The 72,089-nt window shown below is 33.8% G+C and overlaps 3 protein-coding genes and 1 non-coding gene across 4 annotated transcripts in view; 1 reads left to right on the top strand and 3 right to left on the bottom strand.

Moving 5' to 3' along the window:
• Window positions 1-35,131: 35,131 nt before the first annotated feature.
• LOC118761923 lies at window positions 35,132-41,756 on the bottom strand. Its single transcript, XM_036500124.1, has 2 exons — window positions 41,356-41,756; window positions 35,132-36,341 (listed from the first exon to the last, which is right to left on the bottom strand). The coding sequence occupies exons 1-2, from the start codon at window positions 41,754-41,756 to the stop codon at window positions 35,132-35,134; spliced, it is 1,611 nt and encodes a 536-aa protein (XP_036356017.1).
• A 3,387-nt stretch (window positions 41,757-45,143) lies between these two features.
• Trnag-gcc lies at window positions 45,144-45,214 on the top strand. The gene has a single exon. It is a non-coding gene; the product is annotated as a tRNA-Gly (tRNA).
• Window positions 45,215-60,661: 15,447 nt separating this feature from the next.
• Window positions 60,662-61,114, bottom strand: LOC115231551. The gene has a single exon (XM_029801553.1). It carries the CDS (start codon window positions 61,112-61,114, stop codon window positions 60,662-60,664), a length of 453 nt encoding a protein of 150 aa, XP_029657413.1.
• A 10,846-nt stretch (window positions 61,115-71,960) lies between these two features.
• The window catches only part of LOC115231550, a 921-nt gene continuing 792 nt past the window's right edge, over window positions 71,961-72,089 (bottom strand). The window contains exon 1 of the mRNA XM_029801552.1: window positions 71,961-72,089. This exon is cut by the window's right edge and continues 792 nt beyond it. Within this exon, the coding sequence (XP_029657412.1) occupies window positions 71,961-72,089 (129 nt within the window).

The following is a 72,089-nucleotide window of genomic DNA, read 5'->3' as shown; positions in this document are numbered from 1 at the left end:
GAACAGTAGAAGGAACACTTAGGCCATCTCCACTCAAACTCAGCAAAGTATGAAGTGAAAAGTTCGCGGGATGTCCCATTCATTCTCTAACTTTTTTTGGCGTATGACAACAAAGACTCAATTCTTTGAGTATGTGAAAAACGATTGTTTGGATCCACGAAATTCCGGCTGTGATTAACTCGTAAGGGCTCAGAGTAACCAGACGATTCAAGTCCATTGTACGCAGACAATTTGTCGGTGCATACAATTGATCCTGGACGAACATAACTCTGAATATAATTAGAGTTTATTGAGTTCGGTTGGGTACTTTGCACAAAATAATGTTTATTGGATTTCCCGTTTCTTTTCCCCGACCACCAAATGACCCTCGTGCCACGTTCGCCGTGCATATTTTCGATGATACTTTGTTTTATCTACTTTAACATAGATTGGCAACAAAGTATCAGGGTCAATTTCTCCAAGAGAAGCAGGATGGTCATACACTCATTTATAACATTCATGCTCCAATCCAAGGAGATGAAAAATGACTAAAATAGAACAATGTTCATTAAACACTTTTTAATAAAATACACTAATAATGGAGTGACCATCCACTGTGGGATCCGATTGTTGGAAAAGGATCCACACACAACAAAAAAGAAAAAACTAGTAAAGATATTCTGGTCCTATCTACGATTAGTTAAAAAATCATTCTTTTGTAAGTTACGTTCTAATTAACAAGGATATATTTAATTAGACGTGTAATTACTGATAAGAATAATCAAGAAAGAAAAAACGTAAAAAAATCCCGTACAAAAGTGAAGCTTAAATCATCTTAATCCGAACTTTGCATCCCCCAGCGTATTCGCATTTAATATTCCTTTTTCCTGACAATATTTTTTCAAGAATTGGAATAGCTCCGTTACTCTATTTATATATTAATTGAAATAATTGGATCTATTTTCGTACGAAAACCTAAATATTTTAAAAGTAGTCTTTATTTACCTCTTGATTTGAAAAGTCAAAATTTTCGGAAGCTTATTAATACTTAAAAGCTTTGTACCCTCCACATAATTATTACAGCTATTGAATAAAGTTATCTAAATATAAAAACCTATCACAGAAGTATTTATTACTTCCATTAAGATGTTCAGCTTCAAAATATGCAGACATTGACTTTATGAGCGACGAAGCATACTATAAAAAAACTTAAATTCTTATGATACTTTTATTGAAACAGAAAGATCCAAAAAACGGCCAAATTTTTTGGAAGAATGTCCACAACTTGCACAAAAAACTAAGAAATAATATAAAAATAGCAACTTTGACTTTGAAGAATACCTTCAAATATTTTGGAAATGGTATTTGTCTCCGAGAATTAGAACTATAATAATTATTATTAACATACATATTATTATATTCAAAATTAATATTGTTATTCAGTTTTTCCAGAATGAATATTAAACATTCATGCGCGTCTTGTTGTTCATCGTCTTTCATCGTGTTGGAGAGATCTGTAATTAATTAAAACAAATAAGTTACTTAATAAACATTACAGAATCATATCTGGGTAAAAGGAGCAATTTAACTTTGTTTTGTCGATTGTAATTTCATCGAGCATTCCAGACACGATCATTTTTTAATTTTTTTTGACCTGCAAAATTTAAATGCAAAATATAAACATAGATTAATGTGTGGACTCGAATCATAATATTGATAAAATGGCGGAGTGAAAATTAAAGTCTATACAGTATTCAAATAGCAGTTTTTCTTTCTATTTATTAAGCCGGCTCCATATTGTCTGTTTTCTAGATATTTATCTTTTTTGCGTTTTTTTTCTTATTGAATTTTTCATTGAGTTACTACAATATTTTTAAATCAAAGAGTATGCTTATTTTTTTAAAATGAAAAAGGAACATTATAGTATTCAAATATAAAGTGTTTTTTTTATATTTATCTAATCTTTAGAGTTCAAGTAAAGATTACTAAATGCCAGCTACTTACTTGGATTTGTGTATTTTTTGTAGACTCGTTTATATACTCAGAAAAGATCGTATAATTACTCCTTAATTTAGTTCCTATTTTTACTTTTGTATGTATTTATTACATTAAAACAATTTTGATTTATGTAATCAGATAAATTAAATCAATTATTTGTATGAATGATATAGTAAAGGAACCATTAAAATAAATTCATACTGTTAGTATCAATAAACTAATTAAATTACATAATTCCAAAGTACGTGATTTCAAATTTTTTGCAAAGTACTTTTTTATTTAGGAAAATATGATATTCCAATATAAAGCTTTTTAAGAAAAGTTTTAGTAAAATGATAAAACTTCGTCAACTATGCCACAAGGAAATTTGTTAAAAAAATCTAGCTATTAAGTACTGGGCTCGCAGGATTGAAAGACAATTCCCGCGTAAAACAGCCAGCGAGATCCTCTGAATAAGGAATATAAATTCCCTGAGATCTCTGGAGCGATAGGTATACAGACGGCCAAGTTCTTAAGATGAGTAAGCGTCTTGGCCCCAAAAAACACAGGAAGAATTGTATTCTGAGTTAATCTACAATATATATTTGTTAAATTTTATCATTTTGATTATTATTCCTTTTTATCTAATTATTCATACAAAAATTATAGTATGTTTATTATAAAATCACGTAATGATAAAAATTCGTCAATTAATTAAAATCGCTGATTTACATGATGATATTTAGACACTCTGTTGCATAAAAATCACTTTTCTGTCGTTACTTTTCCAACAATTAACAATACATCCCACATCTATTTTCTCTCAGCCCTTTGAAATTAGCACCATGACACGACGAAAGTTTGATTTTAAATAGAATGTATAAAATCGTTTTCCAAAATCTCGAAAACCAAAAATTCTATCAAAAGACTTGAATAATAATCTTACAAAGCCTTGATTATTCTCATATCTAAAGGTTGTAAATAAAGCGTATATTTTTTGCTAAAAATAAAAATTCAATATTTAAACATTCAACAGTTTTATGGGATTCCACATTGTCAAGTAACAATAAATTATTGTACGACGCCCCAAAATGTTCATAATTTTGTTTTAATTTTTCATTTTATTTTGCTAAAATGTTAATTTTAAAAAGTGCCCCACCCCTGAAGCTTTCCTATGTTGCGTCAGACAGTAGCTCAATAACTAAGTTGAAGAGATGTATATTTTGTGTTTTGAAATCGGTGTACATATTTTTAATAATATGCGGCATGAGCACCAGGTCACAATGGAAAATTTATACGCACATTGTTCTGATGTTTTAAAGAACGAAGAGAATTGACTGAATATTTTTTTAAACAGCTGCCTTTGCAAAACAAAGAAAACAAAATAAAAGGCCATCGTCAGCAATCCAGAACTCGATTTTCTTAAGCAACGAACATTTGGGTTTTTGCATCATTTAAATACTATATTATTAATACCACTTTTGTATAGATTTTTGTTATATTCTTTAGCCATTTGATGCCAGGCAACAGTCGGAGTTGTTGACGATGAAAGAAATCTAGTTCGTCTTCTAAGTCTTACACGTAATTTTTTTAAATAATAATCAGTATTTTTCTAATAAACAGTCGTTAATTCTTTGATTGAGAGAACGAGCAAATAGACAGGCAGTTTCCGCGCAATATCGCAAGGGAAATGTGCTGAAAAAGCCAGATAGACTCACGTCTCTCGTGACTCTTCCTCGAGATCATGAAACCAATCTCCGAAAGGGACTCCAGGGCTTTTGGGCCGATTATCTTACTCTTCCCGAAAGCTAGGGGGACGAAAAGGCAGGTGTTCTCCAATGAGGCGTACTTTGCGATTTTTTTCGTTTCGGCATGTGCTGAGGCTGAGCTAGGGCGGGAGGCAGAGTCGACATGTAATTATGTGTTGATTTGTTTACGCAAAAAGACTGACAATATTAAATGTTATTGATTTAATTTTTTTAATGTTCTAAATTTATCTAATTAATTACAATAAATTCTCATGTCCTAAATACGTTATTTTTTTCTTGTGGTGTGATTCTGGTTGTTAATTCTTATTTTTTTCTTTTGCTTTCATATTTTATTTTTATAATATTTTGTTTTTTCATTTGTTTGAAGATTAATTCAATTGACTACTGGTAAAATATCATTGATAAATTTTATTTTGCAAGTCTATTCATTTTATTGATTAATTAATCTTCATTCATATGGATTTTTCCAATTATATTTATTTCTTTTTAGTATTTTTTGTTTATCTCGATCTTTTTACTATTTTATTGTTTATTTTTTTATAGTTTATTCTAGTAAAATATGGATTTTACTTTTAAGAATTTAAATAAATAAAATGTCCCATATTCCTTGTATCTTGATTTCAACTGTGGACATTTTTACTATGAATGGATTAATAATTTATAGCGGGATAACTAAGCTGAAGAGATCTATACTTCGTGTTTTAAAATTGGTGTATTCGTCAAAATGGATGTTCAAGAGCGATTTGGCTGAATTTTTCAGTCATATCCAGTGACTGTAAAATGTCCTGATATTTAAAGCAGGGTGAACATTGCCTTTCTCCGACTCTCTTCGTGTGGTGAATATTTTTTGTTAATGAAAGTTAGTTTAATGAACAATTAAATGTTTTAAGATATTCAATCCATTTCTGATTAAACTGATGGTCGTGAGAGATATTAGAATGAAAAAATTTCAATAAAAGTTATTCTAAGTTTCGTTGGAAAATGTGTTCATAATCACGTTAGCTCAATAATCCTCGTCTCCTGGAATTTTTCTCCTCTTGGGAGAGCTTTCCACCAACGCACTATCAGCACTTTCATTGAGGGACTCATAAATGATCATAATACCAGATACAGATGTAGAACATAAGAGAATATGTTTGGTATCATAGCATCAGAACACTGACAAAGTGTCAATGACCTGGTGCCTACAGATGATAACGCATTCCTAATTGATGGCAACAAGGAATTATCGATCGAAGTCTCTCTACTTTTCTTTTTTATGTCACTGGAATCTTTTTTGTGCAGAAGGAATATTTTTTTCAACTGTTGCACGAACGTTAGCCTGCAGCAAGCGAACAGCCTTTTGAGGGAATATTCAAGCTTTCTATATTCGGACTGGGAGATTTTACCTCCAAATTTAGAATCAAAATTCTCTAGTATGACATTCCAACAACACCTGGGGACACGTTCTAACCTCGAATGGATAGCTTCAAGGACTGATACAGCACAGCTTCTTCTATCTTTAACATCAATAGAGGAAATAATTGCTTTTAACGCATTCAATTTTGAGTTCGTTCCCAGAGGCTTGAACTTTCATCAACAGAACGAGGCTGGACATTCTCCACGGTCGTTCTTTTTACAGGTTCCGTGCTAGTTTCGGCACTGGAGTCCAGGTGTTCAGTTATAGAAGAGCCAAGCATACCAACCCTATTTATTTACCCACGGCCCCTTCAATTGAAGGAAACCGGTGGCTAACAAGAACGAAATTGTCAATGTCGGACGCTCCCAAATATCCCCGATCGCGATCCGGTGTTTTGAGGAAGCAGAAAATGGGCCTGGACACGAGAAAGGTCACTGAGAGAGTGAGAATGCGTGGATTCGGCAAGACTTATTCTTCAACGATAATACTCGGGTTTTTCTCGAGAGGGAGGATTCGTTGTTGTTTATTAGTGGCGGAATGCGTCCCAGAAGCTTGTTTATTCCAAGACATCTGATTGTCTTCGTAGCTACCAAGTTGTGAATTTTCTTCTGGTTATTGTCGGAGGAAATGGTTTAAGCATGCAGATTTTGTCCGCGAGGGTCGGAATTATTTTCCTGTTATTAGAGGAGTGCCAAAGAAAGTAGGCGGAGTGATTTGGCGTTCGGCATTTGACAAGAAATTGTAGCACGAGCATTTCAAAATGGTCTCGTCATGTGGTTCACCTCCTCGTGGAGATGATTAGATGCTGATTCTCCTTCAGTAACAAACAGAACCAACCTTTTCCCCTTGCCAACCAACCTGTCAACGGTTTGGTTGGTAGTTGCTACGGGACGAGCGTCAAGCTTATGTTCCCTGACTCTGTTGTTGATCTTTTTTTTAAAAAATTTGATATAATAAAATCTAAGTTGTAAAAAATAAAAGAATACAAAATTTGACACACAAATTTCGGACAAGGTTAACAAAAATTAAAATGTATCGGTTTATGTCTAGAAAGTTTAAACATTAATCTTATTTTACTTATACCTTCAATAAAAAAACCTAATTTGTCATAAAAATTTCCAAATTTCTAAAAAAGTATTTCAGATATAAAACAGTAAATGTCCTAGTGCGGATTCAAATGTCTTGACTATCCACATTAACCTAGTCGGATGTATATACTAGATCAAATCCACTTTCTCCAACAAATTCATTTTCCTCAGTCCTTTCTATTTCCCTTTAAATGGAGTTCAATAATTACACTTTTGTAAATGATAAAATTTTTAATAATCAATTAAGATAGTTGTCAATCTACTGAATTTACAAGAGTTAGAAATTCCTTTATTGCTTAATTCTTGTAACTTCAAGAAATTTGATGTAAAGAATTAGTAGATGCACATTCCATCTGTCCATCATAGTTGCAACAAATTTTATAAACCACAAAGGAGTCTTCGCAGGCACTCAACGGAGTAGGCATGGTCAACATTTCCCTTTTTTATATCCACTTACATCGACTAGATCAAACTAGTAAGTTGGTAAAAATTTACAATCCCTAGAAAATACTGTGTTAATGTGTTTAAAACAGCTGGAGAGATTTTGGTGTATACGAAAACAAACTCAATACCACTGAGAGCAGGTGTAAATTCATTTATATTTAATAATTACGAGTTAACACTTAAAACAAACCGGACGTGACGCCGTTTTAATAAAAAAAGACGTAAATTGTTATTCCGAAGTGTGAAACTCCATTTTTAATAAAAAAGACATAGATTTCTACGCGAGAATGTGTTTGAGCAGTAGCATCCTAAATAATGGATTTCCTTCAATTTTATTTTTCCTGCTTAATTTAATATTTTTTAATTTTTACTTTAAAATAAACACTAATCAACTTCTTGTTCATTACTGCTAGATCCTCAAATTTCGATCGAGTAGATCCTCATTTTTGCACACACAGTCTGCAATACTTTAACATCACTTAATTTGATTTTTCAAATTGCGATTTGAAGTTCGTAATTGCCAAATTGACTTGAAAATGGTATAGTTTTCATATGCCAACTGCAAGCGCAATGAAACCGAAGAATTTGAGCCGGGCCTTTTGACCATTGGACGTTCTTTATCATAAATAGGGCGAACTAAGTTAAAAAAGTTAAAATTTAATAATAGTAAATAAATAATAATTTAAATGATTTTTTAACTATATTTTATTATAAATAAATGCATATTAAACAATATTATTAGGTTAAAAAGTTAAAATTTAAAATTATAAGGTTAAAATTATTTTAACCTTCGCGAGGAATGAGTGATTGCATTTTTTCCTTATAAGGCAGTCCATTCCCCTTAATATAGTCATTTTACTGTCGACTGCATTTAAATGATACAATTAAAGGACAGTTGGGTGACATTTCCGTCTTCCGAAGTGTTCATATTTCGGAAAATGCTAATCAGATGCGTCTGTCGAATCCAGACAATGTAAGAAGGAGGATTAAGTCGTTGGTCGTTATTAGTTTTGGGAAACTGTCTCCGCCACTTATTTATATCGGGAATTTCCACACGAATGATTTTATTTACGCGTTAAATTAGCATGCTACTAGAACATGAAGTATCCACTGGATCAGACTAGTAGGGGTCTTTTACACTTTCGTATAACCGAAATGAATCAAAGACCACATTTCACTGTGTTGGTCGAATGGATCCAGAGAGTGTAAGGACTCTGAGAGTGAGAATACTGGTGATATTGTAAGATGAATTTACGGGAAAATGTACCACAAGCCCCGTTAAATAATTATAATTTGGTTCTAAACATTGAAGGGTTGTTTGAGTTAACTAGTGAATACGTTCGACGGATAATTGAATCAGTAAATTAAAATAGATATACGAATTACAAAAAATAACAAATTTGTGTAGTTATAAATTCCACAAAGAAAAGAGTCATTTAATATTTGAGATAATTTTCAAAAAATTTCATATATCAAAAATTAGATAAGATAACCAAAAAATTTTTTAAAACGATAAGATTAGATGAATTGTCAGAAAATAGTTAATTAATCAGTAAATTAGTATTGAACTATGTTAATGTAAACTAAAAACCAGAAAAAGATAATTGATCAGAACCCATAGATGAAAAGCTTAAGCATTTCAAATCCTGCTTCTGGCTGATCCGTTGGAACCATGTGTCCAGAATCTCTCACGATTAACTGCATTAAATTCCCGGCAGTTTTATAATATCCATTCACTCTTGAACCGTTTGCCGAGTACCAAATTTGTTGAGGAGCATTTGAAAATTCTTCTTTTCTAGTCCAATTAAGTTCTCTTAAAAATGCACTGGTCGCAATATAAGGTACGATTACGTCAACTTGTCCGGAATAAAAGAGAGTCTGATAATAATAATTTAAATTACTTTATAGCCTGCATCGAGGATATTTTGTATTGTGGGGGCCATTGATTTGGAGATATCTTCATATAGCTTCCGATAGGGAAGATCGCAAATGTCACAATAAGTTAAATTTCCTGCGTTTAATCGACGAGAGTTTTTGTTCACGAAATCAACATAATTTTGATGAGGAACTTCCTAAACTTATAAATTATTTAAATAAAACCTCGTCGAGTATATAATTATAATAGTCAGTAAGACCAGTTAGTTCATAGAATAGGTCAAATATTTTATCAAAATACTACTTTTATTCAATAAAAGGAACCTCACTGCTGCGATAAAAATTTTTAGCTTCAATGTTCTGACGTGCTAAAAAATTCAAATCATCAAATTTGCCAATTTGATTATCGAAAATAAGTCCAATATTATACAGATATGTTCCGAAGTCAAACATCTTTTTTATAACTAAAAAATACTTACATTATAAGGATCACAAAGACCGTCTCCAATTGCCATTCCAACTAAATTAATTGGCGTTGGATTGTTCCAGTTATATTGATCAATTGCAGAAACCATCGCGGGAATATATTTCCCGGCATAAGATTCTCCAGTAATGTAAAGGGGGTTAATCCTCAATTCTGGGAAAAGCAGATAAAATTGTTGCATGAAACTAACTCGTGTCAATTTGATAAGATTACATTGTTAAATAATAACCGACTTGTTCTTCGTTTGTCAGATAACATTCTTCTTGATTTGTAAAACTAAACCCAGCTCCGACCTGAAATTAATTATTTAAAATATACAGGATTATCAATGTAAAGAACGTTAAATTCTTTTGTCCACGAGATTTCCCTTAATTTTACTGTAAAGCTAATCAAAATTAAATTACATTCGTTGTTTGAATTGATAAAGTAGGGACCATTTTCTACAAAGGCGCCGTATATCGAAGAGGCTCCGGGTCCACCTTGCAACCAAACTAGAATGGGTGCTGATGTGTTTCCGTTCTTTTGTGATCAAAAAAATAATTAAACCTCTGCTGGAAAATACCAGAAATATGTATTTCTTTCACATTCAGTGCTTACTCTGAAAAAACCTGCGTAGAGTTCAACATTTCCTATAAAAGGTTCAACTCTGCTCAATTCCCTAGCCAATTCTTTCTGTCCTTTATTTAAGTAGTCAGTGAGAATTAAAGGTTCGTCGCTTGAAATTCGAGGAAAATTTATATAGTTGCATCCGATGTAAAATACAATTAAAATGATAACGAAAATTTTCATTCTCTAATCTTTAAAAATATTTGAAAGTGTATTAATTCTTTATACTGTTGGTTTGACGTTTAAATATATTTTCTTTAATAATTATAGTCAATACAATAAAATAAGAAAATGTATTAATCTTAGAAAAAATTTATTAACATGTCTCCAATAAAAAGTTTCAACAAATAAATACTATACTTTTTTATTAGTGAAGTTATATCATCGATTTTTCTACTTGCATTTTTACGCGTATCTCACAAATGGTTTCGCTTAAACCCTGCATTTCGGCCACCCTCCATGCCATCTTCGCTTACGGACAACAAGTTGAAATGAGGTTTTGGGTCTTGCTCTGAATTCATTATTTTCAGTGCGAAAATAATTTTCCATTATTCGGTTGCACGGTGTATTTGACATAGTCTAATAAATATAGCTCCGAGTTTGTTAAAAGATTTTTTATTGCTTCAGACAAAACCATTTATCGAAATTAAAAATTTTTTTATATTAATACATCACAATGATAATTTTGAGGCGATGAAATATTTGGTTGGGGAATGAAAGTTCAAAAGGGGCGACGAGTAAAAAAGATTGAAAATCTCTGCTCTTGACGACTAAAAAACGTAAACTTAGTTATGAACCCTAACTCTTTTATTTGAAAATTAGCCACAACAAAAAACCCCAAAATTTTGGGTATCACTTATGATTAATTTCTGTGTTTTTCTACCAACGTGAATACAATATGTATCAAAGCCAGGCACAACCTGGACGCACCACATACAGTTTCTGGTTATTCTTTTGAAAAAGCCATGGAAAGTTTAAAACTGATATAAAAACAATTTATTCAAATAACAATGAACTATGCCTTCTCTTGCTAATCTCCGTAGGTCTCTTTCACATCATTTGAGAACTTACAACAAGTACAGAATTCTGGGCTCAGAACGATGATCGGATGTTTAAAATCTTCCCCTATTAGTCACCTCTTGAAATGCATGGGTTCCAATTTTTGGATGACTCCTCGGCTGCTTACCACCCGCCTCACAATCTTCCCAAATCCACCAAAAAAAAGAAAATACGTGCTACTTGTGCTGATCTGGAAAGAATTCTGTTGAAAATCCTTTTAGGAAACAGATAAAAAAAGATCGGCATTAATATACGACTTTATTTCCATGAGAGCCATTCCGAGACTATCACTAAACAAAATACTCTAAGAACCTCCCCAGGAAATTGATAAGTCAGAATTACCATTGCTAAGAAAAAAACGTGTGTTCCTCGTAAGACATCGCAGCGGGCATCACCCCTGCCTTGGAAGTGATTACATAGGAAAAAAACAGAAAGAAGACTTTGCCACGTGTGTAAGTCCAATCCGATTTCCGTCCACCATTTGTTGTTCTGTTTTAGACCACTCGGAAAGTCGTTACTACACGTATCGTTTTAGGATTTCTGGGAGCGACCGTCCCACGTCGTGCCCCGTTTAATAACCGCTGGTTTTCTGCATGTCAGAGTTTGAGACTACTAACAAACTAAACTTATTGTATTTTCTCATTCTAAGTTTCAGTGATATATGTTTTTTTCTGAGTCAGATGTTGTACATTTTGTAAAGTATATGAAAGACAGCATTTTTTTGATAAATATTATCAGCATCATTTAGTAGTGATTTGGGTTTTTTGTGTACTTCAGCATTTATCATTTCTTGACTTAGTCCGTTCGATTCGTATATAGTCAGTTGTTAAAATATTATTTGCAGATTCCATTTATTCAAAATAGTTTGTACTTTAAGTAGAATTTGGTATTTTCTTGTCTGTAAATATAAAGTCTACATCATTTTCATAAAATAGTTTAATTTTATCTTTGTATTTAGGGCTCATATCGTCTCTCTGAGAGCTGCTTCAGATACATGATGCAGTAAGGAAGGCGAATTCTGTGGTGAAGTCAACTAATACCAGCAGTTTTTTTCCTCTATAGAGAACACTATTATACCCTAAGAATACAGTTGTCGATCTCCTTTTAATGTCTGTGTACAACAAACCTGATTTTAAAAGTTCTGACGCACAGACATTGCATTCTAGATCGCAACTGATTATCCTAAATAATATTGAAAGCTTCAATTATTTTAACATTAATTCATTTTTATATAAATATTTAAATAATAAATTTTATTTGTGTCACACGTGTTGACATGGTGGGTTATAACTTCCGAGGCATAACAGTAGTTCCATCAGCAAAAGTATAAAGCAGAATAAATAAAACAGAATTTTATCGACTTTACCCTTTCCAAAACACAGAGAAAAACACCAACAGTAGTCCATAAACGAGAAAAACTAACAAAAATCCGTCAATTTTATCTCCGTAAAATCAAATTCACCCAACAAAACTTCCACGACCGCCTAACAGCAATAATCTCCCAATTCCCCAAACTCGATGTACCCATTTTATAACACACAAAGGAAGTACATCCATTCTATACAGACCTAATGAACATTCTATACGACCGAGATCACTATAAACTAGCACTCGGACAGATCAACACTGCAAAGAATCTAATCGACAAGTTTATTTACTTTATCACCACCTCAGTGTTGCACGTGACTACACCAGACTTGTCAAACTCGCAGATTCTCTTTTCCGATGTAAGCAACTCAAAAGAGCGGGACTTGGGAGGTTGTGGTGTCTGGAATATCAATGTAGAATGGTGACTATTATAAGAAGACAGTCCTCCTCTCTGGAATACCTCGAGCAGGTTAGACAACATCTCAGTAGACTTCCCACAATTGACCCCAGTACTCGGACTTTGATCATATGTGGGTACCCCAATGTGGGCAAATCCAGTTTTCTTAACACTGTGAGTAATGTCTATTTATTCCTAGATAACCAGAGCTGATGTAGAAGTACAGAGTTATGCCTTTACCACCAAGTCCCTTTACGTAGGCCACACAGACTATAACTATCTTAGATGGCAGGTTCGCCATACTATAATTATTTTATTACTATAAAATTAGTTTATAAATTAATAATTAATTAAATAATATGTGATAATTAATTAAGGTGATTGATACTCCGGGAATACTGGACCATGCATTGGAGGAAAGGAACACAATCGAAATGCAGGCAGTGACTGCTTTGGCTCACCTGAAGGCATCAGTAATATACATGATCGACCCATCCGAGTCCTGTGGATATTCCCTCTCTCAGCAAGTAAAACATCTAAATAACTGTAGTTTGAACTGTACGAGAATATAAAACCACTTTTCCAAGGCAAGCCGGTCTTAGTCTGTGCAAATAAGACTGATTTGTGTCCATTGGAACAACTAGATGAGGAAAGAAGAGTACTGTCCTTATAGTAAATATATATCAGAGTGTGATCTCCAAGTTTGAGGGAACTGTCCTTCAAATGAGCACGATTAGTGGAGAGGGGATAGAACAAGTAAAGGGAGAGGCGTGTGACCGATTATTGGAGATGAGAGTTGAAGCCAAAATCAACTCAAAAGGGGCTGATTTGGTCAGCCGAGTCCACGTGGCAGAGCCTATTCCGCGTGATGACAAGGTTAATGCCACAAATGGATTGTAGTTGAGACTCCCTTACATCCCTGAGGTCATAAAACCGGAAGCTTCTAAGCGATTAGAAAAGGACATTGAACGGGAAATGGGAGATGATTATTTTATTGATTTTAAAAGTAGTTTTGTGGTTATTGTTTGTAGAGAATTATGATTTGCCAGAGGAGTACAAGTATGATGTAATTCCGGAGTTTTATAATGGTCATAATGTGGCTGATTTTGTGGATCCCTTTATATTTAAGGTAGTTACTGATGGGAATGAGTGGTAGAGATTGGAACAACTCAACACAGAGGAGGAGTTGAGGGAAAAAGCGGGGTTTTATGATAGTTCAGAAAGTGAGGACGAAGACACAAAGAAGATTCGTGCCACAGCAAAACAGTTTGATTTTGGCATATTAGTAATTAGGATCAAAATACAAAAGAATTTGTTAATCCAGAAAGGACGAGTGAAGAGGACCATCAAACGAAAGACTCCACGAGCACTCCACAGACTCGAATTGAGGAGTCTCGAAAAGAGAATGAGAAGAGGAAGCGAGGCCTATGACCCCACAATAGTGAGCGTATTTATATTTATTATAGTTCAAAAACTGAGGAATTCGTCAAATGTGAATCGAAGGGCTGTGACCTTGAGTGCTGGTGAGAAGGCTGAGGGGGGTCGGGCATTAGTCAAGAGACCTGGTCGAGATATGAGTGGACTTAAGGATGAGGCGGCCTATCGCGTGGTCACTAAAATGCAGAGATGTGCACAAAGGAAAATGGCTTTGGAGTCTAGGAAGGGAGAGGGAGATAGACATGTCCCTAATCTGAGACCAAAGCACTTGTTAAGTGGAAAGAGAAGATTTAAGGCTAATCATCGATAATTTACTATTAATTCAATTTTGTTTATACTTTTAATCTACGATTCTTTTGGGTCTAAACATTATTTAAAAGTAAAGGAATTTATGAAATTTAGTTTTATAGATGCTATTGTTTTGATCTGTATGTTTTAATTGCAACAATTCTAATTTTGATTACGACAAATCCGAAATAGATCTATAATAATACGCGTTAAATAATTACGTTAGCCTAATCATTGCTAAAGAATTCAACAAAACAAACCATTGTGAAGATAGTGCTCTGGATGTCCTGAATTATATTAAAAAAAATTTAAAAAAACCAAAGCAAAATCACATTCAAAATGTCTCATTCGGTCAAGGACGCATTGAAGACGCCCTAAAAAGTTCAAAAGCTGTCGACTTGGTCGTCGTTAACCCACCTCTAATAGGACTTTTTCAACACGTTTAATACGTTAAAGATTTTGCTCGCAAATATTTATTAAGTCTGTATTTTTCTAGATCATCTAATTTAATTGTCCAACAATTCGGGTCTTTTTGTGGTCTCAGCTTCTTTTGCTTAATCGCAACATAAATCGCTACCGTTTATAAGAGCTGCTTTAGTGAACGAAACAATTTTCTTTGAACCCAAAGCATAAATACAGAAGTATACTGTGTATTGCCAATATCTATCAGATTATATCATCCTCAATTCAAAAATCCCTAAACAAAAACGGAACCGCAACTAATTTTGATTATTACATTTCCACTTTATATATTTTTGTTTATATTTTAAGCCTTATAAACATCTAATAATTACAAAAAAATTGAATTGAAATAAATCTATTTTTTTACTTTTCTTAAAATTTTTGATTTACATAGAGTTAGAAATTAATAACAGTAACAGTTACTGTTAGAAATTAATAAGTTTACATTATGGTGAGCTTAAACCCTTGATATGCGATAAGATTGATATGATCGGACGAGGCATTCCCGCATGAAATTTATTTTATCAGAAGATGTATTTTTTCTATCAGAAAATGTTTTAAATCAAGTAGTTAGAGATTATAAAAAAGAAGACTGCTCTTTTCGAAGAAATCTACAGCACTATGATAAAGGAGATTGAAAGACGTAATCGATTAGAAGCAGAGATTGCTGATATCAACCTTTCTGATGCAAATGCAGCCGAGTTCAAAGGCCTCAAATGGGGAAAAACGAAGAACTCAAAGAGCGCCTACTTCAATTAATAGCTCTCCAGCTCGAAGTGCAGAAAAGCTAGACTTTGAAACTAAAAAATAGTTTATCAAAAGATTCAGCAAGTGCCACACGTCTTGTTTAAGCCATTGAACTGATTCGCGGACCACAGGAACATCTGTTCTTTAAAAGTTCTAAGAGAGCACGGAAAAGAATACCAGAATAAATCAGAAAAACTTGATATCGAAATCATTCGTGACCAAATTTGTTTAAAAGAACAAGATAGAAACCGTTATTGTAATGGCTTGATTGATCACATTCGTCTCGTCTCTTTTCATTCAATAAAGACCCCACTTACTCTTCTGAAGTGGACTTTAAGCAAGCTATTGAAAAGATGAAATAAAAACACCTGGTTAAAAGGTCTCATTTTCGACCTTAGATGCAATGATTTTTCCCTGCAAAAAAATTCGAAAAAAGCCTATGCACTGATATTTTTCCAATGTGTAATGAATACTGAAGTTGATGTTAATGAATTTTCTTTGAAGTTAATCAATGATTAAAAAATAAGATTTGTTTAAAGTATTTAAATCAAATGATTTTAATATAACAAATGACAAATTACGTATTTACATGAATATCCTTGACTTTTTAAAATTACCACGACTATTCATGAGTGAAATTTAGATATATTTTAATGTTTTTATTTAAGATTTGTTTTTTCCATAAAACCTGTCAAAAACTTTAAACGTGAGTTGAATAAAAAGAAAATTTAAAAATTCCCGTCCTTTTCAAAAAATCAATACGAATGGAATATTAATTTAAATAAAAATGACAACAAATTGGTTTCTATTTTTATTGACTAGAGATCAGCATTATATCCTGATTATTTTAAGTCTGACAAAAATTTATTTCCATTTTATGTTCGAAATGATAATATTTTAATCTTTGTTAATTATTGATTGTGTCTCCTAGACTTACATAACCAGATTAATATAAAGGATTTGCTGTTCGTTAAAATGCTTGGTTATCTAACGATTTTAAGCTCCCTGGTTTTTCTCGTGACTTCACAAGGTGGAACTTGGCTCACTATTCATCTATAGAATGCAACAAAACCAAAAGAATCGCGTTGGATTCCGGCAAAGTGCGAATTTTGTTCATAAAATATCCGTGTGGCACTAAACTCGTTAAAAATTTTTTGATCACAAAAAATTTCACGGCACAAATAATTAATGATTGCGAAAATAAGTTGGAATGTGGAGAAAGGAAAGTATTAATTGATGGACTCGCAATAAAAATGAACTCTTTGAGCAACTCTTGTTTTAGAAATGTTTTTCTTTACAAAAAATAGTTTGTGAAATCGTGGGAGAAGTCATTTCGATCACCAATTTGAACATCAACCAATTTAAACATTGTTCTGTCGTTACCGGAAGCATTTTCATAATGCCACGCGAATCTTTAATTGAAAGTCCTACAATTAGAGATATTCAAATTAAAAACTTGAAATATCTAAGTTCTGTCCAGGCATGATGAATCAAAAAATCTTAATTTTCTTAAAAATTTGGAGTATACTGGGATTTGGCGACAGTCTACTGCGATCAATTCAATTACTTGAAGAAAGAATTTGGACTTAATAACAATGATTTGAAATTAAAATGAAGCCTCATTTAATGGCGATTACATTGGGTTACTTTTCTCATTTAACTGATTAAATAATCTCTTTTGTTCTCGTTAATTTTGTTTTATTTCATTTAGAAAAGTTTTATGTTTTATTTTAAAATTAGTTTAAAAAGACCATTGAAAGGACCTCCATACTTCAGAAAATAAGAGTTGATGACCGTAGTCGAGTTAAAAATTCCTCTGCATACAAAGTCAATCAATTAACTTTGCCGTTTAGATAGAAGGCTAATAAAAAATGGAATTCTACAATAAATACATTTTTATGCAAACTTTCACTTATGTTATGCTTCCCATAAAGCTATAGAATGGCTATTTTTTAGGTTTATAAATCGTTAGTTATTTTAACTAAAAAATCCATGTTAAAGTAATTAATTAATTAGCTTAATCTTCTCTTTTTGGGCCCATAATCCAGTGACCGTATGGGTGTGTTCTCGTCGAAGCACACTCCACATTCTGAGGCTGCCCTTGGTTGACATTCCGTTTCAGCTTTCTCCTCACTAGGTATCGATATACCATGCCTCTCTTCAGCCTGCATGCTCTCCAATGTCTTCCTCAAAACCACTGTCTGAATATATGTTCTCACTCTTTCTTCCAGCTTGAGGACATCAAGATGACCCTTGAAAAATCTTGAGACAATTCCATCCCAGGTCATTACAACAGGGATTACTTTCACTTTTGCGTGATGAATTGCTTCAAGTTCATTTGCCAATAAGTCATATTTGTGGAACTTCTCAACTTCGACCTGCTTTAGGCAATTTTGCGAAGTAACCCCAACTTCGATAAGGGTGATTGTATTCCTTACTTTGTCATGGACAAATATATCAGGTTTGTTATTCGCCACAGCTGTATCCGTACTAATCGTAGTATCCACACGAATCTCCACAAATTCATTGCTAACAACAGATTGAACTGACGACAGATTGTTACACGGTCCAAAAAATGACCGCGGTACTAAAGATTGCTCCGAAGTTTAAAAAAACCGCGGACCCTAGTTTAAAAAACACTGCTTTAGACGGAAATTTAGTCATTTTACTCCGAAAAGCAGTTTAAATAGCAAGAATTAATTTTATATGATCTAATCCAGGGGTCGGCAAAAGCAGGCTCGCGAGCCTTTGAAGGCTCTTTAAATCTTACGGTAGGCTCTTTCAATTTTTAACTATTTTTTTAATAAATGATTTTAATTTTTAACTATTTTTTTTGTTTTGTTAATAACAAAAAATCTTTGCACGTTTAACATTAATTTTTTGTGGTACATCGATATATGACTAGCAATAAAAAAATTAATAAAAAAATCGATAATGGGCGACATTTTCAATCAAAATGGACTGAAATTTTTGCATTCACGTCTAATTCAGAACAACTACCGAAATGTCTCATTTGCCAGGAAACTTTGAATCAAAATAAAAAGTCAAATTTAGAGAGACACTTTAACACAAAACACTCAAATTTCGCAAAAAAATATCCAATTAGTGATTCCCGAAAGAAAGCTGTAGAAAAACTTGCAAAGAATAATCAGATTGAGAATTCCGCTTTTAAATATTGGTATCACAATGCCAGGACTGCAAATATTGCCAGTTTTTTGACAAGCCACGAGATCGCAAAAAGGGGAAAACCATTTACCGATGGCGAATTTATAAAGGCATGTTTCATTAAAACCTCTGAAGAACTTTGAAATCAACGCAGCTGAGTTCGAAATGCAGCTATTGGACTTGACATGCAAGGAATTATGGGCATCAAAATTTATTCGCCTTTCAGAATTACTTGAAACCTTGAAACAGAAACATTGTCTGGTAAAATTAAAAATGATATTAATGTTATACAAAAGAAACTTGAAGATGTGATTTTCGAAACTTGAATTCTCTTCCAGATTCTTATTATGAATTAAAAAAATTTGCATACGGAATTTTGACAATATTCGGGTCCACTTATATGTGTGAACAAAGTTTTTCTTATATGAATTATATAAAATCTAAATTAAGGAACAAAATTACAGATTCGAATTTGGAATCTAACCTCAGATTAAAATTAACGACTTACGACCCAGACATTAACCAACTCATCAAAGAAATGAGGAATCACATTTCTCATTAATGCGTCTGATTAATTTAATTTTTTAAAATGAATTCTTAATTATTTTTTAAATTAATGTCTATTTAATTTTATGAATTTAAATTTTTGACAAGTGGTAAAAGGTGGCTCTTCAATTTTTCGAAATTTCCAAAAATGTTCAAAATTGGCTCTTCTCCAAAAGTATTTGCCGACCCCTGATCTAATCTAAAAATTTCTCAAAACTATTGCAATTGCAGCATGTTTTATCCATAGTTTTCCTCTGAATTTAATTTTTATTGTGAATAGAATCTAATTTATTTTGAAATTAATCGTAATTTTCAATTATAAACTAAGTTTCTAAGATTATAGAATAAATGAAAATCATAGAACCAAAGAATCTTTGTTAATATCAATAATTTATTATTATATTTTTAATTTATTTGGGGCTCCTGATGATATGGATTTCTATTAATAAAATTTGAATTTAAAATTACTCCTCTAAATTATTCCATTTAACCGATTTTCTCTTTTTTCTTACTATAATGACGGCAATAAACAAAATAATCAGAAGTGCAACGAAAATAGGTATGAGATACAGCATTTCAAATTTTTTCACATTTATTGGTTTCAAATTTAAATTATTTTTAACAGGAATAACACGATTTGCAAAATAATAATAAATATATACATTTTGAAGTAGGACGTGTGCTATCTAATGGCTTTTCTGTTGGTGTTATTCGACTTTTAAAGGACACTGTTGATGGCTTTTCTGTTGATGTTATTCTACTTTTCATGGACACTGTTGTTGGCTTTTCTGTTGGTGTTATTCTACTTTTCAAAAGAAGTGATAAAGTTGCTGAAAAAATAAATTTTTGATTACTGTCATTTATAAGATGGTTCATATTTCGAAGATAATTTAACTCTTTTTCTAACAATATTCGATTACTTAAATAAGAATGATTTAGAATTACCACAAAGTATTATTCATAATACTATTTGTATTGTTTGAATCAAACAAACCAAACAAGTGTAATATCTTAATAATAAAATGGTATGGTGTGTGTCTGTCTGTCTGTCTGTCTGTGTGTCTGTCTGTGTGTCTGTCTGTCTGTCTGTCTGTGTGTGCACACCAACTTCAAATTGGCAATACGATGTCCTCGACTTACATGATGAGGTCCTTAAAACCTTCCCCCAAAAAAATAAAAAAAAAATTTTCTGCATTTTGGTTAAAATGAACAACTACAATGTCCTCGACTTACATGATGAAGTCCTTAAAACCTTCCCCCCCAAAAAAATTAAAAAAAAATTTTCTGCATTTTGGTTAAAATGAACAACTACAATGTCCTCGACTTACATGATGAAGTCCTTAAAACCTTCCCCCCCCAAAAAATTAAAAAAAAATTTTCTGCATTTTGGTTAAAATGAACAACTACAATGTCCTCGACTTACATGATGAAGTCCTTAAAACCTTCCCCCCAAAAAAATTAAAAAAAAATTTTCTGCATTTTGGTTAAAATGAACAACTACAATGTCCTCGACTTACATGATGAAGTCCTTAAAACCTTCCCCCCCAAAAAAATTAAAAAAAATTTTCTGCATTTTGGTTAAAATGAACAACTACAATGTCCTCGACTTACATGATGAAGTCCTTAAAACCTTCCCCCCCAAAAAAATTAAAAAAAATTTCTGCATTTTGGTTAAAATGAACAACTACAATGTCCTCGACTTACATGATGAAGTCCTTAAAACCTTCCCCCCCAAAAAAATTAAAAAAAAATTTTCTGCATTTTGGTTAAAATGAACAACTACAATGTCCTCGACTTACATGATGAAGTCCTTAAAACCTTCCCCCCCAAAAAAAATTAAAAAAAAATTTTCTGCATTTTGGTTAAAATGAACAACTACAATGTCCTCGACTTACATGATGAAGTCCTTAAAACCTTCCCCCCAAAAAAAATTAAAAAAAAATTTTCTGCATTTTGGTTAAAATGAACAACTACAATGTCCTCGACTTACATGATGAAGTCCTTAAAACCTTCCCCCCCAAAAAAAATTAAAAAAAATTTTCTGCATTTTGGTTAAAATGAACAACTACAATGTCCTCGACTTACATGATGAAGTCCTTAAAACCTTCCCCCCCAAAAAAATTAAAAAAAAATTTTCTGCATTTTGGTTAAAATGAACAACTACAATGTCCTCGACTTACATGATGAAGTCCTTAAAACCTTCCCCCCCAAAAAATTAAAAAAAAATTTTCTGCATTTTGGTTAAAATGAACAACTACAATGTCCTCGACTTACATGATGAAGTCCTTAAAACCTTCCCCCCCAAAAAAATTAAAAAAAAATTTTCTGCATTTTGGTTAAAATGAACAACTACAATGTCCTCGACTTACATGATGAAGTCCTTAAAACCTTCCCTCCCAAAAAAAATTAAAAAAAAATTTTCTGCATTTTGGTTAAAATGAACAACTACAATGTCCTCGACTTACATGATGAAGTCCTTAAAACCTTCCCCCAAAAAATCAAAAAATTATTTTCTGCATTTTGATTAAAATGAACAACGCGAATGTCCTCGACATTCATGATGAGGTCCATTAAAACCTTCAAGGCAAAAATCTCACGTATTAAGAATATCCTTGATGAAAACGACAGCGAGAATATTAACAATGATGAACTCCCAATTATTCGCGATAAAGAAATTCAATTCATCCTATGTTTTTCTCTTTAAAATTAATGCATATATCATTATCGACCATGAATCAAAATTAAAGCTATTATCATATTTGACTTTGACAGAATGTGCAATCACAGATTGCACGACTTTGAATAGAGTGTGCAATTAACAGATTTTGAAAAACCACTTTGATAGTTGAAACCACATTAGCACAATCATTAACACAATTTACCACCAATTGACGCACGACCTTGAATAGAGTGTGCAATTAACAGATTTTGAAAAACACTTTGATAGTTGAAACCACATTAGCACAACCATTAACACAATTTACCACCAATTGACAGCGCAATCAGAAGAATTTGCGTAAAAATATTAACTATTTACTTGAGTTTTTCGTAAAGATAGAATTTATTTTCGGTATGCCTCTTTTCCTAAACTTTTTTATTATTCAAAAATAATTTTTTAAATAGATAACCGAAGGAGGAAAAACGAAGCTGAAGAAAAAACGGTCAGCTTAATAAGGTAATTAATTAAATCTTTTTTGTGTGTCGCTTTCTTGCCTGCCGCATCTCCCCCTGCCCCATTTCCGCCAGTAAAAAACAAAAAAATAAAAAAAGAAAAAAAAGGAAATTACAAAGGAAAAATGAAAAAATTAAATATAAAAAAATAGACCACAAAAATGAAAAAAAAGTTTGCAATGACAATAAACAAGGCCCAGGGACAGTCATTAAAGGTAGTTGGGTTATTTTTAGAGAGTGAGTGCTTTTCACATGGACAGCTGTATGTGGGATGCTCGAGGGTAGGCAGAAGAGAAAATTTATTCATATATGCCAAGGAAGGACGGACGACAAACATCGTTTATCAACAGGCGATAGAATAGGGTTACATTAAACCAGGTAGTTTTATACATCTACATAAACTTATAGTTGTTTGATGAAACAGGCCCTCCGCAGGAGCTAGGTCGCGGTGAGCGAAGCGAGCTGCCGAGCTAGTATTATTATATAAATTTAATTTTAATTACATTTTTATTGTGGTATTTTACGTATATTACTTTACTCTCATCCTCGGTGTATATTTTATCCATAATTTTGTTTTCTTCACTTTGAAAGATTAAAAATAATAAAACGAACTCTATTTTGATAACCAAGTGATTTAATTTATTTGACCTATCAACTTCGGTTATTTCAATTGCATCAGAGAGAGCCTATTATATAGCTAAAAATTATCACTTGTTTTGCCGTTAGAACATCGTTTCTCTATAGTTATTAATTATAAAGCAAACAGGGATGTTATCAAAAAAAATTTTCAATTTCCATGGATAGCCTATGGATAGATTTCACATTAAATTTAAAATTACCAATTGTTTGAAAAACTAACGCTCCTAATAATAAATAGAGACATACCATTTCTTTTTTCACGCTAAAGTCAAATATAAATGTGTCATGCGAAAATTCCAATAAAATTATGACTTTATTCTTCGAAATATAAAATTTTTTTTAAATAATATGTTGCTTATTACGAAAAAAAGAATTCGGTAAAGTATTCGAAAGCTTCATGGACGGGAAGCCGACGCGATTGAGAAAGAATTAGAGCGTACTATCGCAAGAGTTAGCAACTGTGGGGCTATAAGTCTAAATGTACTTGAAACCCGCTGGCGCCTGTTTGGACATATCTTACGAATGAAGAAACACCTTGCAATATGGCCATGGAAGAATTTTTCGGCCATACTAAATACTCTAATTATAGAGGACGTCCAAGGGACTGTCTTCCGGGAATACTTACGAAGGAATATGCTATGATCGGAGGCCGATTGATGGATGCAGACGATCTAGACGAAATCGGAAAGAGGGCAAGACGACGGAAGGAATGGAAGGGGCTAACGACAAGAATAGTTAAAAACATGGCACAAGCGAAATCATAAACTTTGTTTACTGGCAACGCGGACGTGCATTAACTAACTAACTAACTAGCAAAATGTAGGTCTAGCATTACACTTTATTAACTTATCATTCGTTATTTTTTGAACTAACGTCCATTTTATAAATCCGAATTTTTTTTTAAAGTGAAAAGAAAGAATATGACAATTTAATTATTGCTTGATGAAATGATCCACGTTAATTCTTGGATTGAGAGGACGAGCGAATAGACAGGCAGTCTTCGAGTTCAAACATTCTTCGAATCGCTTTTGCACAAGATAGCCAGTCACCTCACAATAGTATAAATGCGATGTATATTTTGAATCCATATCTTCACACAGGATTCGCTAAACATTACTTCAACCATATCGATACCTGCTGGCAAAACTAGAGTTTCTCCGATATTGTTTGGTTTTTTACATTTTCCAATCCTGTAAGAAACTTTGTACGATGCTGGTAAAGCATTTGAAGAGACAGAAACAACCAGTGAGGCGTACTTTGTGATTTTTTTCGTTTCGGCATGTGCGGAGGCTGAGAGTCAGGGCGGGAGGCAGAGTCCATGAGAGATGACAAGGAAAACGAGTCGACACAGGTGACGTCCCAAACGAGAGCGAGTCCCCCCTTGAACGGGAAAAGCGTGGACCCATCGGGACGTTTTCCGTCGCCACGGTCTAACCCAACCGGCTCCAGGACCGAAGGGAATCCAGCGGCGTAGAGCGCGCGCTTGACAATATCATTCAAGGCGGCATGTCTGGGTATACGGCCGGCGACAAGAGAGGGGGTGTAGCCCTCTCCTGTCAATGTCCTTTCCGCATCTGGACTGATGTGGCTGGCAAATCTCTATGCCAAGCCGTAAACAGATTCCGATGCGGACAGATTCGTCGTCCAGCAACATTCCAGCAGAGGAAATCGGCAAAGCGTCAAGCCAATCGGCCGAGTGGGGTTGACAGGCACAATTAATGCTTGCCAACTGAAACTGGTCAGCACGTAGGCGGATATCTTTAAGTACATGGGAACAATGTATATCATCCCATTTCTTTTGAACTGAGGGGACGTCCGGGATTTTAAGCCCACGAGAAATCCACATGTTGACACCCGCCGTATATTTAAACAACTCGGGCTGTTCAGGGGAGGGGAAAAGAACAGAGTTGAAGGAACTAGCAGAAGCAGACAACGAGGAAAGGTAACATGGGAGGGATAAATCAACACAAGAACGAATGCCGATGCCCCCGTAGCGAATAAATAAATTAACCCGTCGCATGTCTGAAGGTTTGAATTTAATATTTACGAGAAGCTCAAGAGCTTTGGAGACCATGTTGTCGAGACGAGACAAATGATTTTGTTCGAGAAAGCAGGGCGATGAGTGCATGAGATAAGTTAGCTTCGGTATAAAGAGATAGTTTTTGAGCAAGAAAAGTCCCAAATGGGATTCAAGTTTGGAAATGCGGGAGATTGGATTTAAGGTTGTTTCAGTTGAAGATGAGTCTTCACATTGGTATAAAAGTCAAAGTTTCATTTTGTATTTTCATTTTTTAATTCAATAGAAAAGTGAATTCCCTTACTTTTAGAATATTCAATTCTTTGTATCAGATACCACACATCGGTCATCCTCTTATTACTATTTGCAACAGAGGTTCCCAACCATTTTTAGAGCTCGCACCCCTAAATATTTTTGTACAAACTCTCGCACGCCCAGAACATATTATTATTTAACCAGAAGTTTGTTAATCGAAAAAATTAAAAATTTAACATTAAACACAATAAAGTTTAAATTAATTAAAGTATACAGTCACACAAGAACAAAAGTAAACAATTAATGGTTTCTTTGTTCTTGTTTATTTTCAATGATTTTGTCAAATCTTGGCATTTTTTTGCTAATCGCAATACGAATGTCATGTTCAGGATTCAGGCGATTTCTGTATTTAGTTTTAATTGCCAAAAGAGAGCTGAATCCTGACTCGCATAAGTATGTCGTTGCAAATGGAATAATTTCATACAAAGCCTTTTGAGATAATTTTGGATACATTTTCACTACTGAACTCCTAAACTGTTCCAATGTACAATTGTGAAACTGAATTATAAGTGCTTTGTTTTGTTCGAAGATCAATTAGACCTTCTTTGAGTTCATGATCATCTGACATAATTTTCAGATTATACGAAAATGGACTCAAAATCCATTCATCCGTAATATTTAGATCCTTTCCGAAATATCCTTCAAAAGACGTGGACAATACTTCTAAATGAGATATAATTTCTTTACGAAAAGTAGGATTCATTGAATTGTCGACCACCTTTTCTAAGGTTGGGAAATTCGTGACATTGTATGTTTCTATTCGCCGACGCCAAAGAGATAATTTATTTTTGAATGCAGCCATTTTTTCATGTCATTTGAGTATGTTAACATCTGTACCTTGAAGAGATAAAGTCAAATTATTCATGTGAGTAAAAATGTAAAATAAGACAGCATCTGGATAAATTCATGGGATTCCAAATATAGCAATAAATCATGATTATATTTATGAAGAAATAATTTTACTTCTTCTCTTAACTCAAAGATGCGGGTTAAAACTTGACCTCGTGAGAGCCAGCGAATTTCGGTATGAAATAATAAAATAGAATGATTGTTGCCAAGATCACTGCAAATTGTTTTAAAAATTCGATGGTTCATAGCACGACCTCTTATCCAGTTAATAATTTTTAAAGTGGTGCCAAGTACATTTTTCAACAATGGGGGGAGAGTTTTAACAGCTAATACATAGCGATGAAGAAAACAATGCGTAGTCCTTATGTTCGGAATTTCATTCTTTAATAGCCCACCAAAACCGGACATATTTCTCAGCATTGCTGGAGCACCGTCTGTACAAATAGACCCTATTGTCTGGGTATCCAAATCATGTTTCATAAAAAAATCTTTAACAATGTTAACTAGAGACATCAGTTGATTCGTCCAACTGAAGAGATATAAGGAAAGGACTTGATTTGATCTCTGTAATAATTTGGGACAAATATCATTTCTTAACTCACATATCCGACTGTGAATTATATTATTGGATAGCGGGACTGTTTCAATCCTTTGTCTTGACTCTGTTCCGAGTATTAATGAGACCATTTCCAATGAAATGTTTTAATCAAATCTTCTCCGACTGTATGTGGATTTTTAGACTTTGCGATGTTATTGGCAACTTTATAAGAAGCCAGCAAAATCGGTTTGTCAAGATATACAAAGTTAAAGAGTCACTTACGAATCATATCGAGTTCTCTTTATTTTTAGAGATTTGAAATCATTGCCGCTACTATTAGTTCCACCACGTTTATGTATAAAGTTCTGTTCCAGTTTGGAAGGTTTCATATTCCGGTTAGAGAATGTAGCCTCACATAAGAAACATTTGGGCCTTTGGAGATCATCGATTTTAGTATATGTAAATCCAAAACGGACATAATCATCATTCTACTTTCTCTTTTTCATAACAACAAATAATAAACGTGACAATCTGAAAACTTAGATATAATAATATATTTTTTCGAATATAATCTAAAAATAATAGATTTCAGATTTGAAAAAATATTTGCTCTTTAAAAATTAACTATAAATCTTTAAAATCTTCACCCCCTAAATTTTTGCTGGCACCCCTGGTTGGGAACCGCTGATTTACAAAATGAACATAACTGGTCCTTGTTTTCTCTTGATTAAAAAACTTGATACTGTTGTCTTTTCCAAGTTCAATTTTGAAAATCCTTCGAATATTCTATCGTGTTTTTCAATGAATCATTTCTTAATTGTAACGATCAAAAAGAATTTATGAAGTTTTGAAAGTTATTTGCTAATGTAGGCATTTCTTGTCTGTTTATGAACAAGTTTCTTTAGATACAAAAATGAAGCTTCAAAGTTACTTTTAATGTTAAAAAAATTGTTTTAATACTGGAATTATGAATATTTTTAGTTATTAAAATGAATTTGAAGATACTCCCTTGTTGAGAAAAATTAACCTGCAAAACGAATATATCCTTTCCGTACTCAATAAGTTGACTATCCTAAACGATCCATACGCTCATACAAGGACACCAACCCGTAGAAGAAACAGCCCAACATCCCCGGACCTGTCTCTTTGCACTCCATCCTTGGCTGGATATATCTCGTGGAATGTTCGTTATGGCTCCTCGAGCGACCATAACCCCATTGTACTGACACTTAGAAGGCCTTTCTGTCCAACGCGCCGCCCTACGAAGTTCAAAAATTACTCGAAAGCTAACTGGCATGGTTTCGGGCTGTATGTGGACGACTGCCTGCTCGACCTCTCTATGGAAAATTGCACGGTGGAAAGGACGGCCAAGATCCTGTCTACTATCATTCTGCAAGCCGATAAATTATTTATACCTGTCGCTTCATATAAGAAGTTCAATCCAAGACTATCCTCAGAAATCCTATCACTTATCAAAGAACGGGACGCCCTCAAGAAAAGCAAGTCCAATGACTCATACCATATCATACGTCCTTTGAATATCAAAATTTCTGAACTGATCCGCACTAATCACGGACTCAAGTGGAGTCGTCTCGTTGGACGTTTATGTCACAGAAATTCCTGCGCCACCTTTTGGAAAACGCTAAGAAGGATCAATTGCCTTATCGCCGAGGAGGACAGAGAATCTGAGGCTGTTGCCCACAATTCCTCGGAACCCGCTCGCAAACTTGCAAACAAGATTATGAAGTATTATGTATCGATCAGCCATAAAAACTTCTCTCGCACTCCACATACTGAACGGCACGGACCACGACCAGAACCGTATTCCACCTTCTTCACACCAGATGATGTTGACAAGGCTATTAAATCCCTACGTCCCACCCGTTCTTGTGGCCCCGACGGGATTTGTGCTATTCACTTCAAACACCTGGGACCCCGGGCACGGACCGTACTATCAAGACTATATAACGACTCCATCAACTTACGTACGATACCTAATATATGGAAAAACTCCCTAATTACGCCAATCCTAAAGCCTGGGAAACCAAAGGATGCCCCCTCTTCATACCGCCCAATCTCAATAACTTGTATCTTATCGAAAGTACTGGAAAAGCTCGTATTAATGCGAATCTCTCCTGTCCTACAACTGCCAGAATTCCAGCACGGTTTTAGACCAGACCGTTCCACAACGACCCACTTGTGTTCTGTCTCCCAGTTTATCACTGAGGGTTTTAACATGGGAACACACCTACGGACGGCCTTAGTATCTATTGATATACAAAAGGCTTTTGATTCTGTCCCGAGGAAACTCCTAACGCGGAAGATATTTGATTCGAACTTACATCCGAACATCAAACTGTGGTTGGAAAATTTCTTAACTGGCCGACGCGGAAGGGTCCGTATCGACAATACTACTTCAAGATCAAGACTACTGCCCAATGGTGTCCCACAAGGCTCCCCTTTATCTCCTCTCCTTTTTAACCTATTTCTACATGACCTACCCACTACTAATGACCCAGACATAATGTTCTTATCCTATGCGGACGACCTGATTATCGCTGCAAGAGATAAATCTCCTTCTGTGGCTGTCGCAATGGTCCAGTCACACCTCAACCGTGTATGTGATTGGCTATCTGCAAACATGTTGTGTGTGTCTGCATCCAAATCCCAATTCACCCTCTTTACTACTGACAGAAGATTCAAGAATGGGCTGGAACTATTCATTGGAGACAAACCTATTCCCTCTTCGCGTACCCAGAAGATCCTTGGCGTGGTTTTCGACTCCTTAATGACGTTCTCAAGTCACGTAGAGGAGGCCCTAGCTAAAGGTCTGCGGAAGTGGAACGTCTTGAAAGCTCTGTTAAAGAAGAGTCCCTTCCCCCTGAAAGATTGTGTCAGCAAAGTCTACCAACAAGTGATTGCCCCGACGGTTGAGTATGCCTGCTCAGCCTGGAGGTTTGCTATTGCTTGTTCGAAAGCGGAACGTTTGAACTCACTCAGAAGGAAGATTATGCTCCACACTGACACCTCAGTTGGCAGTCTTGCTTCCGAGGAGGCGACGCAGAAGAATGGACAGGGTTTCCTACGTTTCTGCAAGGAACTGGGAAACCCACTCAAGGAAAAGGTGGCACATGCAGAGGAATTTCGGTCGGTTATAAAGAAATGCACTCCAATTGAGTTCCTCTGCAGAAGGAAGAGAAGGCTTTTCCGGATTACGGTCGGGTCATCAGAAGATCATGTAAGGAAAGTACGGCTGTGGTTGGAGGCAGGGATCACCTAATTAGTTAGTTCTGACCTATCTTTCTCGGTGATCTTGGAGTTAATAAATAAATAAATAACCTGCAAAACAAAAACTTTCTCAAATCTCTATGCAATGTTCAATGAAAAATTGTTTTTTGGTTGATTCAGAGATAACTCTATTTTGGGTTTCTATGATTTGAATTTTTCTACTAGACTTGTGATATTTGAGAACTGAAAAAATGTATCGAAAAAAATGTATGAATTTAATGGATACGAACTTTAGAACGTTATTTTCAAATTTGTTAGAGACTTTCTCAAAACTATGGCAATTGCAGCATGTTTTATCTATAGTTTTCCTCTGAGTTTAATTTTTATTGTGAATAGAATCTAATTTATTTTGAAATTAATCGTAATTTTCAATTATAAACTAAGTTTCTAAGATTATAGAATAAATGAAAATCATAAAACCAAAAAATCTTTGTTAATATTAATAATTTATTATTATTGTTTTAATTTACTAGGGGCTCCTGGTAATATGGATTTCTATTAATAAAATTTGAATTTAAAATTACTCTTCTAAATTATCATATTTTGCCGATTTTCTCTTTTTTCTTACTATAATGACGGCAATAAGCGAAATAATCAGAAGTGCAACGAAAATGGGTATGAGATAAAGCATTTCAAATTTTTTCACATTTATTGGTTTCAAATTTAAATTATTTTTAACAGGAATAACACGATTTGCAAAATAATAATAAATATATACATTTTGAAGTAGGATGTGTGCTGTCTAATGGCTTTTCTGTTGGTGTTATTCGACTTTTTAATAGATGCGATAAAGTTGCTGGAAAAATAAATTTTTGATTACTGTCATTTATAAGGTGATTCATATTTCGAAGATAATTTAACTCTTTTTTTGACAATAGTCGATTACTTAAATAAAAATGATATAGAATTACCACAAAGTATTATTCATAATACTATTTGTATTGTTTGAATCAGGCAAACCAAAAAAGTTTAATATATTATATAAAATTGCTCCATGAATTTTCTATATAAATTTAATTTTAAATACATTTTTATTGTAGTATTTTACGTATATTACTTTACTCTCATCCTCAGTGTATATTTTATCCATAATTTTGTTGTCTTTACTTTGAAAGATTAAAAGTAATAACACGAACTCTATTTTGATAACCAAGTGATTTAATTCATTTGACTTCCTATCAAGTTCGATTATTTCAATTACATCAGAGAGAGCCTATTATATAGCTAAAATTATTACTTGTTTTGTCGTTAAAACATCGTTTCTCTATAGTTATTAATTATAAAGCAAACAGAGATGTCTTCGAAAAAAATTTTCAATTCCCATGGATAGCCTATGCATAGATTTCACATTAAATTTAAAATTACCAAGTGTTTGAAATGCTAACGCTCCTAATAAGAAATAGAGACATATCATTTCTTTTTTCACGCTAAAGTCAAACATAAATGTGTCACGAACAAAATTCCAATAAAATTATGACTGTATTCTTAGAAATATAAATAATTTAAATATTTTTCTCGTTATCAATTTACTGTTATATGCCCTAATATAATTTTATCTTTATTACTGCTTTATTTCATACCATAAATCTGGATTTATACAGCTCATTTTACATGAATTCATTTTCCTAAACCTCGAACATCTTTCGTATGTCTGAAAACAATAAAATTGAGAAGTTTTCGATGCAAGTGATATCAAAACCTTTGTAACTTTAGCCTTCTAAAATTTTTCTGTTATGGAACCAGTCTTTCCACGATTTTTGACATCGAACATAACAGGGATGTCGGGTCCCCTGTTGGTCTTCCAGGCTTCAGTATCGGCCTTATTAGGGCCTGTTTCCATATTGACGGAATCACATTTTTGTTGATTGAATAGTTAAAGATAGATGTTAGGAACCTGACTCCTTCGACACCAAGGTTTTTTAATAGGATGACCGGGATTTTATCCGGGCCGTGAGAATACGATGATTTTGTAGAGTGCAAAACATCTTCCACTTTTTTTATCGAGAGGAGGAGAGGTTCCGCCCGTTTTTTAGGCTTCTGTTGGAGGGAAGTGAATCGGATTTCCTGTGCTCCTTGTGTGCATTCTTCGCATAGAAATTTATGAGGTTGTTTACGTCTTTTTTTATCGAAATCTTCGAATGGTTCGGGGGCGTCCCCCCTGGCCACGTGCCAAATGGCTTTCCACACTTCACCCGTTGAACGATTACGGTTCACGGTAGTAAGAATGCGATTCCATTTCAGATAGGTGTGCCTGTGTTCACTGGTCTTCAATTCCTTGTTTAAATATCTGATGCGGGTAATTATGTCGAAAGACATTCGGTTTGACTTTTTGAGGCGATTTCTCTCCTTAGCCAGACCGGATATCCTTCGACTACAAGCAGCGTGAGGTGGACGTTTAGGAATAGCCATTGCTTCCAGAATGATCTTCGAGAAGAAACCAATGGCCTTGCCAAGAGAGCTAAAGTTGCACAGATTGCAATTTTTTAGTCTCGTAGACATAGACTTAGAATCACGCGATGTAAGAGTATCAGATTTATTATCTTTTTATAAAATCTTTAATGATTATATCAGTTTAGTCTAAAATTTAATTTTTTGTTTATTTATTCACAAGTTTTCTCACTAAAATCAAATAATATTAGATATATAGCTTCTTTTAAAAATAAATTATTTAAAATGATATTTTCTTACAATAAAATTAAGTTACCCGTCAATGCTTGTTTTTTTCCTTTGATTTTCATTTAGGATAAGAAAATTCTAGACTTTGTTTGAAATGCTGACTTTAAGTCGAAAAGCCCCATTCCGAGTATAAATACTGCCGATATTATTTAGATTTTGACGTACACAAATGGCAGAAGTTAACCAAATGTGATTGTATGAGAATTCCATGTAAATGCCAAATCGAAGATAATTCAGGTATGAGATCCAAACAGTAAAATAAGTAGCAGATATGTACAAACAGAGCAACATGCACAGCTATTTCAGTACCCAACAAGATTTGGGAAATGATTCTCGGCAGTCTTACTTTGGAGAGTGGAATCGCAGTGGATTTAATCGAAGTGAGCAACACTTTCAAAGTGATTGGGATTTTCAGAGGAATAATTAGTGCGTAATGCGAAACGAATATTTCAGCGATCCGGACTACCACATTTTTGTTTGATTCATTTGAAGATAATTTTATTTAGATGTTCTTGGTAAATCTCGAACATACACAGCTTATTTATTAAATACGCTAATATTAGAAGAAAAACGAATTTATAACGTAATTCCAAATTTGAATGGTTTTTAAAAGTAATTTTACATTTCTGTTAGATGGACATTTAAGAAATGTCAAAAAAGGTGTTTTTATTAACATAAATTTTTTTAGACGTTCCTTCAGATTTTAGCATTGATTGGCTTCTCAAAAAATCTCATTTTCGAGCAGGCTTCCTCAACTAGCCTTTTTTTTAAAACTAATTAATTACTTTTGTTAAAAAATTCATTGCTACTGATGTTAGTATTCATATAGGTTTTTTGTTCAGCTGATGCCAGCAGTATGCCAGCTCCGCAAGTTGATTGGCAGTAGAGGCGTACTTTTTGTCCAGCGTCTTATTTCGCACAACCGACTTAATTTATGTCCTCGTTCCTTCTTAATAGATAACTTATCCATATGGCTTTTAAAGAACTGTGAAAAATCTATCCCATGTCAAGACTACGGGAATAATCTTCAATTTTGCTTCATAGAGAGCCTACATTAGTATTCATTACATATTTTTATCAATAAATAATGTCAAAATGTATTTTATAATCTGTCAAGATTGGAAATATTGTTGATCAGAATTAATATTGATTATTATCCCAACTTTGATCAGAAAATCGTTGGTATTATGAAATCATATAATCCAATTCCTCGCAATAACCGTATTTGATTTTAATTATTTTTTACAAACTCTTTTAAATTGAAGAAATTATAATCTTAGAAAGTGGCCTTTAAGTCTATAAGCTGCACAGATCACAAAATTTTCTTCGTTTTATTCAAAAAGATAGAACTCACATTTCGGTCCTTTTCCATGGTTCTTATACAATTCGTACATTCAAACATAGAAAATAAAATCATTGTTTACTGTTTAAATAAATTTATATGAACAAATAAATCTACTATACGACTCTATTCCTTTTCCATGACTCAATTTTGTATCAACAAAAGACAATCATACATTCTAGTTTTTTTATAGTCAACGACTAAATATATGCAAAAATCTGTCATTCCTATATAATGATCTTTCGTACTTCATAAACTTTGAAGTCACAGGTGAATCCCACTTAACTATAATCTTCATTTTTGCTTTATCTATCAGCTCCAACTCTTTAGATAGGAGATTATATTTTCTGAGCTTCTCCTTCTCCACTTGAAGGAGTCTTTGGGCAGATCTTATCCCAACTTTGATCAGAAAAATGAGATTCTTTTTTTACCAAGGACGAGAACGTGATCACGTCGAGTATACCACTCAGAATGATGTCATCGAAATACCAAATGTTCAGTTTGGAAGATAAATTACGGGCGATGTGATCAACTCCAGATGAGAACAATAAGGGGAGCAATAGATTAAATGACCTGAAGAAAAGAAGGTTAGGCGTGTTCATACTAGCTACAAATGGCGTCCGTACAGTGAATATACGCATATTTAGAAGATGATCATGTCTAGTGCTATTAAAAGCACTCAGAACATATAGTTTCAAAATTAAGACAAGTTCCACTGGATTTTTAAAAACCATTGTCAAACTCCATGTGCAACTGCTTCGCAAGCTCCTTTGACTCCAACTCCAAGTTGGTGTAGTACTCGCAAGGAGATGAGCAAGCGATTTTCACGTCGGACAAAAGTCAGTATGAGGAACAATTTGACTAAATTGTTCCTATGCGCAATGTATAGGTATCTCCCCGGCCTAATACTGCATTAAAGATAAATATAATGTGGATTAATCTTATTTACATTATTTATCACCTCAGAGCGTGAAAAAATTATCATTTTATCAAAGTAGCAATTAAGTCATCAGTGGTGACCAGTGATGCATTAATGTAGTATAACAAATCAACAATAAATGTTATAAATAACTCTATACCATTTGCTATGATAAATGATAATAGTTTTAAGCTAAATTAAGCAGACTATACAACACGACAAAACATAGGAAAGAAATGATTATTATTATTAGCACTGTCATAGGAACATAATGTAATTTAAACTAATTAAGTTCCCACATGTGCCACATATGAGACTATCTTTTCGGTCATAATTTTCCATGATGTGCGGTTGTATGCTATACTCCTGAGAGTATCTAGGTCGTCTCCATTTTTCAGTTGTCTTTTAACGCGTTGTAGTTCTTTTGAGATTACAATAGGTAATGTATTTCGTGGGCGTCCTCGGGACGCAGATCTTTCGTCCTTTGCGTAATATGATTCCATTGCCCAGTTAGCATAAACATCCTGGTCGAGTCTTAGAATGTGGCCCAATAGGCGCCAACGTGCTTCGGTAATGTCCACACTGACGGGTCTGCTGTTGCAGATATTGTATAGGGTGGAGTTCTTGATTTTCTTTGGCCAGTTGATGCCAATAAGAATTCTTAACTGTCTTCTATGGAATGCATCAAGAGATTTTGATTCAGACTCAGATATTCCCCATGTTCCTCCGTTGTACAAAAGTATGGGTTTAATAAAAGCATTGTATAATTTGGCACGTAAGGCCGTTCCAACCTCGCGGTTTCGTAGCCAAGTGGTCCGCAGTTTGTTAAGTGCAACAGTCGATAGCATCTTTCTCCTCATAATGTCTTCACTATCTCCTAAAAGAGTTCCAACTTTTTTCGAGTTTCGCCATTTTTCGTCTGTTCTATTTGCCTCCCGGTTGATTGTTACATATTCGGTTTTTTCTATGTTCACTTTTAAGAACCATTTTTCCAGTGCCTGAGGAGCAATGTTCAGCAGTTCTTCGAGAGTCGAATCGTCGGCATATATCACTTCAGTTATTGAAGTAGACTTCACTAGTTTTCTCAGATCTCTTAGTGCCGCTTCAAGATAGACAATGAATAGTACAGGTGATATTGAATCACCTTGGGGCGTTCCAATGCTTGTTTTGAAAGATCTTGATTGTACGGGTCCGATCTTCACCGTTAACTCGGTGTCTATAAGTAGTGCTCGAACCATTCTGATCGAGTCATTGTCAAGAATAGTTTTGAGGATCTCCATTAGCTTGTCTCTGCGGATTGTATCAAATGCCCTGCTCATATCAATGCCCAATATTGTGGTCGCCATTTTAAATTTCTGAGATATGGCACAGATCCATCTATGTCCCCATACTACATCTGCAGTTGATCGCCCAGGCCTGAATCCACTTTGGCTAGCCGACAGATATTCATTAACAGGGTCCTTAATACGTTCCAGTGTTACGAGCGAGAAGATTTTCCTTATTGTGTTCAAGAGTATGATTAGAGTAGAGTATGAGAGTATGTATGAAATGATCCAAATCAATTTATTTATTATTTTTATAGTTTTTTGAAACATAAATAAAATTATTTAATAATAATAAAATTTCCAAGAAGTGATCATAATTATTTTGTAATAAGTTAGCAAAATGTAGGTCTAGCATTACACTTTATTAACCTATCGTTCGTTATTTTCTGAATTAACGTCCATTTTATAAATCCGAATTTACATTTAGAAATCGGTTTTTAGATTAATAAGCTAAATTGTACACGGGATCAACTTTAATTTTATTATTTTAAATTTTTACAACTTTCCAATGAAGACACTGTCAGTTTTGCCTCATATTTAAAAAAAATATCACTATTTGTATTTAAAGAGTTATAACAAGAATCAAGTTTACGGTTTGAATCACCAGCGATTAAAAAAACTTTTAATCCAGTATTCTTCCTCAAGTCCTCAATAAACAACTAGATAGAAAAAAATTCAGAAATCCAAATCTATTCGTTCTCGATGTAATGTAATGTAGATAACCAAAAACGGTGAATAGTCTTTTGATTCTTTTGTTCCTCGACTATCCTTTCACAATGCAGTTTCATGGATTCAAAATCATTTGAGGCAATTACGATTCATTTATTTTATATTACGATTCATTTATTTTATATTATAGCTCCCAGCGTGCTTGGATGACTAGGAAAATCTTCATAGATTGGCTAATAAACTTTGATTTGAATCTAAAATACAGAAAAAACAAATTTTACTTATTCGGGATAATTGTCCTTCCCATTGCATACCTAATAATTTGTCTAATATTGAAATCATGTTTATATTGCGAAATAGTACAGTCTTGGTCCGGCCAATGGACCTGGGAATCATAAAAAATTCTAAAACGCTTTTCAATAAGCACAAACCTGCAAAAACCTTACATTAAAGAATGTTGTGATATTTGTTAAAATGGCATGGGAAGATGTATCGCAACAAACCATTTCAAATTGTTTCGGAATTCTAAATAATGATAACGTGAAAAATAAATCAGAAGATAGTATACCAATAGAAAGGACAGATATTTTTATCCGTTGGATATTGAAGAATTTCTTGCATATGAATATGCAGAAAATGATACAATAGAAGAGATGGAACATTGCGGAAACATTGAAGATGAAAATGATGAAAATATAAATGATGAGGGAGAAATTAACAAAAATGACATTGTGGTCAGGTTATTGACAATTGAAAAAGATTTATTAAAAAACATTGAAAACGAGCATGATGTCTTACTAATCTAATCTACATAAGACGTTACAAAGAAAATATAATTATATCTAAAAAAAATAAATGGGAATTGAATTTTACTTTAATAAAATTAAGATTTTTTTAATTTTTTTAATTAAAAAATATGCTAACTGAAGACACATTAAAGTAGTTTCTTTGAAAAATGATCGATTTTATTCTCTAATTGGCCAACAAAATTGAAGGAATCACAAATTTGAGAGGGTTGAGTGTATTGAATCTATTTTACTATGTTTAAGCTGGAATTACTATTCTTAAATGAAAATATGTGTGAGGACATTGACTTTTGTTTTGATATTCTCTCTTTTATTTGTCGGACTTACAATTCACACTATAATCAGTTTTCGTGATTAAAAACATCTTTCCATATCGTGTACAGTAATCTCAAGGTTGGGATTAACGCCAATTACCTCTAGATTTCGGAATTCAAAAAACCCGATTTAAAAAATTATCGGAATCTTTTAGATTGTTCTGAACAATCAATTTTTACAATTTTATCGAAAATTTGAAAAAAAACACTTTGCTTTTTGTTCCTAAATTTTCTGCATTCACATTTTGCGGATTTTGCTCTCATATCAAGATATAAAAAAATAGTAATATTTTTGATTTATAATTAATGAATTTTTGTGAATTTTGGAACAAAATCACAATCGTTGACGAATGCGTGATATTTGTGCGAAATTTTGTGTCTTTGATATCTATGATTTCAGATATTTCAGATGTAAGTCAAATAAATTGTTCAGTTTATATGGTTTTGAAACTAAAGTTATTTTAATATGTTGCCTTATGATGGTGATTATCTCGAATATTTAAATTTTGTTTAGTTTTTCAATGATTAATAATTTTTTAGAACAAAAAAGTCATTCGATCGAAATTTCTTTAAGTTTGTCGCAATTCATGAAATAAAATAAATTTCAAATCTCATTTGAATTCGCCAAACAGTTTAAATTGGAATTCATTTCTTTATTCTATCTGTATTTGAAATTTTTAGTGATTTAATTTTTGATAATATCGAATGTGAGAGTTCTTTGAGAAAAGAGAAATAATCATCGATTGTTTAAAAAATTTTTATAATGTTTTTTTATAATAATTAATTATTTCAGTATTTGGCCGATTTGTTTGTAGAATCAAATTGTAAATTGACTGGTAAATATCAAAAGCTTGCTATCATTGACTCATTTGATGAAATCAAATGTTTATTTGATTACTGTTGTAAATAATCATTTAAACAAGAATATTCGCAGATTTATCCATTTGCTAGTTGATAAGCTACAAGGGAACACTTGAATTCATGATATGATTTGAGTGGCTTCCGGATTTACTTGGTCAAGAAAATTGTTTTTGTCTAATAAATTCAGTTAACGTTAAATTAAGATGTAATTAATATTTTTTTGATACTTGCGCTAATCACAAAATCCAATTTGTTGAAAAGCTTTTTTCGGTTTAACTACGAATTCAAAATGAGAAAAAATTAAAATTTGTCATAGCATTTTATGATTTTTTTCACTCGGTGTGAATATTTAAAATATAAGCAATAGTTTAATATTCCTTTGGAATTCTTTTTTGATCATTTAAATCCCTCAGAAAATAAGAGTCATGAGGATTCAAAGTAGAAGCGATCTATTTCCTATTTCACCAAGTCCTAAAGCATTCAAAGTTTCTCTTGAATTATTAGCGACGACTAAATCTTTGAATGATCCTGACTAATGTCATAAAAATATTAAAAAAATATTTGATTTGTCAAAAAGTAACTTTTACTATCACCGACACATCCACAGATGTCCCTTCCTAGACACGTGATAATATAGTGTCACTCCTTTTAATAATTTTACTCAGAAAAACTAGAAAAGACAGTTTATTAAAATCGAACTTCTTGCGAATGTCAAAGACACCGCAAGACTCGGTCATCAAGGGTCTGGTGGACTCTAGGCTAAAGTCCACTTTTCCCTTGCGAGGTCGGACTTTCCACATACTCCCCCATGTGGCTAACATCTCCGAGTCTTGCTGGCTACCCTCCTTCACCCCATCATCGTGTAAACGACGATAAAACATCCTGCGATTAAACTCAAACAGGTTGAGAGTTTCTTCTTGTAAACAAGAATAGACTCTTCTACCTCATTCTTTGCCCTAACGACTTCATTCAGGTCCCACTTTTAAGATCCAGTAACTTGAAAATAAAAACCACATAAAGTAGACAACCTCGGCCCCTTCGTCAAAATCCTTAAAAGAAGGGATCCGACTGAAAGCTAATAATTTTATTTGTAAATAGTAGTTAACTAAAAAATAATTATTTTCCCAAAAGGTAAATGAATATTTTTCGTAACTAGAATGTCTTAAATTGCCTACGAGCTTATAATTAATATTATAAGTAAGTAAATCCATCTCACAGCGCTACGCAATGGATGAAGAATTGGAAAACAAATTAAAAATGGTGAGATTAAATATGTTCGAAGACGGAGAGAACGAGCCAATCTACGACGGAATATATGACGGACTGTACGACATGTGCAACACCGTATACGACACATTGGTCGAGGAAACGGCCCCTAATCAAAATTTGATTCCAAAAGAGACAAAACTAAATATTCGGAGTGCGATGGATGATTTCATAAAAATAATTTTGATAATAAATACTGGACTTGCTAAATATTTCGACGAACGACCAGAAGTAAATGATTTTTTATTTGAATTTTCAAAAATTGTCGACAAAATAATTCGATCGCTTGAAAATATTATCAAAATCATTCCAGAAGCTTCATTAAGCGCACAAAAAAATAAAAAATATTTATCTTCAATCGAGAAAAAACTTACTGAAACTAGAAAAATGTTAACAAAAACTTCAAGTATGCTGACCATGAAGAAATGGGGTTCGGAAACTTCACAATTGTTCAAAATTAACATCAAAAACACAGAATGCTTCAAAAAGATAACCACCGACCTTCAAAATCTGCTCGAAACTGTCCAAATAACCGAAGATCTCGCTCTATTTGGAGAAAATGAAGCAAGGATTGTTGATAAAATACGAATTGAGTTTAAAAAACAGTACACGGCACTTCAAAAAAATATTGAAAAAATGCAGGAGATTCCGCTACTGTCTTCTAATCTCAGTCAAGAGTTCGTTGTGAGAAGAAAAAGGTCCTTCGCTAAAAATGACGTCTTGATCTCACAAATCTTAAAAAATATGGACACGGAAATCAAAAAACTCACAAAACAAAAGAAAAAATCAATAAAACAAGGACATAAAAAAATTATCGCACAATTTGCAAATTTTAATTCAATGATGTGCAATATGAAATCGGTTTTGGCCCATCACAATGAAAGCCTTGACTTTAAAAATGTCTTCAACATGATTGAGGATATGATCACATTCATTAGCAGTCAAATATCAAACACTTACAAGGCTGCCTGCTATTCATCAAATGAGGGGTCATGTGAGTTTTTTAATCAACTCGAAAATATTCTAAGTGACCTCAGAGGAATTTATAATTCAAAATTTGTTTAAAATAATTGTTTTAAAATATTTAGTGATTACAATTCATTTTTGTATATTTTTAAGGTTGATTTTTGCATGAATAAATTTAAGTGGTAAAATATTTTTAAAAATGATTAAATAATCAATTAAATAAATAAGCTCAATCATCCAGACGAACTAAGAATGTTGACTATCTCCTTGGAATAACTAAATAAAATAACACCCCTCAACTCACGTGTCAAAATTGTGAATTCGAGTTCCTCCCAAAATAACCTGAAAAGGCCAATTTTCTGATTCCAGGACTCCAGCCTCAGCATAGGTGACTCCTCCAACAATAAATACGACAACTTTTGAGTAACCCCCTTTAGTTTGGGCTCCCTTCTTCACATCCTTTCCAAAAAACGGGTTATATTGCAAAGAGCTTGGAAAGTCAGTTAGTGATAGACTGTTTTCGGCAATCTCGGAAAGCAGGGTAGCCAAATATGGTCGGTAGCGTCGGTACAAATTGACAGGGTCACTTTGATAAGACTTGGAGGCCTTCTTCAAAGCCTCCCTCCACCGCAAAATAGTCCCATCAGTCCGATTACTCGACTTTTTGCTCAAAAAACGTTGAAATGACTGCGGAATTTGATACATTTGAGGAGAGACGTTCAGCTTGAGCAAATGTTTGTTGAATATGTCAAGTTTATAGTTGGCAGCCTCAGGAAATCTAATCAAACACAACAAGGACAGTCGAATTGTGTCCAAGGCAGTCACATTCGGGCAATCGGCAAACAAATTGCCAACTTTCTGCCATAGAAATTGTAAAAAAACTAAAAATACTTGCATAACTTGAGAGAAATCTAATTTTGATGCAATAATGTCCTGTTCCAGAAGCGAAGTCTCGAACAGACTGTTTTCTGTGGCTATTCTCGTTAGTTCGCCTACAAGGTCGGAGTGTTGTGTCACCATTTCCACCCACTTCCTCTGTTTGGTGTACTTTTCCACAAATCCCTGAACATGCTGAACCAAAAAACCTTCATATATGACAATGACTCAGTCCCCGTTAAGCCTTGGCTAAATCCTTTGATCTTTTCTATACAACTGGACACGTTGGACACAATTTCATCGTAAAAAAGCAACCGATTCTATACACGTGGTTCAATATCGTCCAGAAAACCTGTTTAAAAAATGTATTCGCCGAATTTAATGTTATTACAATCTGCTTTGAGCCTTTCGGTGTCAATTTTACCGTATTGTCGTGTATTCCTACCAATTCGTGTATCATAGCCTCATAAGTCCACTATGCTAGTGAACTCGGTTAAAGAGACCGAATTGATGACAGGGATCACTGGGTCTATATTCCGATCTACTATGACTAGCAGCGAATCATAGTCCTTAGAAGATTCGTTCTGCATGTCCAACATATTTTTTAGTTCATAGCATATTTTGGCACAATGAGGGGACGAGCCTTGATGACGGATCTCGGGGTTTTGCCCCAACGAATTGATCACTGACATTAATCCCCCACAAACAAGCTCAAATGAATCACCTTTCCAACCTCCATTATTCTATTTTTAAATATTAATTAAATTACAACCGTATGACATGTCTCAATGTTGAATGTAAAGAGACAAGGACCATGGGCATAGTAGTCTAAGCAAATTTCCTTAAGGGAGTAACCCAGATAAGAATACTCTGAGGGCCAGGACTCTCTCGTCGTTATCTGCCATGGCAATCCCTTCGATAAAGTCAGTTGGACAGTAACTTGAGAAATCTAAAATATTTAAATATTGGGGACATATTGCATAATGTGTAAATCGGGGGGTTGACAGTTCTTTGAGGATTAAATTATAATTGGAATTGGTCGGCTGCACAAAAATTATGGCCACTACGAAAGATAGAGACTCGCAAGTTTGGTTTTTTAATTGGTCGAATAAAAATACTTGTTTGTATAATAGTTCCGTTGGGGAATATATGTAGCTTACTATTTTTGCCTAATTTAATTATGTTTTATATTGTTACTGTATTGGCATCGAATAGCATTGCCTTCATTCCGGGACCGGCGTCTTCAAGCATTAAATCTATGTAAAATTTTGCTCCTTCAATTAAATCCATTTTTATCAACTAAACATGCACATTAGTAGCTACAGAAAGTCAATTACAATTTAAATAATTTTATAAAATATATATTTTTTATTTTCGAAAACAAAATTAATAAAAGGATACGAAAGTCAGAACAACTTTGTACTCAATAAAATGAGAAACAAATCATGCTTAAATTGGGATCACCTCTCAAAAAGACCTGAAGCAAGTTGAGGTGGAAAAGGTCCATAAGTAAAACTTCCTGCCAGTGAACTGAAAATAATCCACAACACCAAAATAATTAGAGTATTTTTTTATGACTAGTTTTCTTTGAAGTGATTGATTAGCTGTAATTTTAACAAAATTGTAAATTTTCATTGAATAACTTCGGACTTAAAAAAATGTAGTTTTTTGGGAAAAATTATGAAATTGGAAATGTGGTCTGGCAAATGGCGGGTCAGACGATGACATTTAATATTATTTTAGAAGATTATTATTAATCTAATCAAAATATGGAAGCTTTCCATGATTTTTTTGCTCCGCTTTATTTGAAAATTTGTCTATTGAAGAAGGAACTTGGACTTTCATACAGACACTCGTGTTAAAGAAAACAATAGCTACTATGATAATCTGGCTCAAGCATATAATTTAAATCACTGAAAAGAGATTAATTCATCCGGTAGCCTCATAATAAACCAAGCCATTCTTGTAAAGAAAATATTGAAAATGAAGAAAAAAACCCTAAATGATCTGGAAACAGAGGATGAAGGAGTGATGGTAGATGGTCATCTATACCATTTCAAATCAATTTGTTAATTATAAACTTCAAATGAAATCTGCATAATTCAATTAGTCAATTACAAACTTCAAATGTCATCTGCATTATTCAATTTGTCGGGTGGGGAGCAGTTTTTGTGAGGAATCGAATCGGGGTGATGTGCTTCTGGTTGCTAAGGTCTTGGTCTTTTGACGTGTGGTCCTGTTGGATGGCTAAGAAGCCTTTTCCATCTTTCTTAATTAGGTGATCAAGGGGACTTGGAATAATGTTGTTCAAATTGGAAATTTGCGTTATGCTAGCCGCGGCTCGACATAGTGTAGTCTCAATTTTAAGGCGGTTAGACCATGACAGATTAATACCCCATGCGGCGAAGGCATAGCCAATTGTTGGTACGATAAATTGTTTGTAGAGAGTGCCAAGAGCCGGAAACGGTTTCTTTAGTCCGCCAAATATCGATTTGATTAGTCCAATCGGTACTTTTAATGTTCTTTGTGAATAAGATATTTTCGTTGTCTAGAAAAAGATCAGCAGTATGGCCTTTAATTTCCCCAACCTTCGGGTTTTAATTTCACAATACAATATTTTATCATTCTCACGTTTTGCGTTGCCCAACTCATTTCTTTTGTGAGTTTTCTTTGTCAAAAAAACTTTGACTTTAGCAATACAAGCTGATTGTTTTAATTTTAAGTGGGAACTAAATTTCAGTTTATGTTCAAAAGGGGCCAAATCATTTCTTTTTTTTATTTATTTTGCCTCAACAATTTATTATAGTATGTTCTTCACGAAACTTTCTCGTCTACAAATGACTCCAATAACTTTCAGAAATGAAATGTTTTTTTTACATTTTATGAGATTGAAAGTATAATTTATTAAATAATTCGAATAACAAAATGTAAAGAATTTTATGACGCTATAATAGTCTATGAATTATCAGCGTTATATTTGTAGTAAATAAGACAAAATGAAATTTAAATATTTATAAGAGTTGTGAAAAGTGGTATTATTTAAATAATAGAAAAAGATTTTTTAAAGACTTTTCTTAATTCTTGATTTTTGCAAAATATTTTTTAACCACTGCATCAAAACTAAAATTGAATAATCCTTTAAAGTTTGGAAAGCTGAGCATAGTTAAGAATGATCAAGATCGTAAAATACCAAACAACCGACGATTTATCCAAACAGCGCCTGTGGTGTAGAGGTATCATGTTCGCTTGCCATGCGAGCGACCCGGGTTCGATTCCCGGCAGGCGCATTTTTTCTTCTATTGATTGAAACTGCTTAAAATTCTTACCTTTGTTATCTACGTTTAACCCGTTTTTGTTTTTTTGACAGTAAATTATTTGGGAGTGAATACATATTAGGAAGTTAGGATTCTCCATTGGCCGCACTGCAAATAGCAAACGAGTTACCTCTCAAGATGCTGGTTTCCTGGTTGTCATTAGTTTTTTTCAGCTTTTCAATGACCAGAAGAATCCTTTTCCACTCGGCCCCAATTATGCCGCTCTTCTCCCTTTTGTCATTTAAGTGCTATTGTGATTTTTAAATAAAATTTACTATTATCCACAAATATGATCAACCGCTGACATAGTATAGTATGGAGTTATCGGTGGCTAACGGCCATATTTCAGAAGTACAAAACTCTTTGAGAATTGTGCGTTTTCTGCTAGCTGATACGAGTCTCGTAGTGGAAATGAGGAGACACTATTCGGATAAATTTTCCACCAGGATTAATACTCCTTAAGAAAACTCTCTTTCAACAGTTCTCCTTGCAATCTATTTAAAAGCCGCGTCAAGAACTTTAGAAAAGAATTGCATCACTTAAATCAGCGGTTCTCAAATGCGGCCCCTCTAGAGTAACTTTTTTAATTTTTTAATAATGTTTAAATTTAATTATTCATTCTTAAGGTTAAACATATCCATAATTAGTGATTTAATTAATCAATTTGAAGCACGTTTTGGGGTACATTTATATAAATTTAATTTTTAGAATTTTAAAGAATTCCTTCCTTTAATGAAAATATTCGCAACTCCATTCAGCGTGGAAATTAAGGATGCGCCTGCTAAGTTTCAACTAGAACTCATTAATTTACAACATGATATAGAACTGGCGGCATTGTTCAAAAATGCGTCCATTATTAATTTTTACGAATTAATTCCTCATGACAAATTCAAAAATATAACACACAATGCATATATAAATCTACATTTTTATGCGAATCAATATTTAGTAAAATGGAAAATATAAAAATATATAAAATATTTTTTGTGCGGCCCGCGAAGCTAATCTTAATTATCGATTTGGCCCTTGAGCTAAAAATGTTGAGAAACCCTGACTTAAATAATCATTTTGGGCTGACGACATCAATTTTGTATCTAAGGATGTGGAAATTCCGGCATTTTCCTATGGCTCAACGAACTTGTTTTTTGAAGACAAAATCGTATTTTAGTGGTAGGTTTACAGAAAAGGATCCTTGTTGAAGAATTTCTTTTTGCCCTTACAATTGACGAGCTGAAATAATAAAAATTGATGATATTAAATGTTATTTATTTTATTTTTTAAATGTTTTTAATTTATTGAATTAACTACAATAAATTATTACGCACGTTATATTATTTTATTTTGTTGTGCATGTATGCAGTTAATTCTTATTTTATTTTTTCGTGCTTTTATGTTTTAATTTTATAATTTTTTGTTTTTTTATTTATTTGAGTATTAATTAAATTGATTACTGGTAAAATATATTGCATAAAGTATATTTTGCAAGTGAATTTGTATTCATTTTATCAATTGATTAATATGCATTCATACAGATTTTTTTAAATTTATTTCTTTCTAGTATTTTATTGTTTATTTTGATTTTTTTACTATTTTGATTCTTTTCTACTATTCTCATTTTTTTAATACACTCAAACGTTTCAAATTGGGCATTTTTGGTTACAGTCAAATCTCTAAATCTCGCCATTTTTTGGGACCGACCAAATCGTGGCGAGATTGCCTTTATTACCCAATCACGTAATAATGTTGACACTTGTGAGTTGCAAAACTCTTTTCCATTATCTGTGTGTAGACTTTCTGATGGCCCAACTGAGTAAAACTAATCTTTAAATGAATTTCTTATATTTTGTGATGTCTTATTTATGAGAGGAAATGACCATGCAAATTTTGAATAGCAATCGATCACATTAAGAATCCATTTATATTCATTATTGTGATCAGAATATCTCCTAAGATCAACACAATCCGCCATAAATCTTTCGAATTTACGGGAGACGGTGATCATTCGAATATCTTCACATGTCTTTAGGCTGTTGAAATGATTGCAGGATTCACAAGTCGATATAAAATGGCGAATAACTTTTTGACTGATACCAATATATTTTTGGGAAATTAAATGGCACATTTTGGTAACACCTGGATGTCCGATAGAGTGTTCTTTAGTTAAAATTGAGTTAATTCTAGCTTCTTGAAAAGAGCAGACAACAGTACGGAAATTTCCATTATGTGCAAAAAATAATTCTCCATTTACTAGTTGTAGATTCTTACATCTTCTGCGTAACGTCCGCTTTCGATTTTCAGTGAAGTCATCAGGATACTGATTATATTCAATATAGTTCATAATGTTCTTTAATTCATCAGGAGTTTTAATGCATCTTGCAAAAAAATTTTTAGCCAACAAAAAAATCATATAATCTTTTTAAGTCTTTTTGAGTGTATCTTTTTATGCATTCCTTCCCTGGTGCATATCATGACAAAATTATTAGATAACTTTTCAATGATTTTTACAGGTGAAGAATATGGGCTCTCAAATTTTTCTAATCTGAGAGATGGATTTGTCCCATAATCTTTTTGAATTCTTGCCTTTGAAATAACAAAAAATAACGTATACAGTATCTCCTGCTTTCAAATCGTACTTAGAACGATGAACACCCATTCTTTTGTTCATTCGTTTGAAATAACGCGAGTCCAAATTAACCGGAACAAAATTAAAATCGAATGATTTTTCTGGCTCTTCATTAGTAGTTACAACATCTAAAAATATTTTCTATCTTGAATCAAACTATCGTCTTCGTTGTCATCAACTTGAGCATCATGGACAACCGGATTAAAACCAAATATTCCATGATATCGCACATCTATATTATAGTTTTTATTTATAGCACCTGTCGAAGAATGCGTTTTTAAAATCATTGTGCCGACTTCTGGTTCATCATTAGTAGTTATAAAATCTAAAAAAATTTTTTTTGAATTAAACTATCGTCTCTGTTGTCATCAACTTGTGCATCATAGACAATTGGATTAAAACCAGGTATTCCACGATATCGCATAAATGGTGTTTCATCTATATTATAGTTTTTATTTATAGCACCTGTCGAAGAATGTTTTGTCAGATTATACACATAAACCGCTTTCCTGATATGCTTAATCCAAGTTTTGTTCTGGTCTTCAAACATCATTTTTGACAAAGATCTCGAAATTGTCTGATTAAACCGTTCTAAAAATCTCGAAATCGTCTGACTAAACCTATAATCCCCTGACTTTTAGGGTGATTAGGTCGTCCATGGATTTGTTTAACGTTATATTCCGCAAAAAGATTCGAAATGTGGGAATTTTTAAATTCCTTTCCATTGTCGGACTGAAAAAATTCACAAGGTCCGTAGTCCATAAAAATTTCTTCAAGATTTTTCGCTACTTCTACACCTGATTTGTTTTTTAAATTGCGTGTAATAGCATATTTGCTATATACATCAATGACTGTTAATAGCCACGTATATGAGTCATTATTATTCTTAAATCTATTAAATAACTTCATTAAAATGAATGCCTTTTAAGATCTATTAAGTCCATTTGAAATCTTCTGTTGGGTCTGTCTGCAATAACATGAAATTCAGAATCCGATTGTTTAAGGGGTGTGGAAAAGCGGCAAACGTCACAGTTCGAAACAACTTCACGAATGATATCTCTTTTGATTATGAAAAATCGTTCTTTGCATAGGTTCTCCAATGCGTTATGCCCACAATGATTGATTTTATGTAACTGTTCGGCAAGCATTCTCATTTGTTTAGTATCGTCCAACGAAATCACTAATTTGTTAATGTTTCCATCTTTCAGATAAAGGTGTCCCTGAATAAACACAAAAGATTCGGCTTTCTTAATAAGCCTTCGTCTCCGGAATCTGTCATCTGTCTGTGGAATCTCCCCAGACAGGACTTTCTTTAATTCCTGATATTCAAATTGATCTTGAATAAAGCATCTTTGGTTCGATTGTGACATTGTTACAACAAAACGAAACTAAGCGTGCAACGGTATTAAAAATGTTGTATGATTCTGGTACGCCGTATAAATTATATTAGATAGATTTTATATATTATATATATTGGAATATTATCTCAATGGTACTAACGTTATTTGATATTTTTTGTTCCATTTAATAGCTTTTAAAAAAGTCGATATGTGCGGCTCGCGTGCGCGTCGCGCTCGCGACATATTCAATATAGTTCATAATGTTCTTTAATTCATCAGGAGTTTTAATGCATCTTGAGCAAGAAAAGGCCTAAATGGGATTCAAGTTTGGAAATGCGGGAGAATAGAGTTTCCAATTCTTCGAGCCTGTTACATAAAGCCTTCCTAGTAGACTTGCTATTGATTGGAGAACCCAGAATGATAAGGTCATCAAGCTGGGTGATGCACAGGTCTTCAATATGGTGAGATAAGGTGGAAAAAATAAGTTTGAATTCTGAAGGGCTCGCAGACAAACATATCAGCTCAGAATTGGATCCATTCAAAGCGAGTCCAATGGAAGCAAAACCAGAAATAATTTTTTCTACATCATTCTTGACGATCTCCAAAGCCCCACCAAGAGTAACATCATCGAGGTACCAAATGTTGACCTCAGAGGACAATTGACGGGCAATGTGATCAGCACCGAGTGAGAATAAAAGAGGCCCAAGAGGGTCGCCTTGTTGAATACCAGTTTCGGACATAATAACATTGTCGGCAAACAAGAGACTGCTGGGGGAGGCGTAAGACAGATGAAATATTTTTTGACTTAAATTGTTCACCGCTTTTCCTATCAACTATTTTTCTTGTTTTGTTTGGAATCACGTGAAAAACGCATTCATCCGAAAAATTGTACTTTTTAATTCATCCTCAAATATGGTTAGAAATCTTTTCGTTATTTCCAAATTTTTTTTCAATGTTTTTTTGTTCAAAAATGGTTTATTTTAAACTAGCTCGGCAGCTCGCTTCGCTCACCGCGACCTAGCTCCTGCGGAGGGCCTGTTTCATCAAAATTTTTTTGTTTTATTTTTTAAATTTATTTATTGAATTATTTTTGTTTTTTTGGTGTTTTTAATTTTTCAAAATTTGTAATTTCTTTTTTAATTTTTATTTGTTTTTTTTTAAACTTTTTTAAATTTGTAATTTTTTTATCTTTATATTTTTGTTTTTATTTATTTTTTCTTTTTTTTAAGAAAAACTACTTGGTGGTAATCATCATTGTTAACTACATCTATACGGACGACCGTATAAATGTTGACGAACCAAGAGAGGATCCAATTAAACCACCCTTTCGTATTCTTAACGACAAAATAGTCATGTGAGAAGTCATAAATTCGATGACGGTATGTTGAGCAACCATTGATTTTTGTTACAAGGTGGCTCGACTCATCAAAGAAGTAGAAACCCTCACCTTCGGGCAAGACTCCCCCGGTCAACTTTGGATTAGCCGTCTTAGATTACAACAGAGTGTTGGCAAGTCGACATAATAATCTACATCAACCAACTCGATAAGGTCCCCACGGATAGGATCATCAACAACATGCATACTGACATCCGGGGCAACGTGCCATCCTCTAGTACAGTGGTTCTCAACCTTTTTTGTCCGCGGACCCTTTGTGAGTAAATGAAAAATTTCGCGGACCCCCTACATATTTATTAAGTTTTTTGTCAAAAAAATTTTACTTATCTAAAAACAAAATTTACTATTAAATCAATAGAGAAAATTAGTGAGAAGGTTGATATTGTTCTTTCGAGGCAATTTTTTCAATAAGAGGCTCGGTTGTCGACAAGCAAATCTTGATGTCATCCTCAATATTCAGTCTTGCGCGATGATTATTTTTTATATTGAGAAGTGCTGAGAAGCCATGTTCGCATAAATATGTTGTCGGGAATATAAGCAACAAATTTAATGCATTTGCGCTTACGGAAGGATAATGCTGACACATTTCGCACCAAAATCTTGATAAAGCAAGTTTTTCATACAAATCTTTTGCGTTTGAATTATTGATCATGTCAATAAAAGCCTCTTTGATATTTTCATCGACCAAATGTGGATCAACACTGAATGGTGTACGAATGAATTTCAAATCAATTTCGTTCAATTCTGGAAAGTATTTATTTACTTCTTGTTGAAGATATGTTAAATGTGCATAAATAAGTTCGGTTATTTTTTTGATTTCAAATGCATCTATATTTACAGATTGTTCTTCAAAAGATTCAAACATAGTAAAATTATTTAGTTTTACTTTTTCTTTCCACAGTGTTAACTTCATCAAACAAGCACTAATAATTAATATGAAACAGTTACCAAAGTTAATTTTATCCAAAAATCAATTATTGTTTCACGTCTTCCCTGAAGCGATTTGTTGAGTGAATTTATACGAGAGAAGACATCTCTCAAGTAAGCAAGTTTAGATAGCCATGAACTATCCATTAATTTCGAAATAAATTCCGATGATTTGGAATTGTTTTCGCGAATAAAATATTCAGATAATTCATTCCTCAAAGAAAAAACTCTGGCAAGAATGTTTCCCCGAGATAGCCATCTCACCTCAGTGTGGAATAACAAAGCCTTTCCATTCTTTTCAAATTCTTCGCAGATAAGTCTGAAAATCCGCGAATTTAAACCACTCTTTTTAATATAATTTATGATATGTACGACATCATCGAGAACATATCTTAAATCTGAAGGTAATGTTTTTGCAGCAAGTGCATATCGATGTAGCATACAATGCATATGTTTCGTTTCCTGGTTAGCAAGTCTAACTTGGCCTCTAAAGCCAGAATGAAAGCCAAGCATTGCTGGAGCTCCATCGGTTGTGCAACAACATACATTATTCCAAGATAACCCAACACTGTCAAAAAACATAGAAATTGCTTGAAAAATATCCTCTCCTTTAGTGGTCGATTCAAGCGAATAGGAAAATAAAAATTCCTCTTTAAAATCTTCGTCATATACATAACGAGCAAATATTATTAATTGAGCACAGTTCGCTACATCGGTGGATTCATCAACTTGTATAGCGAAATTTTGATGGCATGAAGTTTTTATTTGTTTTACCACCTGTTAAAATAAATAATATAATATCAATAACCTGACACTTAATATTTTCTGACATTTCAGAAATTCGTCGATGAACAGTATCATTCGATAATGGTATTTTCGAAATCATATTTTCAGCATGAGTGCAATAAGAGTACGTACTATGTCTTTACTACAAGGAAGAATCAGTTTTTCGGCAATATTATGAGGTTTCTTTTTTTTCGCTATACGTAATGAAATCATGTAAGATGCTAATAGCATCGAATTATCAGAAGGCAAAGTTTGTATCAAACGAGTCAATACTTGATTTTTCATCGTTTTACGCAAAGAAATAAAATAATCTTTATTTTTGTGGATTAGATGGGGATGACATGTGCGCAAGTGTCTCACAAGAGTTGTTGGTTTCATGCTATTGTGTGACAGAATTTTCATGCACACAACACATTTTGGGCTTTCAAATCCATCTTTATCAATACAAATAAACCCATATTTTATATAATCAGGATTATATTTGCGTATCTTAATAACATTCGAGGAATTCATATCAATAGAATGCTTAAAAATTTTATTAACTTTTACTAAAAAATATATATATACGATTTTATAAATAATTGAGTTACATTTTTTTTTCTTTATTAGGTTTTTTATTTGAATAACAAAACAATTGTTAGTTAACTAAATTAACCCAGCCGAACGGATTGCTTGCGTTACATTCAGCTTTAAAGTAATTTAGCCTCTTCAGTATTATTGAATATTAAAATATATTAATTTATTTAGCCCCCTCAGTATTATTGAATATTAAAATTTATTAATTTATAATATATCTAAAAGAGATATTATTAATTATTATTTAATTCTATTATATATTAACTTAAAATTGTTATCATTAAATATAAACATTTGAATAAAGTTTAAGAAAAATCTCGCGGACCCCAGGTTGAGAACCACTGGTTTAAATAATATTTTTGAATCATTTTTTGTCACTAACATATTGTGTGTCATGCTTTTAATTCTTTAAACGGTCTTGCGAGCTAATTCTCACTTCAATTAAATCAATTTCCTTTTTCATATTGTCATAAACGAAAATATCAGGTTTATTTATTTTATTTATTTTTTAACAGTAATAATAATAATCAAATGATCTACGTTAATTCTTGGATTGAGAGGACGAGCAAAAAGACAGGCAGTTTCCGCGCAATATCAGGTTTATTGAATTGGACTTTCGTTTCAGTTATAATTGACGTGTCAACTCTGATTTCGACATTTTGGGTCGACATTAATTTACTGCTTCGTTTAATCCATGCATACGACATAAGTAAAGATAACAAAAAACACAGTTTTTAATAACATTTTCAATCTCATTTCGAGTAAAACAGTAAATTTTACTTTTTCCTCTTCTATACAAAAAAATCTGAGCAAGCAATTGTTTTTTTGAATAAATTCCTTTTTGTCAGAGAATTCAAAATTTTTTGGATGAATTTTCAATCTATGCTTTTCTCTCATTTCAATCACTTAAAGATCCCTAAACTCTGATTTTTTAAATTTTTTGAAGATTTGCTTTTGAAAGTGAAACGAAACCCATTTTTATATTATTATTTAACCCCTGGAACACAGAAAAGAAGAATAGTAATCGTCTAATTAAGTGATCCCGGTGTCAGTTCGTCTCTTTTTATCCCTTTTTATCTCGAATTCTTAATCAATGTCCAAAGGGAATGGTTTTTTCAAATTTTCTAAAACACTTCTTATAGGCAAGATACTCTCTTCAAGGGGACCTCCAGTAAATCTTGCCATCGTTAAGAAGATGTGCTGTCATAAATAACGTCCCACGTGATTGTTTGGGGAATGGATAGGGCAGCTAGAGTTATATCAGGTGACGTTCGGGAGTCACCATTTCTGGAAGGAGTTCTTGTATGTTTGTTCCGGTCATTCAGAATTAACAAGTTGTCAATCTGTCCAATATTATAGATCCTTTTTGGTCCAATAGTTGGTTTTTATACCATAGGGGGCTTTTTGCATTCTAATCCCCGCAAATTAATATTTTCTAATCTTATAAAATCTTCAAGTTTAGGACGATATCCTTTATAACATGAAGACGCAGGAGGTATATATATCGTCATCCGGAAGGATCTCAAACTTATTTTCACTGTGGTTTGTTCTAAAGGATAATCCATGTCCATAATGGCCGATATCTTGTTTGATAGGTCCATAACATTAATCTGATTGCGGATAAAGGTTAGGAGGCCTCTACCTTTTCCAAGTTTACGGAACACGGAATATCCAGGGAAAGTTGGGGTTGAATCTTTCTATGTAAGCTTTGACTCCTGAATTAAAGCAATATCCACTGAGTTGGAGAAGAAATCGTCTAAGTCTCATAATCTTTGTTTGAATTCCATTGAGTTGACTTAGGCAATAATCAGAGAGAGTCCTGGATTTGGTTTGACATCGCCAGAAATAAGTAGAAATGCACGACACCATCCACGTCTCCATGAAGAAGGGATAGGGGGTTTGCGACTCTTTTTCACATGTATTGTGCAATGCCACAACGTCGTAGGTAAGCCACGCGACATATCTTATAGTGTTCTGAATTTACGTTTCGAGAAGAATTAAAACACTTACACTTAATATTTTCTGACATTTCAGAAATTCGTCGATGAACAGTATCATTCGATAATGGTATTTTCGAAATCATATTTTCAGCATGAGTGCAATAAGAGGTTGTTGTTGTGGTGTAATTTTTTTCAATTTATTCAATTTTATTGTAATTTTGTCACATTCATTGTTGTTCTTCGTTGTATTATCTTATCAATCTAATTTTCCTTATCGATGACTCTCTGTTCCGTTTGTAACACTTGTAACAAAAGGAAGAAAACCATCCGTTGCGACTCCTGTGACGCCAGTTTCCATCGTTCTTGTATCAAGTTGTCCAAGAAGTCTGCTTCATCTCTTACTCGTTGGGTCTGTTCTGCTTGTTCCTCTTTCCCTCCCTCATACATTCCTCGTGTCATCAGTTCTGGGTCCTCTGTTCCCATTCGTCCTTCCCGCTTCGTGGACCCCTTCCTGCTTAATCCAGAATCAGTCTTAAGACTCGTTCGAAATTATCGAGCTTCTTATCGTATCCCTATTAGAATTCCCAGATCTGCCCGCTTTTCTGCGGCGAAGGCCTTGTCGGCTTTAATAGAGTCGGTCATTTGTGACCAGACCATTCCGAATTGGAACCGACTGTTCTGCTTTGCAGTATTTGCCCTCGCTTCCCCAGCTCAAGGTTCATGCTCGAACAAATCCCTTTCCTCTTCCATCAAAGAAAATATAAATAAGTTCATGAAAGAATCTTTCAGTCTGCCTTCTCTTACGGGCAAGTCCAATAAAACAACTTCATCCATTCCTAAAAACAACCCCATTCGGTTACGCAAACGTATCAACTCCTGCTTAATGGCGCACGACGTCGGTTCTGCGGTCCGCATTCTTTCATCTTCCGATTCCGTCCGCACCATTACTCCGGATGTAGTCAAAATTCTCAGCTCAAAGCACCCGACTGGCAATGTGCCTAATTTTTGTGCCCAAACTCCAGAGGGGGTCTCGATAGCTTCTTCGTCTGTCCAGCAACTTTTGTTTGCCTTGAAATCTTTCAGAGGCAATAGTAGTGGTGGTGTTGACGGTCTCCGTCCCATTCACTTAATCGATCTCATTTCCGATACTGCCGAGGCCGGAAACTGTCTTTCACATTCTATCACCAAGCTATGTAACTTATTCCTCTGCGGGGATATATCTGAACATGCTAGATTGCTTTTCTTCTCTGCGAACCTGACAGCATTGGAGAAAAAAGACGGCGGCATTAGGCCTATTGCCGTCGGAAATGTTTTCCGCCGTTTGTTTGCAAAAGTCGGGTGCAAACTGGTAATTCCGTCTATTAGTGACGAACTCCAGCCCATTCAGTTGGGCGTTGGCGTGCCTGGCGGTTGCGAGGCCGCGGTCCACGCATCCCGGTGTTTTATTGATTCGACTCACCTCTCTGAAAAGCCCCGGCTACTGCTAAAATTGGATGTTAAAAATGCGTTCAATTCTCTCAACAGAGAGCATCTACTTGAGGTTTGTAAAGACAGAATTCCTTCATTGCTGCCATTTGTTTTTCTTTCATATGGATACCCGAGCCTTTTGGCTGCAGGTGATTCCTTTATTTCCTCTTCTTGTGGTGTACAGCAAGGCGATCCTTTGGGCCCGTTATTATTTGCCCTTTCCGTGGATTTTATTGCCCGTAAGAATTTGTCGCCTCTGAATATTTGGTATTTGGATGATTGTACTATTGGTGGTCCGCCCGATATTTTGATAAAGGACTTGGAATCTCTAATCCCAGCTTTGTCATCCATTGGTCTCGAAATTAATTCTCTCAAATCTGAAATTGTAAATGTTAACATCGATTGTGTTAGTTTTCAAAACATTTTTTCTCAGTTTCGAGGCCTTTTGCCCGATCTGAGACATACTTCCACTGCTGATCTCGAAATCTTGGGTGCTCCGATCTACGACCAATCCGCCATTCGTATTCTTAATTCCAAGAGGAATGCCCTTTCTTCCCTTTGTGATAAACTTGCAGATATTGATCCCCACCCTGCTTATTTCATTCTCAAAAATTATCTTCTGATCCCGAAAATCAATTATGTCCTAAGGAGTTCCCGCTGCTTTTCTATTCCTATTGCCTTGGATTCTTTCGACGCTCTGGTGCGTTCTTCCGCTGAGAAGATTTTTAATGTCAAGTTTGATGACGTTGGTTGGTGTCAGGCCAAACTTCCTGTATCCTCTGGCGGTCTGGGGCTTCGCTCCGCGCTCGACCTTTCTCTTCCCGCTTTCCTTTCATCTTCTTCAGGATTGTATCTTCTTGTCCATAAGATTCTTGAAAAATCACCCGAATCAACTTTGGACTCTGATATCAATTCTGCACTCTTGCTTTGGAAGGAAAAGCATTTTGTCTTACCGTCAGAACGATCTCTCCAACGTGAATGGGACAAAATTATTTGTGAATATTACGTTGACTCGTTGGAGCGTCTCTTGGACCAGCACAGACTAGCTTGCTTCCGTGCCAGTCGCCAACCGTATTCTGGCTCCTGGCTTAACTGCCTTCCCACGACCCATTTGGATACCTGCCTCGACTCTGATGCCCTCCGTTTTGGAATATGCCTTCGTCTGGGATTACCGATTTGTAATCCCCACCCCTGCCGGTGTGGATCAACGATGGACACATACGGGCTCCATGCCCTTTCCTGCAAGAAAAGCGCAGGTCGCATACCTCGTCATTCGGCTCTTAACAAGATCATTCTCCATGCCCTCGAAAAGGCAGGGTATCCTTCTGTCCTTGAGCCAATTGGTCTTGACCGTGGTGATGGAAAAAGGCCTGATGGCTCGACGTTGTTCGCTTTCGACGCTGGTAAACCACTAGTTTGGGATGCCACGTGTGTTGATTCCTTCTCCAAGTCGGCCATCAACGAATCCGCCTCTCTGCCCGGGTCCCGTGCTAATAGGGCTGAACATACAAAATCCGAAAAATACCGGGGCTTGTTAGACGGCTTTTGGTTTTGGCCAATTGTTGTTGAGACTTCGTGCGTCTTTGGCACAAAGACAGTTGATCATCTAAAGAAACTTGGCCACCTCTGTTCTTTACGCTCCAAGGATCCTAGGGAATTTACTTTCCTAATCCAAAGGATCCTGTTGGCCGTTGTGCGTGGGAACAGCTGTTCCATCCGGCTTGCTGGCCGATTAATTTCTGATTAATTTGGCTTTCCATATTTTTTTAATAAATTAAAACAGAATTTGACATTAAATGTTATTTATTTTATTTTTTTTATTTTTAAATTTTTTTTAATTTATGAATTAACTACGATAAATTATTACGCACGTTATATTATTTTCTTTTGTTGTGCATGTTTGCAGTTAATTCTTATTTTATTCTTTCTTGCTTTTATGTTTAATTTTTACAATATTTTCGTTTTTTTATTTGTTTGACTATTAATTAAATTGATTACTGGTAAAATATCTTGTATAAAGTATATTTTGCGAGTGAATTTGTATTCATTTTATCAATTAATTAATATGCATTTATACAGACTTTTTTAAATTTATTTCTTTCTAACATTTTATTGTTTATTCTGATTTTTTTTATAATATTCGGATCTTTTCTACTATTCTGATTTTTTCTAATATTTTGATCTTCTATTATTTTTAATTAATTAAACTTCTCCTGGCAGAGAGGTATTTGTCGACAGTCTCTTTTATTCAGTTCATGATGATCAGTGCAAGCACTTTTCGAAGAGAGTGCCCGTTTGTACGTATCTAAAATAAAAAATACATTTATTCTTGTGTGTCTGATGATCGACGTCATCTTTTTAATCCATCTTGGATGAATCCAAATCTGCGAATAGGAATTCCGACAAGACCCATAGACAGTATCTTTAAGGAGAAAAAGCAGCTTGTCTCGACCTGGATGTCCATTTTTTAAATAGAGATTTTCAATAAAAAGTTTCTTTTCTTCTACTTCCTTGAGAGCAAAGGTACGTAGTAAGATTCCCGAAGTTTTGAAGTAAAAAATGTAATTTTTGGAGTCCGACAATCTAAATAACGATGCCGTTCTCCTAAAATTTGACTCATTCTGATTCTGAATCACTTCATCTGGCATTTCACCATCCTTAAGAAAGTATAAAGGGGCAAATATTAAAAAATTTTAATAGAAATTGACTTGAAAGGAATAAATCGAAATAAAATATAAAACGATGAAATTTAAAACTGTATAATGACAAAATTAAAGTTCATAAGAATTATTCCTTCATAATCAATTGAAATAAACCAATATAGAAAAACATAAAAACGACAACAAACTAAATCAGCGGTTCTCAACCTTTTTTAGACTGGGGATCACTTTTGCACTATAAAATTTTGTGGGGACCACCTTAAATAAAATAAACATTTTTTGGTATTAGCGCACAATTTTTGGCCTCGTCAGGGCCAGGTTTAGACATGTTCGAATATTTATTATAAAAATAACATGAACATTATGAAAATAACAGAAAATTTAATAGTAATTTAGTGAGATTTCTGATCTTGTTTGTTCAGAATAATTTTACTTATATTTCGTTTAGGAGGGTTTCCAGAGTGTCTAGACTCTAGAAACTTTCATTGCTTTATTCGACAAAATTTCATATTCCGTTCTTACATTCAACCAAAAAGAAATTAGCGGTTCTCTCTCAAATTTTTGTTTCAATAATGTATCGCATGACAATTCTATCAATTTCTTTTTCAAAAGTTGTCAATGCAAATTGATTATCTTCTTCATCAATAAATGGATTCTGTATCCATTCGAACATTTTACAGTCGAGATCTTTAAAATAGTGAGCAAAATGCTTCAACAAACAATCCAAATGTTCAGCAAATATGTCTTTGTTTGCTTCAATGTTCACTATGGCGCAAAAGGTGTTTAAAAGTGGAAACATGTCATAGATATTTTTTTGTATATTTGATTTCCATAATACCAATTTTTTCATAAATGCTTTTATTTTGTCCTTTTGAGAGAATAAATGTAGTTGTGGTCCCTGCATTGATTTATTCAATATACTCAATTTCCCAAAAATGTCAACTAAATAGGCAAATTTGACATTATTCAATATAATTTTCTAAAAAATGTTTCTGAAATACTTTTCGCGCCTCCCTTGACACGAGTCAACGCCTCCCTAGGGAGGCGCGCCTCCCCATTTGGAAACCTCTGGTCTAGAGTGTGCTGACGGTTTAGTTTCTTAATGAGTCGTTGTATTCTGGCACGTTCCCTCTTCAGTGCCTGTTTGTTATTATGATCGTTCTTGTTTTCGATTCTGAGCTTTAGATCCTTTTGCTCAACGATTATCGCCCGAACATTTGGGTGGCAGCATCTCCCAGACTGATTATTATTTGGTTGCTTGCCGATGTGCTCGTCAGCTGCCGTATGGATACCATTCATAATGGAATCCCATGTGTTCTTCGAGGAGAGACCTGTTCCTATACAAGAGATATAGCTCTCCAATGATTTTTGATAGTTTTCCCGAGTGAGGGAGGAGTACAACAGTTTTTCCGTGAGATATCTTTTCCTTGTACCAGATGGACGTCCTCGCGCGTTGAGGGGCGCGTGGCGTTTCTTGATGCAGAAACGTCCAACGACCATTTTATGATCACTGTCAACCCGAGATCCTCCATATGATCGGGAGTCAAATAAGGCAGCCTTATCGGCCTGTCGACAAAGAATATAATCGATTTGGTTGTAGATTGATGTAGGTTCACCAGCCCCATTTGTTCTACTTCCAGTCCATGTGGTCCGATGTCGTGCAGCGTGGCAGAAAGCCGTGTAACACAAAAATAGTGAGAAGGTCTCACAGAAATGGGCCAGAAAAGTGCCCACGGCCATATCTGCCAATAAACTGCTCGTCCCCAGAGCGGATGCCAACTTTGGCATTCCAATCTCCCGCGATGAATAGACTGTACGAATCCTCCAGACTTGTGAGTGTCCTAGCTAGCTCCTCGTAAAAGGAGTCTAGTTCGTCGAGATTCTTGGCAATCCTGCCACTTTGAGGGGCATAAACATTAATGATAGAAAGCATTCCGGATTTGTGTCCGGTACTTATTTGTAGTACAGATATTCGATCGATGACTCTCCAGCAGCGATGAATACAAGTAGATAAGTGTTTGTGTGCCACAAAGCCTTGGCCATAGTGTCCGCATTCAGAGGGCAGCAGAATAAGGCGATAGTCCCCATAGACTTGCTCATCCCCGAGTTTCACTTTGGTTTCTTGTAGACATCCAACCAAGATCCTGTATTTCTTCATGTCCTCACATGTTGTTTCCAAGTCGATTTAAGGCCTCTTACATTGAAAGACATAATAGATAGTTCGTATGATTGTTTTGCTTGTGTTATATCAGACATTGTGCAATAGACATTTTCAAACAATTCTCGACGGATGCTTAACAGATGGTTCCTGATAATTAACACTTCCAAAACTGAATTGACAGAGATAAAACGAATGGACACCAGAATTGGCGAAACATGGAGGAATGCCAACAAACTCGGCTCCCTACTTTGAGATAGTGAAGACATTTCTCGTAGAAAGATGCTTGCTACCGCGGCTCTGAGCAGAATACGTAAAAAATGGCTCCAAGCTTGGCCGATAAATCGGGCTCTCAGATCAAGGCTTTATAATGCATTCGTAAAGCCTGTTCTACTATACAACTCGTCAACATGGGGGATCTCGGACACTGAACTGAAGACTATAGACTCTTTTCACCGTAAAAAACTACGTCTCTTACACGGAATACACTGGCCATCAAAAATTAACAATCTATCTCTGTATAAACATTACCATGCCACGCCGTTGTCTCAAGAAATCGTTGGAGGCCGGTGGAAATTATTTGGCCATATTTTGCGAATGGACCCCAGAGCTCCGGCCAATCGGGCAATGGACGATTATTTCTCCGAACATGGAGACAAATATCGTGGAAGACCTAGATCAGGGGTGCGCAAGCTTTTTGGGTTTGCGGCCGCATAGCATTTTGTTTTCCTTCTCTTCCACGGCCGCACATTTTCTGCATTATTTTTTCGATATTAATATAGTAATTTTTTTAATTATTAAAAGTGAGCGCATAGGTTGCCCATTGTAATCGAAACCGAATGAGTTCTTAGACAGGAAATGCTCTCGTTCATCAGGGACATCATATTATTAAAATAAATAATTATTTCATGGACAAAAGATAAGAAAGAAGGAAAATTAATTAAAAGAAATGTATTATACAAGTTATTCTAACGACGGCCAGGATTTTTGTTTGGTCTTTACCTTGCAAAGATATATTCAAATTATTAATATATGTGAGTACATCAACCAGAAATGCTAAGTCAATTAAGAAATTTTTTTATCCAAAGGACACTCTTTTTGCTTTGATGAGTAAAAGATTGATATTTCTTTTCGTAAATCGAACACACGACATGCTGTTTCACCTTGTGATAGCCATCGAACTGTGCATGGTATAAAATGTCTTCAGCAGATATTTCACTACCGGAAAGAAATCTAGGTCCTAGATCCACTCTTCCGGCAGTTCTGGGGAGGGATCTCAAACTTCATGGCAAAAGTTTCAAAAACTGGGACGACCTAGAATCTTTGCGGGATCTCGCCCGCAACAGAGGGGCATAGACAAGGATGGTCAAGAAGATTGTTTCGCTTGGGACACGTGTGGGATTATAACTTCGTTCATGTTCCAACGGAATGTGTTATAATAATAATTAAGTATAACTTCTCTTTATTGCTTGCCAAAACGTGGACGTGATTCTTTCGGAGTACTCTTCTGACAACAAGGTCTATTTTATTGTACTCACTCGATTCGATCAGGCCAACGTTGATTGATGACATTAAATGTTATTTATTTTATTTTTTAAATGTTTTTAATTTATCGAATTAACTACAATAAATTATCACGCACGTTATATTATTTTCTTTTGTTGTGCATGTATGCAGTTAATTCTTATTTTATTTTTTCGTGCTTTTATGTTTTTATTTTATAATTTTTTTGTTTTTTTATTTGTTTGACTATTAATTAAATTGATTACTGGTAAAATATCTTGCATAAAGTATATTTTACAAGTGAATTTGTATTCATTTTATCAATTAATTAACATGCATTCATACAGACTTTTTTAAATTTATTTCTCTCTAGTATTCTATTGTTTATTTTGATTTTTTTATTATTTTGATTTTTTTATTATTTTGATCTTTTTATTATTTTGATCTTTTTGTTATTTTGATCTTTTTGTTATTCTGATCCTATTCTATTATTCTGATCCTATTCTATTATTCTGATCCTATTCTATTATTCTGATCCTATTCTATTATTCTGATTCTATTCTATTATTCTGATTTTTTAATACACTCAACCCTCTCAAATTGGCTATTTTTGGGTCTTTCAATTTTGTTGGTCAATTAGATGATAATTAGATGATAAAATCGATAATTTTTCAAAGAAACTACTTTAATATGTCATGGTCGGCTCATATGGGTGGGCGACACGTATGGCCCTACCCATTACATGCTTTTACATGGAAGAGCTTTATAAAATGTCAACGGTTTTAGAGCGGACCCGGTTTTTGGAAGGACCACAGAAAAAAATTGTATAAATCGTTTTATTTTATCCTGAAAATAGTTATATAATAAATTAGACCATGTTTAAATAATTTCTTAAGCTGTTTCTGATTTTATCATTGCTCACAAAACCAACATACCCTTCAAAAGTGCTTTTTAAATTTTAAATAAGTAATTTTATTTGAAAAAAAACCTAATTGATTCACGTTACATTTTTATACAGATTTATCATGTTACATTAGAAAATAATTCAAAAACAAATGTAAAATATGTGAAAAACCAATTCTTTTACTTTTTTGCTTTAGTGACTGGTATATATAAATACCAGTTCCTTTGATAAAACAGTCCTTGGATGAATCATTCCAATCCAAATGAATCAAAATCTTTCTTGTCAAAGCCTTGAAATTGTTCGGTGCCTACTTCTTGCGATTCTTTGACCAAATGTTAAATTTGCGCTTTTTTCGTCATTTTTTATTATATAATGTGACAGGTCGAAAATGAGATACGGTTGAATACGAGCCGTTAAAAAAATCGATAGTCAATATACCGATAAAAAAAGCCAATTGACAAAATGGTTAACAGCGCGTACTAATGATTGAACCTTTAATCTTTTAAAAAATGAAGTTTTATATCTAAACCAAGTTTGCTTTAAATTAGTCAAATTATTCACAACATTAGCAAATTATAATTTACATCATTTTAATTTTTGATAATATACATTTCATTGATAGGCGGAAAGTATGTATAAAAAGGAGAAGGAAAGAGGCCACGCAGCCCCCAATGAGAGACGCTGAAACAGCCATTGGGTCTTGCGAGTGTCCTTCATGTACACAGATCAGCGATCCGAGCCATCTGACAAAAGAATTGATTGAATTTTGATTAAACAGAAAAAAATTGCTGAACAACTTTTCTTGATCATATTCGGAAATAATTTAAGAAGATCTTTGTTCCTGTTATCACTTAAATAATCTTATTTAAATTAATTTGTAAGAAAATCTTAGTACATAAACTGGTGTACAAGTTTGCTTTAAACTAGTCAAATTATTCCCTACATCATTTTTATTTTTGAAAATATAAATTTTATTGAATTAAATTTCGATTAAGCTATTCTAGCCTCGCTAAGTCTCTGCTATTTTCTTGAATCACAGTACCATCTTCTGCTTCGAGATCAACAATTCCTGTGGCAGATACTCCTCTAACATAATATGTGGATGTATCAATGTGCTCATTTAAGGCAATTTTCCGTGTTTTTTTATTATTGTCAAGATACACCCTCCTGACAACTCGATCGCCGATGTTAAAAATGGAAATATCATTCTTCCAGGTTCTTTTTCCTAACATTTTTCTTTCGGCATGGTCTGAATTCGAAATTGCTTTCGTTCTCGTGGTTTCATTCGATGACCAAAACCATGCAAGATATTCAGTTGCTTCACTTTGTGTTTCTTTATTCCCCGAATCAATTTGGTGGAATATTTCATTCATTTCGTTTTCTGAGTAGTGATTATTAACGGTGTCATCGGCAGAAGCTCCAAACATCAATTCGAATGGAGCGTGTAAAGTGGTCGAATGCTGGACAGAATTATACGAACTTGTAATTTCTTCGATGATATCGATCCATCTGAAATTCAAATTCTTTGAAAAGCACGTAGAAGAAATCATGAACTTCAATGTCTGATTCAGCCGCTCTACTTGTCCCTGCACCCATGTACACCTAGGACGCCCTCTGACGTGTTTTATACGATATGTTGAGCATAAATCGAACATTTTTCGTTTACGAATTCCTTGTCATTGTCTGTGTGCAAAATGGTTGGTTTTCCAAACATCAGAATTATACTTTTTATTGCACTTGACACCTCCATGGCCGATTTAGTCTTTAGAGGTCTTGTCCAACAAAATTTAGAAAAAGAATCCAACCCAACCAAAAGCCAGCAAAAATTGTCATTGGCATTTGAATAATGCCGTAGATCAACTAAATCAAAAATATATCTGATATTAGAGTAGATAACTACTACCTTTCTCTGACTGTATATGCTCTGATAGGTGTTATACTTGGTCGAGTGTTCATAAGTCGTCTTGCAAGACATTGTGGACAAGACCTGAGAACAAGCATAACTTCATCTCTGCAAGATCCATAGACTAAATTCTTTAAAAGAGAAAGAAGTCTATCACGACCATGATGTCCATTTTTGAGGTGAACATTTTCAATAAATATCCTCTGCTGTTCATCCTCTTCCACAGCGAACACATGCAAAAGAATTCCACTTGTTTTGAAAAAAAATAATTGATCCGGCGGGGAGTCTATTAATCTGAATAAGGATGTAGTTCTTATAAAATTTCGCTTCTCCTTTAGCAAATTGGATGGTATAATTTGATATTTCAGATAGGTTATAATTTATTGCTTTTGTAGCAGATTAAAACGGACAACCTTCATAACAAAAAAAAACTAACGTGAGGAAAAATCTATTACTATTCTATCTGACGTAAACCGTTAAGAAAACAAACATTTGTGAAAAATTTAGAATTATTAAAATTACAAATCATTATAAAGGTATTAATTAATTGATTAATTTTTTCATTAAAAAAATATTGACGATTTTTTTAACGGCTCGTATTCAACCTGGGCTCGTATTCAACCGGTCACTTATAATAACGTATCTCACAAGAAATTGCCATTCCATCTTATCCTCTGCTGCTAATTAAATACTATGAAAATCGAGAATAGTATTAATTTTACTATAAACATTTTTATTACAGATATAGAAGTTAATTTATGGAATTAATTAAGAAAATTTAACCGGTCCGAAGTGAACCCCGCCAACATAATTGACGTTGCGTTGCCTCTCACGATAGGAACGGAGATCAACTGGAGAAGCCACCGGGTCTCACGTGTATCGTGGCTTTTTAATGTGGCTAAGCGTCCAAGCTTCTTTAGGAAGCGAAGCGATTTCCCACTTATTCCTCCAGTTGTCTCGACCACAATCGGACAGAACACGAATCGATCCGCAGCGCTTCATATTTTCTCTCCTTCGCCCTCATCGTTTTTTTTGCGGCATACAGTCTGTCCACTGCGCTCCCGGCAATGTTGGACGGGCAGTGAGTGTCCACACAGGTTGCGTCCTAGACTAGGGGTTTCCCCTCTTCAAATGGGAAAATTGTGATCTAATCAGGACGTTTTCCATCTCCTCGGTCAAGCCCGACCGGTTCAAGTACGGCCGGGTATCCTGCAGACTCCAGGGCTCGCTTGACAATTTCGTTGATCGCCTTGTGTCTTGGAAATCGTCCTGCACTTCTTCGACAAGAGAGAGCATGGTGTCCATAACAATCGACGGTGGCCCCACACCGGCATTTGTGAGTACTAGTAAACTATAAATCAAATAAAACAATGATTTTTAAAATTCAAAAATTAATCATTCAACAAGTCTACCTGAAAACTAAACTCAATATTTTATGAATTTATTATTAAATTTTCTAACATAAATCAAAATATTCAAATAAACAAAGATTTTTTAGTTTTCTTTGAATCAAGAATGTTGATTTTACATCCAAAAAATATTCTTATATAAATGGACTAGTAATCTACTTATCTCTGTTCTAATACTAATTTCCTATTCTTTAGGTGATTAAATTATCACCAATATTTGATTATTCTTGGGCAATTATGAATATAAATCCAATATGATTACATTCATATTCCTTACCATAGCTAAATTTATAATATTTAATCTCGTTTATAAATATATAGACCTTCTTATAGAATATATAATATGACCTTCTTGCAAACGAGCTTGGGCTGATGCACAGATGCAAGGTCCTTATCATTCCTTTTGTGATGACATGGGAAGGAATTGTATCTAAGTACCACAAGGGTTATCTCAGGCAGTTGGGAGTCGATAGGTACATTCAGGCCTATATGCAGTCCACTGTCCTGAAGAGAACTCTAGAGAGTGCATCTGTTGATGCACGCAGATCCAGCCCCCTAATGCCACATGGGCAGAATTGTCGGCTGGAAAATGCTCTCACAGAGCTATTCCTTCGACCAGAAGCAGAAGAGGCTGGTCTCCAGACTTCAGATGCGGACGGGTCGTCGGATTAGTTTAGTTAACTATTTTATCTCTGGTTTTTTGTTAATAAAGTGTGTTACGTAAGACTATGTTTGTTGCTTTTTAAACGTTTATCTCTTTTAAAATTAAATTAATTTGTGATTAGTATTTTTATATTTTCTAGTATATTAATATTTAAAAAAAATTGACTTATAATTTCTTCAAAAAATCGTAAATAAAATGTCACCGGCTGGATAATGCCCTGGGTTGGATAATGCCCTCTCAACATTATTTTAAAAAAATAAATATTTTTTCAAATTAATTTTGATTAGATTTTTTAATGTTCTATATTGCAGATTTAGTGGATTTAAGAAGGTATGCTAGCCTTAATAGCGATAATGGATGGGTATTTTTTTGTATAAATTGTAGTTGGTTGTGGTTATAGACTCATTTTCTAAATTCGCAGTTGTAAAACTTGCCAGGCGGAAATCAGCGGAGGAAATTACTAGAAAATTAGAGAACATTTTTTACATGATTGGTCCCCCATTTATTCTACAGACGGATAATGGGAAAGAATTTAAGAACAAATGTATGGAAACAATGTGTAATGATCTGAAAATCATACATATAAGTGGACGCCCTAGAGCACCATGGATTCAGGGTCAAGTAAAAAGGCAAGTTATTTGTAAATTTATCTTTAGATTCAATCAATCGATCAAAAGGTGGATTAGCTCAACTAGTGCCTCAAATGGGTCTTTTGGAAGCTATAAAGACTTCTATCAAGAAATTGTTTATAAATATAACATGTCGAAGCATGAAACGACCAAGAGGACACTTTTCGAAATTTTTATGCGAGGAAATCATTTAATCTCGAAGGAAATTAGATCGGCGTTGTTGTCATTTGATGGAAATGAAGCGGTTGAATCAAGTCAATCGGAGATAATTGGATCCGATTATTTGGAAAACGAGGACGATTGTTTGAATCAACAAAGTGTGTATGAAAGCCATGTTCTCGCCGGAGAAAAAATGAAAAGGAGGCGGAAATGGAAATTTGATGAAGATTTAGCAGTAGGAGATAATGTCCTACTGAGACATGATATTGATGCGAATCCAAATAACCGAAAATACCCCCTATACGATCAGATTGATTCCACTATATATGAAATATCGGAGGTTGATAAAGACCAGTGCGTACTTAAAGATCTTAATGACGAATCATCAAAATATGTACACAAAAGTCGTATAAAAAAAATATGACTCTTATAAAAAATTTTTATATAATAAAAATTCATGAATTTTTAATATTTATTTTTAAATGGTAGACCTAAAAAATTGTATAATTATAATAAAATACGTTATTGATTCGGAAAAATTGGTGATGCCGGTTTTTGCCGACTCTTTGAAAAATTCTTTCAATCAAAAAATTGAGAAAAAATTGAATAAATCGACTTAATTCCATTATCAAGTTATTTTTAATTAATTATCAGGTTATTTTCGTTTGATTTTAAAAAAAATTTTAAGGGGGTATTATCCAACCCAGGGCATTATCCAGCCTGTGACATAAAATTCGTCGGAATAGCCAGATGGTCATAGGTCTTGATGAAAATCTGTCCCTGCTTTTACGAAAAAGCACACGTGCATGGTTGTCGACTGATCGCAGTCACTCGCCCTCCAGTTCTGTAGATAATCAATCGTTTTCCGTGATTCCCTTAGTACTAAAGCTGACGTAAGAAGTTTCTGTTTCTGTCTCCTTTTTGGTCACCTCAATGCTTGTTCTTTTCTTATTTTTTAAAAATATTTTTTAAAAACGGATTGTTCATTTTAATGAGATTATTATTATTTAAGCCAAACAAAATCACCGTCTTAACCATTAACTAACACGTTCAGATAAAAATTGAAAGAATTCAAATGAGGGTTCGACACTTTTACAAATTTCCCAAACTTATTATTTATATATTTAATTATTTGTTTATAAATAACTTTTATTGTAATTAGATAACCACGTTGCAACTTACAATGCTTTTGTTGTGGATTCAACAAATTTTGTTTTCTTAATAATTTTATTTTTTTGTAGTTGTGCTTTATCACTTTTATTTATCACTTTTTATTCTTGTATATTAATGGTTAATGTATGTATTAAAATCGATTAAATATATTGTTGACTTACAGAATTCCTTATAGTATTCGATATTCTGTAATATAATTGGTTTTATTTTGACAATAATTTAATCTTTTTAATGCTAACGATTTAATACTTTTTGGATATTTTCCAAAACCCTATTTTTTCGTATTTTCATGTTTATTAAGATTTTAATTGGTACCTGGCCCTTTCTTAAATTTATTTTCATCATTTTGAACGCACAACAACTCAACTAGTAATAATAATTTTCAAAAATCTCAATTATTTATTCCCATTTTGTTGTATTTTTGGGCAAAAATAACAACTCGATATCTGAGCATTGTATATATGTCGCAAACTACCCCCGCGACCTAGGTTGAGATCGAGACCGTAGGCAACTTAATTGCGTAGCGCCTCGTTTTCTCGAGTTTGTTGATTAGACAAACCCTCTCACCTGTGTCATACCAGCCCTCAAACTCGTAAGTGAGAATCGGTTGTACTCATGTCTTGTATATGTAAGTTTCTTTAGTAACATTCATCCAAGCATCTTTAATTGCTAGCAAAACATTTCTCATATTTATATTTGATAGGCCTTAAAAGATTTATTTATCTACAGTGAATACCATTTAATATTAATTCTTTGCCTTCAAAAAAACATACGAATTTAACCAGTTCATACCTTAAAAATTGAAAAATTTAACCTTAAAAAGTTAATTTATTAACCTATAAACCAAAATTTTTAACCTTAAAATTAAAAAAATTTAACTTTATTTATTCTCAGGTTAAACCTGTAAAGTATAAATAAGAAACAATAAAATACTTTAAAGACTATTTATTGAAAATGGACATAACATAATTTTCCAAATTTTGTGTAGCAAAGTTTCTGTTTGACCTCATAAAACTCCTAAATTGCGAAAAGCATCGTTCGATAGATGCCGAGGATGGTTGACAGTTTTGAAGTAACGAATAATCTTCTGGAGAATTATTTTTATTATCCATATTAATAATTTTAGTCATATCGCTCTCTAAAATTCTCTTCTCTAAATATTTTTTGATCCCTGCTTCATCCTTTCCGAAGTCAAGTGTACTTAACGTCGAATATGCAAATTCTATTGTACATTCGTTACTTTCAAGTTGTAATATTTTCTCTATGAGATTAATTACTATATGAAAAACCTGGAATATGTGAATAGTTATGCGAAATTGCACATAAGCTTTTTACTAGTTTTTCAATTTTCAATGCATTTTTGGTGGCAGTCATTAGTATTCCTTCGTCCTCAATCAAATCAAAAATGTTAATCACTGAGATTAAATTTCTTGAATAAAAAGATGCAGCCTTTAACCAGGTGCCCCCATCTCGTCAACACAACTTTCGGAGGAATTCCAATTTCGTAAAACAACAATTTTCGCTTGTGGTTCTTCCTGACAGAAGCTTGCACGCTAGCTATCACATCATCAACTTCTGGATAAGATTTTCTGAGCTCCATTGAACAATTATGCAAAATATGGGTGACGCAATTAACATGAAAAAGATTAAATTTTTTAAAATTCAACGTGAAATTTACAATTTCACTGTCGACATCTCCCGATAATAATTGTTCAATTTTCGACTCCGTTATTGGATTTTGAGCACCCATAAACAAGTAGAACAGGTCTTTTCCGGTTGTGGAGTGTATTGTGTTATTGTAATCATAAACAATGTCTTTGATTATGGTACAATATCGCCCAAAATATCCACGAGAGGCACTTGGTGAAGATATCCAACGTTTTATGCTTTGGTTGAACCTTAAAAAATTAAAACCATCAGGCAACCTCTCTACTTGCCCTTGTATCCAGGGCGCTCGTGCCCTACCACGCACATGCTTGATCGAATATTTTTCACAGACTTCGTCAATTAACGAATTACAGAATTCTTTCTCATTGTCTGTTTGGAGGATGATTGGTGGTCCGATGTAATAAAAAATATTTTGGAATAGGTTAGGTATTTCTACCGCAGATTTCGACTTATGTTAATTAATCCAATACCTCAATACATTTACGCTTCAACTCAATGTCATGTCATCCTCTGCGAAAAATCACAATTTGGTTGAATTCTTAATAAAGAATACATTTCCATTTTCAAAGCATATGTTTTTCGCAAGCTGCTTTAGTCTTAATCGTTGTTTTCTGTTGGGACTGTCGTCTATTGTGTTTTCTTCTTGGTTTTCTCTGATTTTTTTGATTTTTTCAAGAATTTCTTTGCTGAGCTTCACAATACGCATAGTTCCACGCTTTTTTATAAATTAAAAAGTAGAATATTTCTCTAAAATATTTAACTAATTGTTAATATTGATGTATAGACACGATTGAAACAAAACAAATGTTAACAAATAATTACTTAAAAGACCTTTCAGCCTTCGGAGTCCACTCTACGAGCTCCACTATCTTCCCGATCTATCATCCCAGGGTTCACACTTTCGTCAATTTTAACTCGTTTCGAACCATCCAGAAAAGGAACATGGTAGGCATCCTCGACGAG

Source organism: Octopus sinensis, unplaced genomic scaffold (assembly GCF_006345805.1).
Source record: "Octopus sinensis unplaced genomic scaffold, ASM634580v1 Contig18731, whole genome shotgun sequence".
Taxonomy (NCBI): domain Eukaryota; kingdom Metazoa; phylum Mollusca; class Cephalopoda; order Octopoda; family Octopodidae; genus Octopus; species Octopus sinensis.
This window is presented reverse-complemented; position numbering and strand designations above follow the sequence as displayed.

What these genes read in the sequence shown, in the direction of transcription:
- LOC118761923 (XM_036500124.1), bottom strand. Translation starts at nt 41,756, where the DNA reads ATGTATCAAATTCCGCAGTCATTTCAACGTTTTTTGAGCAAAAAGTCG. An exon ending in CGAATTCACAATTTTGACAC is followed by an intron (nt 36,342 to 41,355) that starts GTGAGTTGAGGG and finishes GAACACAATAAG; the next exon opens with GAAAATCTTCTCGCTCGTAA.
- LOC115231551 (XM_029801553.1), bottom strand. Translation starts at nt 61,114, where the DNA reads ATGAAGAAATACAGGATCTTGGTTGGATGTCTACAAGAAACCAAAGTG.